The 72,089-nt window shown below is 41.6% G+C and overlaps 2 protein-coding genes and 1 long non-coding RNA gene across 4 annotated transcripts; 1 reads left to right on the forward strand and 2 right to left on the reverse strand.

The window, feature by feature from the left end:
- Positions 1–465: 465 nt before the first annotated feature.
- TUBGCP6 (tubulin gamma complex component 6) lies at positions 466–38,932 on the forward strand. 2 transcript variants are annotated; one of them, XM_075857195.1, is made up of 26 exons: positions 466–558; positions 1,615–2,438; positions 3,315–3,478; positions 3,912–4,122; positions 5,149–5,322; positions 5,506–5,627; positions 7,672–7,747; positions 11,360–11,469; positions 12,095–12,186; positions 12,274–12,413; positions 12,527–12,676; positions 13,156–13,237; positions 13,320–13,408; positions 14,118–14,233; positions 19,121–19,259; positions 19,353–19,472; positions 19,859–21,143; positions 28,010–28,071; positions 30,113–30,302; positions 30,553–30,721; positions 32,921–33,062; positions 33,391–33,585; positions 34,408–34,540; positions 36,826–37,039; positions 37,813–38,012; positions 38,611–38,932. In XM_075857195.1, exons 2-26 carry the CDS (start codon positions 1,692–1,694, stop codon positions 38,700–38,702), a joined length of 5,214 nt encoding a protein of 1,737 aa, XP_075713310.1. In that variant the 5' UTR covers positions 466–558; positions 1,615–1,691; the 3' UTR covers positions 38,703–38,932. The 2 variants fall into 2 exon arrangements, with proteins under 2 accessions (XP_075713310.1, XP_075713311.1); XM_075857196.1 differs by having other exon boundaries at positions 469–627.
- A 127-nt stretch (positions 38,933–39,059) lies between these two features.
- LOC142747948 (uncharacterized) lies at positions 39,060–41,483 on the reverse strand. The gene is made up of 2 exons (XR_012882099.1): positions 40,877–41,483; positions 39,060–39,346 (listed from the first exon to the last, which is right to left on the reverse strand). It is a non-coding gene; the product is annotated as an uncharacterized LOC142747948 (long non-coding RNA).
- Positions 41,484–45,584: 4,101 nt separating this feature from the next.
- Positions 45,585–70,076, reverse strand: SELENOO (selenoprotein O). Its single transcript, XM_075857197.1, has 9 exons — positions 69,379–70,076; positions 65,977–66,180; positions 65,705–65,885; positions 59,434–59,564; positions 57,819–58,099; positions 56,686–56,830; positions 55,282–55,467; positions 50,001–50,157; positions 45,585–48,246 (listed from the first exon to the last, which is right to left on the reverse strand). Exons 1-9 carry the CDS (start codon positions 69,927–69,929, stop codon positions 48,049–48,051), a joined length of 2,034 nt encoding a protein of 677 aa, XP_075713312.1. The 5' UTR covers positions 69,930–70,076; the 3' UTR covers positions 45,585–48,048.
- Positions 70,077–72,089: the final 2,013 nt, after the last annotated feature.

The raw sequence follows: 72,089 nt of genomic DNA on the forward strand, positions 1-72,089 counted from the left end.
TTTGCGTGTAGTAGCGATGTTGCAATGCGGTCACTGTAAAAAAAAACCGCAAACTTCTTTGACAGCAATGTATGAATCCAGCCTAACATGTCGTTAGAAACCAGACAGATGCATACTGGAACAATATAATGCACTTATATATAGGGGGTTTGTGTTAAACATAGGGACTGTCCTCCAAAGGAAACGGACACGTGGCAGGAATGCCAAAACCTATTACACCCCGATAGTGTTATTCAACTTAATAATTAACGCTTCTGATTATGCGCGGGACTCGGTGAAGATAACGATTTATCGCTTTTGTTAGGCGCAAACTCCTTTAGTAACCGGAACGTTGTTTAGGAGCGTTGTTTCTGCCCGGTAAAACAGCGAGCTTAGTACTCAGCTACATCCGAGATAAACAAAAGCCTATTGGTTTAGAGCTGGCGTTGGCTCCGTTACCAAGCAACCAGCCGCTGCTCCCGGAAGTATCCTGCAGTTCAGTGACAGGTACCGGAAGAAGAATGAAATGGAGCGCGGAGGCTCAAGCAGAAGAAGCGGGGATGCAGGATCGGTGTGCCGGTGAGATGCGGCTGACGTGATTTTCAATTTTTTACGCGAGTGGAGGCTGTACAGGAATATATAATGGGAGTACGTACATTATCAAGCCGCCGTTTTTATCCCAGATCTGCATCTAGTTTTCGTTGTTTAGTAACAGTCGTGATATCTATCATGTGTCGGGATATAATACTGGCATTGTTACTGCGTTATAATTCTACTCATCACCATGGTCTGATTTACAAAGCATCACACATAAAGCGCAATGTACAGCAGGCACCTGAATACTGTTCATAACACTATTGAGAGCAACTTCATGTCAGAAATGATATATAACATTACAATATGCTAGCAATTCCTTCAGTGAATGAACAGACCCCACAGTCCTGCAGATTATTATTTGCAGGTAGACGGAATATTTCCAATAATAACTTTATATTAGGGCATTATTAACTGTCCTATTCCGCAACATATTTTTTAAGGTGGCTCCACGCTGGAGCTTGTGGTTTTTGAATTCTACGTTATCGTGTTTACCTTGGAAAAGACACTACCCGGTATCCATTGTAAGCCTTTATTTCAAGCTCCGCTTTGTCCCGTCAATGACTTGTCTAAATAATAACATTTGTATAATCCGCACATTCCGATAGAAACCTGATGATTATAAAGTGGTGAGTGATGCTACGTAGGTAGATACTGCTCGTATTTTGCTGTAGAAGAGGTTTGATCCAAGATCCTGTGCCAACCACTGATGTGTAGGGTTCATAATGCTTTACCACGGGGCGTCTTATTTTCAGTGGTGGACAAGAAGTTCCACTTAAATCTTCAAAGAGGTTCTGCAGTAGCTGAGGTGTGCATTATAAGTAATAATGTACCCGTTACAATAATTGATAAAGTTTAACACGTGAGATCTGTGACCTGTATAAATTTGCTCGTCCTGCGGCTTTGTGATTTTCTATGTTCGTGGATCTCCTTGGTGACTTCTAATATTCCTCTGTCTTACAGTAGGGGGTAGATTCCATATATTTTTGTTTTATTGCTGATCTTTAAATAGCGTATACATTGTTCTTCATTGTGTTTCAGATGTAACTATTCATAGTGTCCATCAACATGAGGTTTAGGAAAGTCTTCTCCAGAGAGATCATCGTTTAGCCATCACGATGTCTAGCATCACGCAGCTCTTTGGAGACTTGTGCGAATCGCACTTGACGGGATTCCCATGGAAAGCTGGTCTGGGTATAAGAAACCAAAGCAAGAAGAGAACCAAAAGACGGCTCAAGAGGTTGGCCTATGACGCGCTTTTTATCCACTTATACCAAGAAGAGACTCGTAAGCTGCAGTCAAAAACGACCAAATTGCCAGCGAAAAATAAAATGTTAATGCTTTCCTTTAATTTGCGTATTGGTGGCATGAATTCAGAGGCAGAACGTCTAGAGGAACTGCTGGAACACGTTGAAAAGATTAACGGCGAACATTTCACAAACTTGTGTGCGGTACTAGAGCTTTTAGTAGATCTTGCAGGCACGGGTCCACCACAGGTTCTTCCACCCAAACGAGACCGCTTTCAAAACAATAAATATGTGGACAGAAAACCACAGTCCCAAGGATATGATTATTATGATGTTAGTGTATTTGAAGTGGACATTGGGACCTTCTTGGCTTATCAAGAGTGTGACATAAGCAACACTATCAACAGTACCCTTCAAATCATGGAGGCTGCGCCAGGCACGGGTCTTCCAGCCATGGGCCAGTTTTCGCAGAACTTTTCCAGTAGTGACAAGTTTGAGAAGGAAACTCGTGTATCACTTTTTGGAGCCCTTGTTCACACTCGAACAAATGATATGGATATTAAATTGGATCTTCCTCCAGTACCGGACAGTGCTGACCTGTCTGGATTGGCCATAAAAGTATGTATTTTTATGTGTGTATCAACTTATACTTAAAGGCTATGTAAACCTTTGAAAGGCAATTTTTTTTATATATTATATATACTGTGTGTGTGTGTGTGTGTGTGTATATATATATATATATATATATATAAGAGATGTATTAGTGTGTTTTGTGTAACTTTGTAAATATTTGTTATTAAAATTAGATTTTACTTTTTAGATACAGCTGCTCTGTATTCTCTATACAGAGAAGGTGTATCTAGCGCTATTCACGGAATCAGTCAGTCCCACAGACCTGACGGATTCAGTGTCGGCCGGTACTGTGTGTCTCTGACACGCAGGATCCTCCTGTAAACTATCACATCTAAGTTATGAACTTGGATGTGATCGATAGCAGCTTTATCCTGCGCGTCTCCCACTGACACTGAACCCATCATGTCCGCGGGACTGACTGATTCCGTGAATAGCGCTAGATACAGCTGCTCTGTATGGAGAATACAGAGCAGCTGTATCTAATAAAGTAAAATACATTTTTAATAACAAGTATTTACACAGTTACACAAAACACACTAATACATATCTTTATAAAAAAAATAATTTGCCTTTCAAAGGTTTACAAAGTCTTTTAAAGGGGTATTTCCATTTTAGTCATTTATGGCATATCCACCGGACATGTAAGCACCATGTTGTTTTGGAGTTACAACCAGGTTGGTTTAGGCGTTATGGCCTTGCTGCAACATATTTTTGTTACCATGGTATGATTGATGCTCCTGAACAGCTGATATCCATAGTTATGGTTCCCAAAATGCAGTAGCTTGCCACTCCGGCAGTACAATATTGAATAGATTAGTATGTATTCACCCTCAGGGGAGTCGCTATTCTTTTTGCTTCCAGGTTCCGCAGAGTATTGATCAGTCTGAAGATGAAGGATTCCAGTCTGCATCAAATATGACTCCCGAATCTCAGTCCGAGCCAAGTGTGACCTCTGATATTGATCTGTGGGAGGCCATACTCGCATATGGTCCAAGTAAACGTCGCTGTTGGGAAAGAATAGGCTTGTAAGTTATACGTTTTGTTTTCTGTTTTTTTTTGTTTGTTTTTTTTAAATATCTGAAACTATTACTTAAAATTTCGAAGTGTCCTCTTGTACACCAGATTTTAAGTTTTGCAACCAAGGGCTGTGAAACTGCGCTAGTCCGTAAGTGGACTGGAGATTACTGGCACATGGGAAATAAGTTTGTATGAACTACAAGAACGTACTTGGGTATTTGAAAGCATTTCTGATTTTATAATTCTGTGCATTTTACGCAATTGCTAAATATATTCTTTAAATCTGGTATGTTGACTTTAATATAGTTGAATTGGAATAGCTCATTTGAGCTTCTCAAACAAAGTAAAACTTCCTTTTATTGGTTGAACCTTCAAATACTGAAATAAGCGATTTGCAATATTACATTAAAGTGATACACGGACGCGCCATTTCTGCTGTAGTCCTCCAGGTAAAAGAGAAGATCCCTACCTCACCGAGGCAGGCCGAGAAGCTTTTGACAAGATGTATAAAATTTATGAGGGGAATCTGCAAATCCTTAGTAATACAATTCTACAGTCTCCAGCACATGCCATGCTTAAGGAATCGGAGCTGGTGAAGGACGTACTTAATGTACTCATTGGAGTTGTATCTGCGACATTCTCTTTTAACCAGGTAAATCCGTGTTTGTCAGTTATTTACTATCATTGGGCCTTGTTTAGATGTCTTGTGGATATTCAGCATGTGTTGTGGAAATTTCACAAAAATCTACAGTACAATGCTAGTGAATGGGGCTTTTAAAACCCAATCCATACACAGCGGAGAATTCCACGTGTATTTTCAAATCTACAGCCTGCTTTTTACGTCACTAATTTTCGCCGCATAACTCTCCATTTGCAAATGTGTGGCATAAAATGAAAAGGCACTGGATTTAGGTGTAGATTCTGTGCCCAATTCCTCTGGCAATATGGTATTTAATGCCCCATTCACATGCACCGGAAAAAAACCTCACAGAATAATGACTGCTCCGCAGACTTTATAAATCATGTTTATTATTTAAGTAAATCCTGCATTAAAATTTCAAGACTTATCATTAAAAATCGCAGGTAAACACCGGTAATTCAGCAGGCAAAATCCACACTTAATACTGTGTTTTTTTGTATGCATTTTTAGGTGCGGTTTTTACATTTTGATGCAGATATTGGCGCGTTTTATTTTTTTATAAACTTGTCAGATACAATTCTGAGAAGGAAATAAAAGATACGTTTACATGCTGCAGATTTTCAAAGGCGCACCGCGGGTCAATTTATGTGTGGAAAAATTCTGCAACGTGTAGATGAGATTACTTGAAATGTCATTTGTTTTGCTGGTACTGTATCACGCTGCGGATTTGCCACAGAATAATCCATGTGGCAAATCCGCACGTAATACACATCGTATGTATGTGGCCCAATGGTACTAATCAGTGTTCGTGTCTGCATGCAAATCCATGGCAGAAGTCCACAGCGGAAACTCGCATTTCTGTTGCGGATATGCATGCAGATTGTCCTAAAAATTCATGGTGGATTTACCTTCAAAGCCTTACCAAAATCAATGCGGTTTTTCAGATTTTGACTTTGTAACACAGGGAGATTGTACGTTCTGTCTGCAAGAATCAGTCCGTTAGCTGGAGAGTTCACACCCTGTCCTCTTTATTCGCAGTCTAGTCAGACCTTCGTGGTTAAGCAGGGCGTCTATGTCTCTGGGACGTCTCCTGAAAACATTGGCAACCTGTTGGCACAAGTGGGAGACTATGGCACTTACTACACCAGGCTGAGCAATTTCTCTCTTCAGACTTGTCTGGATTCCTACCAAAATAAAGGCCTTGTGTTTCAGGTAATATGGTTACTTTCAGGTTATTTTGGTCAACAGATGTTTGTTCTTGGGGCAAAATATTTATGGGTTTTATGTAAATAAGCTTAGATGCTGAATAATATAAATGTGCTATATACCGCATGTTATGCTGCAATATCTGAACAAGCATGTGGAATTAAATTGTGTATATCTATCTATTTGCAGGCATTTAAAAGTGGCCTCAGAAAATACCTGCAGTATTACCGGGCGTGTGTTTTATCAACTCCGTGTACGCTATCACTTCTCACGATCAGCTTCCTTTTCCGGAAACTCGGTCGTCAATTAAGGTAACTATCAGTAAATTGAAGGCCGGATTGAATGAAGTATTCCACCCAAAAAGTTCCTACAGCACCGGGGTTTCGGAGAACATCAGTTTATTTTTGGCGGTTCCTTTACATTTTCTAATAATATTTCCTAATTACTTTTTGGTAGGAAAGATCGGAATGCACAATTCATCCCTTCCTGCCTTAGGACTCATTCAGACGAGCGTAAAAGTCGTCCGTGTGCTGTGCACGGAAATCACGCACTGCACACGGACCCATTGATTCCAATGGGGATGTTCACACATGCGGCGAGAGTCTGCTGTGTGAAACTCACTGCATGTCCTATATTGCTGCGTTTTTTATGCACTCATTGAAGTCAATGGGTGCGTGAAAACCACGGACAGCACACGAATGCACATCCGTGTGCAGTGCGTGATTTGCACATCAATTCCATTAAAAATAAATATATAAAAATGTGCTTTGTGAGTGCGTGAAAAACACATGCCACTCGCAAAGCACCGAAGCAATAACGCAATGCACACGGACCAGATTTACGCCCGTAAATCTGTCACGCTCGTGTGAATGTAGGCTTAGCCATTCTTTATTTTAGTTTTTTCCACCCTGCCTTCAGAGAGCCATAGTTTCTTTTATTTTTCCGTCTACATAGCAGTTTGAGGGTCTTTACTGTACGAAGAAACTTTTTAAAAATTATTTTGTGGGGTGGACTAGAATGACCACCAATTCCTCCATTGTTTTTTGGCTTTTGTATTTACGGCGTTCACTGTATGGTAAAAATAGGGTCTGTCCATCTCCTCATTTACCTCGGTATCATGGCTGCCGATGTCCACTTCCTAGATTGTCCTCTATTTGGTGGGCAGACTCATCTTGATAGTCAGTTCAGGCCAGCGGCGATATGATGTTGCGCTGCGGGCCAGAACGTTCACGCTCCCGATGCTGCTATATACAATATCCCAAGCAACATTGGCATTGTACAAGGCTCCCGGATTCCACCATGAGCCCCCTGTTCCACCACTTTTGCGTTATCCCTTTATTTCCCCCTCCTCCCAGGTTTATCCCTTCCCACTTCCTGTTTATTGGCAGCGTTACTGCCCGTTCCATCCCCCAGTTCTTGCGGTCGGCACGTCCGTTCAATTGGCATCGAGGCTGCTACTGTGCATGCCCTGGAGCCGTCTATACACCTCTATGGACATTCGAGGCATAGGCGAAAACTGCATAAGTGCTGCCTCCACTGCAGGGCAGCCACGGGGTGGCATTAACCCTAGGAAACTAGCAATATACAAAGAGAGGAAGAATATGTTAGAATATCAGGAGAAGGATAACATTTTTAAAAAATAAAGGGATTTAGATATTTATATTAGATTATCATTTGATATCAATGAGATGGGAATACCCATTTAACTTTATTCTGTCAATATGATTTCGCCAAATTTATATCTTGATTTTTGTGGGCCCAACTAGGAGGACCAACATGGCAGACCTTGGGGCCTTCATTAGGGTGACTGAAGGGAACCCCCCCCCCCCCCCCCCCCGCCGTCTAATGGCTTAGTTGCGGTCACTATTGATCTACGATCCCGGCAGTTAACGCAAGGAGTCAGCTTTAATAACAAATGTTGAGAAGAGAAAAGACAAAAAGAATAAAAAGCGGAAGTTATTGGGTATGGAGGGGAGGGAAAGCAAAGTTGTCCCGATTGCATCATTTTGGGCAGTTTGTGCAGGCCACGAAGCTAAAGGTAACTCCTATATTTAGAAGTTGTTATTATAAGTTGGTGTAATCAATCCAATAAATCCATGTGCTAATATATGATCTACTGGTGCCCTGCTGGTTGGCAGTACCATCATCCATTTTCGTACTTTGTAGATAAATTCCCATAGAGGGAGCATCCTGCTTTTTCTGTAGCTATGGAATGCAGGCTGGAGTCATACTTATCAGATGTCTTAGAAAGGTTGTTCTTCTTCTTTGGTGATTTCTGACATTTTATATGCACTTTTCATCTTTGTTATCTGACCGCTATAACCAACCAATTTTGCATGTTTTATATCATCACAGGTATTTAGCTGAACTTTGCTGCATAGGGGCAGTGGGCCCAGGATCCACTAGGGGGAGCAACACTTCCTTTCCAACAGTGAGTCACTTAGCTAAATAGTGTGAGCTTGATAATTCATGCTTTATGTGGACATTGGTTCATTACCTCAATTATAAAAATAATATTTTTCCCAAAAATAGAATAAAAACAAAAAACGGCTCCTTCGGTATAGTTTGTTCAACACGGGTAACCTGTACGGGTTATTGCAGTGAGCTAAGAAGCAATTACTATGTGCTGTTAAACTGGTGTGTAGGGACATTTTTTGTATTGTTGTGGCTGCCAGTTTTGCAAAAGTGACAACTGCTGCAATATTGGTTGTCATTTTTGAACAGTCTTCTGAGAAACTAACAATCAACTGTCATTCTTTTAGCAGTAGCTAAAGGTAATTTAAAAGTGGTAACCGATATGGCTGAGTTACTCGTATAAATAATGTTTAGGTTGAAAAATGTCCCTTTAAGTAGGAACTCAAACGGCAAACATTATCACGTATACTTTTAAGTCGATTATCTGCTTACCACTATCCCTTGAGGGACAACATACAGGAACACAAGTGTCTTGTAATGAAATGACTTGTCATCATGGTAAGGCTGGGGTGTTGATTTTTTTTTTTTGTACAAAGAATATAACAATCTTTTTAAGCTCTATACAGTGGAGAAAATAAGTATTTGATCCCTTGCTGATTTTGTAAGTTTGCCCACTGTCAAAGACATGAACAGTCTAGAATTTTTAGGCTAGGTTAATTTTACCAGTGAGAGATAGATTATATAAAAAAAAACCAGAAGATCACATTGTCAAAATTATATATATTTATTTGCATTGTGCACAGAGAAATAAGTATTTGATCCCCTACCAACCATTAACCCCTTAATGACCGGCCTATTTTGGACCTTAATGACCAAGCTATTTTTTACGTTTTTCAATCGTCGCATTCCAAGAGCTATAACCTTCTTATTTTTGCGTCGACATAGCTGTATAAGGTCTTGTTTTTTGCGGGACAAGTCGTACTTTTTAATAGCACCATTTTTAGGTACATATTATTTATTGATTAACTTTTATTAACTTTTTTTTGGGGGGGAATAGAAAAAAATCTGAAATTTCGCCACTCTTTTTTGCGTCCTAAATCTACGCCGTTTACCGTGTGGTATAAATAACACAATAACTTTATTCAGCGGGTTGTTACGATTGCAACGATACCAAATTTGTATAGTTTTTGTATGTTTTACTACTTTTACACAGTAAAAACTCTTTTTTTTCAAAATTATTTATTTTTGTGTCTCCATATTTGAAGAGCCGTAACGTTTTTATTTTTTCGCCGATGCGGTCGTATGAGGGCTTTTTTTTTGCGGGACGACTTGTAGTTTTTATTGGTACCATTTTGGAGTAGATGCGACTTTTTGATCACTTTTTATTACATTTTTTTAAAGTCAGTATTCACAGAAAACAGCAATTTTTCCATAGTTTTTCATTATTTTTTTTACGGCGTTCACCGTGCGGGTTAAATAATGTTATAGATTTATAGTCGGGGTCGTTACGGACGCGGCGATACCAAATATGTGTAACTTTTTAACTTTATTTTGTTTTTTTAATAGTAAAGCATTTTGTAAGGGGAAAAGCTGGGTTTTTCATTTTTTTCAAATTTTTTTTTAAATTAACTTTATTAAACTTTTTTTTCACTTTTTTACTAGTCCCACTAGGGGACTATAATATGCGATTCTCCGATCGCATTTATAATACACTGCAATACTTTTGTATTGCATTGTATTACTGCCTGTCCGTTTAACACGGACAGGCATCTGCTAGGTCATGCCTTCGGCATGATCTAGCAGGCATTCACTCCAGGCAGACCTGGGGGCCTTTATTAGACCCCCGGCTGCCATTACAGACACAGACACTCGGCGATCGTATCGCCGGGTGTCGGTGGGGGAGAGAGGGAGCTCCATCCCTCTCTCCAAAACCACTCAGATGCGGTGCTCGCTATTGAGCACCGCATCTGAGGGGTTAAACGTGTGAGATCGATACTAATATCGATCTCACACGGCAGAGCAGGGACGCTCCCAGCCCTCAGCTGCCTCTAGCAATTGAGAGCAGGGAGATCTAACAGTTCCCTGCTCTGTAAACTTATTCCGATGCCGCGACGTAAAAAGTCTATGGCATCGGAATAAGGCCCGTTAGTGACCGACGTAGAAACACGATGGGCCGGTCACTAACGGGTTAAGAGTTCAGCCTCCTCCAGACCAGTTACACGCTCCAAATCAACTTGGTGCCTGCATTAAAGACCGCTGTCTTACATGGTCACCTGTATAAAAGACTCCTGTCCACAGACTCAATTAATCAGTCTGACTCTAACCTCTACAACATGGGCAAGACCAAAGAGCTTTCTAAGGATGTCAGGGACAAGATCATAGACCTGCACAAGGCTGGAATGGGCTACAAAACCATAAGTTAGACGCTGGCTGAGAAGGAGACAACTGTTGGTGCAATAGTAAGAAAATGGAGACATACAAAATGACTGTCAATCGACATCGATCTGGGGCTCCATGCAAAATCTCACCTCGTGGGGTATCCTTTATCCTGAGGAAGGTGAGAGCTCAGCCGAAAACTACACGGGGGGAACTTTTAAATGATCTCAAGGCAGCTGGGACCACAGTCACCAAGAAAACCATTGGTAACACATTACGCCGTAATGGATTAAAATCCTGCAGTGCCCGCAAGGTCCCCTTGCTTAAGAAGGCACATGTACAGGCCCGTCTGAAGTTTTCAAATGAACATCTGGATGATTCTGAGAGTGATTGGGAGAAGGTGCTGTGGTCAGATGAGACTAAAATTGAGTTCTTTGGAATTAACTCAACTCGCCGTGTTTGGAGGAAGAGAAATGCTGCCTATGACCCAAAGAACACCGTCCCCACTGTCAAGCATGGAGGTGGAAACATTATGTTTTGGGGGTGTTTATCTGCTAAGGGCACAGGACTACTTCACCGCATCAATGGGAAAATGGATGGAGCCATGTACCGTCAAATCCTGAGTGACAACCTCCTTCCCTCCACCAGGACATTAAAAATGGCTCGTGGCTGGGTCTTCCAGCACGACAATCACCCGAAACATACAGCCAAGGCAACAAAGGAGTGGCTCAAAAAGAAGCACATTAAGGTCATGGAGTGGCCTAGCCAGTCTCCAGACCTTAATCCCATCGAAAACTTATGGAGGGAGCTGAAGATCCGAGTTGCCAAGCGACAGCCTCGAAATCTTAATGATTTACAGATGATCTGCAAAGAGGAGTGGGCCAAAATTCCATCTAACATGTGTGCAAACCTCATCAACTACAAAAAACGTCTGACTGCTGTGCTTGCCAACAAGGGTTTTGCCACCAAGTATTAAGTCTTCTTTGCCAAAGGGATCAAATACTTATTTCTCTGTGCACAATGCAAATAAATATATATAATTTTGACACTGATTTTCTGTTTTTTTTTTATATAATCTATCTCTCACTGGTAAAACTAACCTAGCCTAAAAATTCTAGACTGTTCATGTCTTTGACAGTGGGCAAACTTACAAAATCAGCAAGGGATCAAATACTTATTTCCTTCACTGTATATGGAACTTTGACATTTTATTCTAGCGTACATGGTTAATTCTTTTTTTTTTTTCCCTCAGGGTGTTAAATTGCTGTCGTACCTTTACAAAGAAGCTCTTGAAAACAGCAGCAATGAAAATTACTCAGTCTTGTTGTCGCTCCTAAAATCCAGTTGTGAACCATACACAAGGTAAGGCGCTTCCCATACTTGGAGTCAATGATTTAAAGCTCGTCTTGCCTATCAACGTTGTATGAAACGGAAGTACACCAATATTGTCACATTAAATGTGCGGTTAAGTGGCTTTAATCCTTCCATCTACAATAATTGTAGGTATGTGGGGCATTTTATAAACCTTTTTCCATTTTCGGAACTGCCATTCACTTCTATGGGTGTTACGGAAACAGCGTAGCTCAGCGAGCTATGCTGCTTTCTACTTACATGGTCGGAAATTACAAGTGGCAGCGGGAACAGAGAAAGGTAGAACAGGGTTTAGGGGGCCCAATTCTAGAGATAGGTGTGGGTCCCAGAGGTGGGAGCCGCATCTATCTGACATTTGACATATCCTGTGGATATGTCATGAATGTCTCTGATGGGAAAAACCCTTTAATAATTGATCATTTTTTAATGAAATAGTATACACTATAAGTAAAATATACAAATGGATTTGCTGTTTGCGTCAACCTCCGTATGCTGCATATGTCCTTTATGTTCAGGTAGCACTGATGGTAGGGATCCATTGTTGACTTTGGGCAACCAATGATACTATATTGTATATACCAGGTGGGATACAATCTACATTTGTGGACTTTTTCAGATTTATCTATGACTGGGTCTACACTGGTGTCTTAAGAGATTCTTGTAAAGAATTCATGATCCAGGTGAATGAAGACTTCCTTGGGTTTAGAGGTATAGTATTATATATCCCTTGGAATTTGCTTTGCAAAGTTTCCTGTTAAGCACTTCGCCCTTATTGACTTGTTCTGTTTCCGTTAGATAAACGCTACTGGACTCATGGGTATGTTTTGATCTCTAAAGATGTGGAAGATTGCGTGCCGTTCTTCTTGAAGCATCTAGCTAATGAAATCTACATGTGTGGGAAAACTATCAATTTATTGAAACTATGCTGCCCGAAGGTGGGTACCGATGCCAGGATTTGTAATTTTTTTATTGAAGTATAATGTATGCTTGTACTTTCTACATATTTAGAAGACAGAAAGTGAAGCATTTGCTTATTCTTGTGTTCTAGCACTACATTTGCTGGTCTGATATCCCTGTACCTCGAATATCTGTTACGTTCTCCTTGGAAGAATTAAAGGAAATAAGGAAAGACTGTGCTGTGTACATAGCCAGAATGGATAGAATAGCACGGCAAAGCAGCATCAGCAGAGAGGAGAAGGTAATCCAATGCAAGTTATTCCTGAGAATGATTGGTTGTGTATACAGTTTCTCATTTCTTCGCTTATTTCAGAAGTATTTATTATTACAAAATAATGTTTAAATTAAATGTGTTTTTATCAAAATTGACCACGAAAAATGAAAGCCATTACGGGATTTGTGTTCCAACCAAATTAAAATCTGTTACTTCAGTTTGAACACTTGGAGGACATGATTGAAAATTTCTGTTTATCCTCAGATTATCGCTGTAATTGTAATAGGAAAAGTTACCAGCCCAGAATTATTTTCTTTTCTAGGATTAGATCTCGGCAAAATAATTTTTTTCATGACAAATAAAAAAAAATAGGAATCTTTCACTTTAAAAACATATTTGCTGTCATTTTAGTCCGGCTGTCATTGTACGTTCTGGTTTCTTGTGTACTCTGGTCTGATGTGTTGATGAACAACATCATCATAGTCATGTTTTTTGCTGTTTTTTAGGGGTTACAAGCGGAAATTGCTAAACAGGACTTAATTACCCAGGCTCGTGAAACATCAGAAAAACTTCTAGAAAGTTCTAAAGGTTTGATTTAAATTTTTTTGGGGGGGGGGATTTTGTTCTTTTCGGTTTTTTTTTTTCCTCATTTCTTTTTTCTTTTTTGTAGATCAACTGCTGTCAGAGAGAATGTCTTCAGACGCTAGAAAGAGGGAACTGTTTCTGAAGCTAAAAGAGCAATATGAGAAAGATTATGAGGTAAAACTATAATATGGTAGTGCATTCGTGAAGTGATATAATGTGATATAACGTACCGGAGAATAGAAGTGCTGGGGGATCAATTCCTCTCTAAGGCTACATTCACACGAGCGTATCAGATTCACGCACGTGAATCTGGTCTGTGTGTATTGCATTATGCATCAGTGTGCTTTGCGAGGGGCATGCGTTATTCATGCACTTGCAAAGCACGTCTTTTTTTTATTTTTTATCATTTTGAATTGATGCGCAAATCACGCACTGCACACGGATGTGCATTCGTGTGCAGTGCGTGGTTTTCACACACCCATTAACTTCAATGAGCCCGTAGGTGCTTGAAAACGCACCAATATAGGACATGCAGCGAGTTTCACGAAACGGACTCTCACTGCGTGAAAACTCCTGCATGTGTGAATGGCCCCATTGAAATCAATGGGTCTGTGTGCTGCGTGTGATTTTCAATGCTCAGCACACGGACGGATGTTATTCACGTTCGTCTGAATGAGCCCTAACAAGTAAACATGCGTGTAATCCGTAAAGTTTTTCTTAGAGGTTTTCTACCACTTGCATAAATGTGTGATTGGTGGTTTTGGGTTCTGGACCATGTGACACCCCCCAAGGATCTCTAAAATGATGATTGGAAATGCTGTCTGAAGTATAGATTGGTAATGATGCTGTAAGATTTACTGTAACTTTTCAATTTTGGATATAGAGGCGACTTGCAGCCAAGCAGGAGGAGGCTGATGATGACTTCAGCTATGCTCGAGAGCTACGTGATCGTGAGAAAAGGTTAAAGGCGTTGGAAGAAGAACTGGAAGTGAAAGCGAGGTAAGCCTTGTCAATGAGCCGTTGATGTGCCTTAATCTCTTTCATATCAATTCTGTCATCTAGCAATTCATTCTTTCCCACCAGAAATGCTGCTTGCTGCCTGTTTTTAATTTAGTTTTAGAGAATGTTGAGCATATGTTTTGATATTATATGTCATCAATATCAGATCATTGAGCATCCGACCACAATGTCTAGAACAAAGCGGCTGCGATTTGAATAGTAAATCTGGCCCTATGAGTTCTCAAAGTGGGTTTCTGGTTTTATGTAGAATCCGCGCAGAAAAGCAGGCAGGAGGTGATGTGGGTGGATCACCACCGCCGTCCACTGTTTGCACCTCTGAAGCAGAAAGTAAACCAATAAATTCAGACCCTAGAGCAGATATCTTAATTAATTCAGACCCCAGACTATAAACCTTAAATGGAACCTGTCAACAGGATTTAGGCCCCCAAACCGCCACCACTGCCTTTATAATGTGTATAAATGGCTATCTACACATATCCCTATATTTATAGTTAGTGCCTGCATTCTTCAAAAGATGTAAGAGGTTCTTGGAGTGGTGGAGGTGGGACTGCTCGTGTGACCGGACACGGGGTCCATTCCCTAATAACACCCATTCTGACTTGATTGATGTGCCTAATGTCCTCTTCTGGCAGATGCGCAGTGCGGCGATGACGCTGGAGTAAGTACACCCAGCTTCACTGCGCATGCGCCGGAGCATTTCCTGGACTTGATACAATTGTATCCAGTTTTCTCAGCTGTGTACCAGATATGTACAGGTTTGCAGCCTGTTAAAGTAAACAAGAGAGCTCATTCACTGACCGCAAATAAACATCTTGAATATGGTGAGGTTTTAACCCCTTAAGGACACAGCCTGTTTTGGCCTTCAGGACACAGCCTATTTTTTCAAATCTGACATGTGTCACTTTATGTGGTAATAACTCCGGAATGCTTTTACCTATCCAAGCGATTCTGAGATTGTTTTCTCGTGACATATTGTACTCTATGTTAGTGAAAAAATTTGGTCGATAAATTCAATATTTATTTGTGAAAAACTTCAAATTTTAGCAAAAATGTGCAAAAATTAGCATTTTTCTAAATTTAAATGTATTTGCTTGTGAAACACATAGTAATACCACACAAAATAGTTACTAGTTACCATTTCCTATATGTCTACTTTATGTTTGCATCATTTTTTTTCACGTACTTTTATTTTTCTAGGACGTTACGAGGCTTAGAAATTTAGCAGCAATTTCTCATATTTTCAATAAAATTTCAAAAGGCTATTTTTTCAGGGACCAGTTCAGTTCTGAAGTGGCTTTGAGGGCCTTATATATTAGAAAGTCACCATAAATCACCCCATTTTGAAAACTGTACCCCTCAAGGTATTCAAAACCACATTCAGAAAATATTTTAACCCTTTAGGCGTTTCACAGGAATTAAGGCAAAGTAGAGGTGAAATTTGCAAATTTCATTTTTTTTGCCGAAATTCATTTGTAATAAAAAAAAATCTGTAACACAGAAGGTTTTACCAGGGAAACGCAACTCAATATTTATTGCCCAGATTCTGCAGATTTTAGAAATATCCAACATGTGGCCCTAGTGTCCTAATGGACTGAAGCACAGGCCTCAGAAGCAAAGGAGCAGCTAGTGGATTTCGGGGCCTCCTTTTTTTAGGAATATATTTTAGGCACCATGTCAGGTTTGAGGAGGTCTTGTGGTGCCAAAACAGTCGAAAACCCCCCCCCCCAAAGTGACCCCATTTTGGAAACTACACCCCTCAAGGCATTTTTCTAGGGGTATAGTTAGCATTTTGACCCCACAGTTTTTTTGCAGAATTTTGTGGAATTAGTCTGTGAAGATGAAAATCACCTATTTTTCTGTGGAAACATAGAATTTTTTCATTTTTACAAGGAATAAAGGAGAAAAAGCCGCCCAACATTTGTAAAGCAATTTCTCCCGATTACGGCAATACCCCATATGTGGTCGTAAACTGATGTTTGGACCCACAGCAGGGCTCAGAAGGGAGGGAGCGCCTTTTGGATTTTGGAAGCAGATTTTGCTGGATTGGTTTTCAGTGCCATGTCGGGTTTGCAACGCCCCGGAGGGACCAAAACAGTGGAAACCCCCCAAAAGTCAACCTATTTTGGAATCTACACCCCTCAAGGAATTTTTCTAGGGGTATAGTGAGCATTTTGGCCCCTCAGGATGTTTTTTAGAGCTAGGGTGACCAAAAAACAGCGATTTTGGCGCTTTAAATTCTTTATTTATTACAGCGTTCACCGTGCTCAATAAATTACGTTTTTATTCTGCCGGTCGGTACGATTACGCCGATACCATATGTGTATAGTTTTTTTTAAGTTTTGCAGCGTTTGCACAATAAAATGAAGTTTCTATAAAATAATTTATTTTCTGGGACACGCTATTCTGAGCCGTAACTTTTTTATTTTTTCGTCAAAAAAGCTGTGGGAGGTCTTGTTTTTTGCGGGACGGGTTGTAGTTTTTATTGGTACCATTTTGGGGTAAATGCAACTTTTTGATCACTTTTTATTCTATATCTTGGGAGGGGTGGTGACCAAAAAATAGCGATGCTGACAGTTTTCAGTTTATTTTGTTTGTGGCGTTCACCGTGCGGAAAAATTAACATTATAGTTTCATAGATTGGGTCGTTACGAACGCGGCGATACCAAATATGTGTACTTTTTTTTAACGTTTTCATTTTTTCCCTATAATAAATGATTTATTATAGGAAAACAAAACCTTTTATTTTTACACTTTTATAAAACATTTTTATTAACTTTTTTTTACTTTTTACACTTTATATTTTTGTTTATTAACTTTTTTTTTTACTTTTTACACTTTCTTTTTTTGACCTGCAGCTCTGATCGCTGCTAGAATACATTACACTACCTAGGTAGTGTAATGTATTCCAACTGTCAGTGTGACGTCACAGTCACTTTGACAGTTGGTCTACGAGGATCAGCAGAGGCTGATCCTCATAGGCTGACATACATGGCAGACCTGGGGGCCGTTGTCTGGCCCCCAGGTGCCATCACAAGCATCAGAAGCCCCCACGATTGCATGGGGGCTGCTGATGCGCTACAAACCCGCTACATGCGGAGATTGCAATCGAGCCCCGCATGTAACGGGTTAATTGCCGAAATCAGCGGCGATGAGCCGCTGATCGGCAACACTGGAGAGTGTCCGCTGTCGGGGACAGCTGATCTCCAAGTTCCCGATGCACACTGTCGCCGACAGTGTGCATCGGGAACGACACAGTGACTTCCTGTCACTCTGACAGGAAGCCTATCAGGACCAGCCGAAGGTTGGTCCTGATGGGCTTCTGTCCATGGCAGACCCGGAAGCCATTGTTTGGCTTCCGTTTGCCATACTAACTATCGGCAGACCCCGCGATTTCGGACGGGGGTCTGCCGATATGTTAGAAACCCCTAAAATTCGGCGATTGCACCCGATCGCCGAATTTAAGGGGTTAATGCGCCGAAATCAGCGGCAAAGGACCGCTGGCCGGCAAGAGGGGAGTGTCAGCTGTCGGCGACAGCTGACCTCCTGGTTCCCGGTGCACACTGTCGCCGACAGTGTGCACCGGGATTAACTCAGTAACTGTACGTCCTCGTGCGGGAAGTAACTTCCCGCAACGACGTACAGTTACGTCCTGGTGCGGATAGGGGTTAAAGCACAAATTATATTAAAAAGTTGTAGAACTTTTCATTAATACAGTGAATAAGCTTTATTCACATAAAACCAGAAAATCCCCAATGCCACTGAAAATTACAAAATTGCTGCAGGCTGTACAGGAGAAGTTTCCAAAACAACGCTTCCCTCTTTGATATCACTTCCTGCTCTGCAACTATTGGCTGAAGCTGCACCTCACAGACTTTCTGCTCTGCATCTCTTCCCCAATGCCTACATACACTCTACCCATAATACTGTTAACATTGAGAGCTCTAGACTCTCATTTTGGCCGAAATGAAGCTGCCAAAATGGAGACAAAAGCATTATTAGTATTATGAGCATAGTACATGCAGGGAATATTCAGAGCAGGAAGTCTGTGTGATGCAGCTTCAGCCAATGGCTGCAGAGCAGGATGTGATGTCAGAGAAGGGGGCCGTCGTTATGGCAACTTCTCCTGTACAGCCTATTAACTTGTGGCAGTAGTGGTTATTGCATGTAGTGTGCTAAGGACCTGTTTTGTACAAATAACTTTGAAAACTTGCATTTGAGGGACCATAGGGAAAAAAATGAATGGCCATGCTATGTTAAATGACCCATATAGATCTATAAATTCTGAACATTGTCCTGGAGTTTCACTTAAAATTCCTTCTCACTTTGGGCTTATGAGTCTATTGGGTGGTCTCACTCCATGATTGAAAGCCCTACTTGTTTGATTATACATATAAATCTTTTCCCAAGAGACTATATGTCCATCTGTCTAGATCTTCCTGCTTTATATTTTCCCGCAGGTAGGACGGCATGTTCAACATGACAGGGTTGCTTTAACAATAGGCAGAAGTGCCGCAGTAATGACAACGTATGCATTATTGTCTGATCTCTTGTTGTGTATCTAGGGATTTATTATAGCAGGCTCTACGGCACACACAGATATTGCTGTAGCTGTATACTTCTTTGTCTAAAATTTTTATTTTTTCCAAGAAGATGGGAAGGAAGGAAAGATGAAAGAGGATGCTAGATATACCGTAATGATTTACAAATCTGTTGTACTGGGGTTTTCTTATTGGCCTGATTTAATGACTTGATTTGCAAGATAAATGTATATGATCTCAGGGGCCACACAACAAGCATGACCTTTTTAGTCATCAATATGAGGGACCTTTAATGATTTCAATATTTGTAATGTTCTCCTGTTAATAGAGAAGAACTCATTCAACATTACAGTCGGTTATCTGAGGAGGCCACTCGGAAAGAACAGAGATCTCTTTGGAAGCTTCAGCGTCATAAATTAGAGACTGCTCGCTTGGAATTTTTTTTGGATGATGAAAAACACTTGCAGGTATTTCTGATTCATGCGGTCATTGTAGATTAGTACAGTACAGAGTATTCTGTCTTTTAAATGTCCTGTCGGTGATTGTGGCTTTTCATACAGGAATTGCTTGAACAGAATCCAGTGGGTTCTTCTAGACCACAATTACAGATTCTGCAACATCCAGAAACTCCTGATCCTGCACCTGCATCATATACTCCATTGGAGGATCAATTAGATAAGGTTCGTCTTGTGATTTGGTATATATCATTTAATGTGCGTTTAATAATTTTTTTTTACATTTCGAACACCTTTATGTTAACATCTATAAAGCAGCCCTCCCTTCTATGACATCCACATGCCCTAAATGGGACAGGGTTTGTCCTGATGAGTAAACCCCTCTTAACTTGTATGACATTCAATCTATGATGTAAAAGCAGCAATTTTCAGAGCTGTAAGAAAATGCAAAATGTATGGGAATATTGTGCAATTTCTGCACTGACTTTTACAGGGAACATGTTCCAATGCTTTGCCAGTCCTGTCCTGTATCATGACCTAAATCTTTTCAGCAGTTTAAAGTTCATTCATTTATGGCATAATGTTAAATATCCATATTTTCTGCTCTACAGACACCTGCTTCTGAAAACGTGTCTTCGGGCAATGCAGATGATGAAGTAATAGATAAGAGTCTTATTTCTATGCAAAACACTGTAACTTCAACTAAACAAAAGCAAACTGATTCCTTAAATTCACCAGACCAGGCAGTAGATGGCTCAAATATGACAGATACACCTGCTTTGGAATTTGCAGATTTTCTACCTGTAGCACCCACAGAAGAGCAGGATACACCGCTAGATGATCAGGCTCGTATTGATGATGCTCTACAAGATATCGGTTCTGATCTTCCAAAAACCACAGAGAGCAACGAATCTACAGATACATCCAGTATTATTCCTGTTAGTGAGTATGACTTTAGCACAGTTTTGAAGCCAGTGGCATTTACACAGGTCTCTCAGGAACACATGCAGATTAAAGAGTGTGCGTCACACGAAGAACCTAGGCGGCCACATTGGAATATACATGGGCACTCCTCCGATGCCAGTATTAAAGTTGGAGAATATGTTCCTGATGCTGTTGTGCCCAAACCACAACCTAGTCAGCATGGCCATTCTTCTGATTCCCACATAAGCGTTGGTGACTACATGTCGGATGTCAAGTCTGCTCGACCTCGATGGAATCTTCACGGCCATATTTCTGAAGGCCACATAAACATAGGAGAGTATGCTTCTGATATAGAGGCTTCAAAGCCGAAGCAGAATGTCCATGGGCATGCATCTGATGCCAATATCAAGATTGGAGAGAATGTGTCTGATGTTACATCTTCAACACCACAGTGTAATGTCCATGGGCATGCATCTGATGCCAATATCAAGATTGGAGAGAATGTGTCTGATGTTACATCTTCAACACCACAGTGTAACGTCCATGGACATGTATCTGATGCCAATATCAAGATTGGAGAGAATGTGTCTGATGTGTTATCCTCACGACCTAGGTCGAATATCCACGGACATGCGTCACAGTCTCATATACAGCTTGGAGGGCTTGTCTCTGATGCTGAGCAGACCAAACCACGCTGGAGTGCCTTTGGCCATGCCTCTCAGTCCAGCATTAAAATTGGAGAATGGTCTCCCACCGTGGACACTGATGTATCTCCACAGCTCAAATCAGGACATGGTCATTCATCTGATTCTACAGTTCAAAATGTGTTGTATGGTGAAAGATTGACTTCCAGTATGGCTACTGAAACCTCAGAAGCAGAAGATCTTCCCTCCGAACACACAGGTTCTTCTGACGCTGTGACTGTATTGTCACCACCAAGTGTGACAGAAAATGAAAATTGTATTAAAGAAGGTTAGTACTGCATACCTAACTTGGTTATTATATATAAAATATATACAATTTACTTAAGTACCGAAATAATATAGTTCTAAAGATAAGCAGTTTTCCGTTAATAAGGCTCTCTGCTGATATACCACAGAGCCTTATTAACGGAAAAACTATGATCTGTGTTGATCCGAACACTGAGATCCCCGCTGAAAACTAGGGACCTCAATTCTGGGCAGAGAGCTGGCCGTCCATGTGGGGGTCACTCCTCACAAAAATGAATTTAAGATACAGAAATACCCGAGCATGCAAACTTGGTATTAGAGAATATCCCAATGGTCAGACACCTACTGATCAGTTTTAAAGGGAACCTGTCACCAGCATTTCACCTATTGAACTTTACTTATCCCTCACTGGCCGCTGCTATAAAAAGTTCATTTCCGTTATCCCCTCTCCTAAACTCCTCCTCCGACTGTAAATAACGGTCTGCAAACATTTTGCGCTTTTTATCGTAATAATGCGGTATATCTTTGTGCGCACACCCCAGAAGAGGACATCAATGCACAAGCGCGGGATTTTGTGTGCGGTGGGAAGCCGAGGAGCTGTCAATCAAAAGTAAGGAGACGGGGTTAACTCGGAAAGACTCGAGGAATGAAGATATGACTCTTCAAACAAAGATTTGACTCTATAATGCTCATTAGCATACGGTGTGGGAACACTAAAAAACTGAATACTTAAAGAGAACCTTTCACCTCCACATACATGTGCATCATGTAATGGGGAGGGCTGCACAAACACTGGGGCACTTTACTTTTTTTTTTCTACCTCCCTCAGTTATTTAGAGATCGGTGCCGTTATATTTGGCGCCCGATATTTAAATAACCCCCTGAACTGTAAATGGGGCGTGTACTGGCAAGGGGGCGTGTTACTATAGCTGTGACACTGTCCAATCAGATATGGACAGTGTTACAGTAAGAGCGAGGATAGAGGAGAGAGAGTGTGTGTGCGCGCTCTCATTCTTCAGCTTTCAAGATCAGTCTTCTGCCGTACTGGCAAGGGGGCGTGTCACTGCTACGGACAGTGTAAGAGCTGTGGAGAGGAGAGTGCGCATGCGCGCTCTCATCTCTTCAGCTCTTGCGAGAGATCATTCTTGTACATTGTCTGCCGAACTGGCAAGGGGGCGTGTGTCTGCTACTGGCAGTGCAAGCGCTCCCCAGCTCTTACACTGTCCATAGCAGTGACACGCCCCTTGCCAGTTCAGCAGAAGACTAATCTTGACAGCTGAAGACTTAGAGCATGCGCGCGCACACACACTCCTCGCTCTTGCTGTAACACTGTCCATATCTGATTGGACAGTGTCACAGCCATAGTAACACGCCCCCTTGTTATTACACGCCCCATTGACCGTTCAGAGGGTTATTTAAATATCGGGCGCCAAATATAACGGCACCGATATCTAAATAACGGAGGAAGGTAGAAAAAAAATGTAAAGTGCGCCAGTGTTTGTGTAGCCCTCCCCATTACATGCTGCACATGTATGAGGAGGTGAAAGGTTCTCTTTAAGCTACAGAGCCGTCTAAGAAGACAATTTATAGGTTATATAGAAATGATTTTTCACCCACTACCACCAGGTATTGCTGGTTTAATAGGTGAAATGCTGGTGATCGGTTCCCTTTAAGATCTATCTTATTTATGTGCCATGAAATCACCTTGAATGTAAATATAATATCCTTGTATAAGATTTACTAGAGCCACCAGGGGTAGATATAATTGCCCTCAGTTGCAGACTAGCCATTAACCCTTTCACGACCAAGGACGAAAATGCACGTCCTGGTCGGCTGCTAGTTCCCGCACCAGGACGTTCATTTTCGTCAGTATTTAAAACTGTCACTCTGTGTAAACACAGAGTGACAGACCCGCGCTGACAGCTGTCCTAGACAGCTGACATATCAGTCTCGCCGGACAACGGACCATCGCTGCTGCTTTCGGCAATTAACCCCTTAAGTGCGGCGACGGATTGCCGTCGCTGCATTTAAGTGGTTTGAAGCACATCGGCAGCCCCCACGAAGTGATCGTGGGGGCTACCGATGCTTGTCGTGGCAATCGGAGGTCAGACAATGACCTCCGGGTTGCCATGTACGGAAGCCTCGGAGGAGCAGCCTCCGGCCAGTCCTCCTCGGCTTCCTGTCAGAGTGACAGTCACGTCACAATGACAGAGTACATTACACTACGTGTGTAGTGTAATGTACTCTAGCAGCGATCAAAGCTGCAAGACTAAGTGTCCCCTAGTGGGACAAGTGAAAAAAGTAATAAAAATGTTTTAAAAAAAGTGTAAAAATAAGTTATAAGTGATATAAACATGAACTGCTTTTTTTTCCCTATAATAAGACTTTTATTATAGAAAAAAAATGGACACGTTAAAAAAGTACACATATTTGGTATCACCGCGTTCGTAATGACCCCAACTATAAAACTGTAATGTTATTTTTCCCGCACGATGGACACCCCAAAAAAAATCAATAAAAAACTACGACAGAATCACAATTTTTTTGGTCACCACCGCTCCCTAAATAAAGAATAAAAAGTGATCAAAAAGTCGCATGTACCCAAAAATAATACCAATAAAAACTTCAATCCGTCCCGCAAAAAACAAGCCCTTACACAGCTTTTTTGACTAAAAAATAAAAAAATTATGGCTCTCAGAATGTGGTGACACAGAAATTATTATTTTTTTATAAATAAGTCATTTTATTGTGCAAAAGCTAAAAAAAAAGCACCAAACCTATATACATATGGTATCGCCGTAATCGTACAAACACGCAGAATAGAGTAAAAATGTCATTTATAGCGTACGGTGAGCGCCGCAAAAAGAAAACCTAAAAAACTGTCAGAATTCATGTTTTTTGCTCAGGATTGCAAAAAAATTGAATAAAAAGTGATCAAAAAAAATCGCACATACCCCAAAATGGTACCAATGAAAACTACAGATTGTCCCGCAACAAATAAGCCCTCACACAGCTCCGGTGGTGAAAAAATAAAAAAGTCCCGTCTCTCTGAATATGGCGATGCAAAATGTGCAGAGTGTTCCAAAAGCGGATAAGATCGGACGCCATTTATCAGTGCGACACCGGCCACATATCTATGAATTATTATTAATTTACCCCATTATTATACTCTCTTATTATGCCCTGATGTTCTCCGCACAGATTACATGTACCCCCAAATTATAAACTGAAATACCAGCAAAACCCCAAACAAAACTACCATTAAGCAAAACCTGCGCTCCAAAAGCAAAATGGCGTCCCTCCCTTCTGATCCCTACAGTGTGCCCAAGCAGCAGTTTGCGCCCACACATATGGCATCGCCATACCCGAGAGAACCCGTTTAACGTTTATGAGGTATTTGTCTTCTGTGGCACAAACTGGGCACCACATATTATGCACTAAAATGGCATATCAGTGGAAAATTGCAATTTTCACTTTGAACCATCCGCTGTGCACTAACCCCTTTGCGCACTATGACTTAATTGCCCGTCATGGTGCGGCGGTTGATGTATGGAGCCGGCTCACGTGCTGAGCCCGCTCCATACGCTGCGGGTGTCAGCTGTGTATTACAGCAGGCCCCCTCGGTACTAACGGACAGGTACAGCGATCGCTCTGTTACAGAAGCCTGTAAAACTAACAATATACTGCAATACATTAGTATTGCAGTATATTGTACCAGCGATCCAATGATCGCTGGATCAAGTCCCTTAAGGGGATTGATTAATAAAATGTGTAGAAGAATTATACACAAAATTAATGAATGGGGAAGAGGGGGGAGGTAGACCTCCAGCTCACCGTTTAGTTGTGTCTGAGTGCAGACAGCGCCCGGATTCCCGCGCGGCCAGCGGTACACAACAGGAAGAAAAAACAGAACCAAGATCCAGCGCTGGGTGTGCGTTAAAAAGGAACTCCTGTTCCAATTTTATTGGTATAACAAAGATAAAAATGATAGAACTATATGGAGTAGTTCTGTGGCAGAGTACAGGAATGAATGTTTAGGTGAAGGATAGCAGTAAGCCCTGTTCAAATGTGCCTACGCGTTTCTGACACGTCTGTGTCCTTATTCATGGCATGCATGAACACATTTGAACAGGGCTTACTGCTATCCTTCACCTAAACATTCATTCCTGTACTCTGCCACAGAACTACTCCATATAGTTCTATCATTTTTATCTTTGTTATACCAATAAAATTGGAACAGGAGTTCCTTTTTAACGCACACCCAGCGCTGGATCTTGGTTCTGTTTTTTCTTCCTAGAAGAATTATAGTTATTAGTAGTGAGAATTTTTTTTTTTTTAAAGTTAAAAAAAAACCACCTTTTCGCATTTTTCTTCTAAAGTAATGTAAAAAAAATGAACAAAATTGGTATCGCTACGTCCGTAAAAGTCCGAACTATTACAATATACCAATATTTAATTTGCACAGTGCACACCTTAAAAAAATATAATAATTGAAACCGCCAAAATCGCAGTTTTTTTTTTTGTCACCTTCGCTCTAACAAAAAAATGTAATACAACTTTTGAATCAGTTTTTATGTACCAAAAAATGGTACCAATAAGAACTGCAGCTCCTCCCGCAAAAAATAAGCCCTCACACCGCTCTATTGATGGAAAAATAAAAAAGTTATGGCTCTTGGAAAGCGGGGAGTGAAAATCTAAAATATGAAAGCAAAAAATGGATCAGTCCTGAAAGGGTTAATTCATTTCTAATGAAAAAACGTATGATCACATGTGGGGTATTTCCGTACTCGGGAGAAATTGCTTTATAAAAATGGTTGTTTTTTTTCCTCCTTTATCCCTTGTGAAAATTAGAAAATTCAACATTTTAGTGGAAAAAATTTTGATATTAATTTTCGTGCCCTAATTCTAATAAACTCTGCGAAAGACCCGTGGGGTGTAAATGCTCACTATACCCCTAGAAAAATTCCTTGAAGGTTTTTCCAAAATGGGGTCACTTTTGGTGGGTTTCCACTGTTTTGGTCCCTCCAGTGCATTGCAAATGCGACATGGCACCGAAAACCATTCCAGCAAAATCATAAATCCAAATGGCGCTCCTTCCCTTCTGAGCCCTGCTGTGGGTCCAAACAGCAGTTTATTACCACATATGGGGTATTGTCGTAATCGGGAGACATTGCTTTACAAATGTTGGGGTGCATTTTCTTCGTTATTCCTTGTAAATAATAAAAATTTCTATGTTGTTTCAGAAAATAAGTACATTTTAATTTTTACAGACTAATTCCAATATATTTAGCGAAAAACCTGTGTGGTCAAAATGCTAACTATACCCCTAGATAAATACCATAAGGGGTCTAGTTTTCGAAATGGGGTCGTTTATGGGCAGTTTCTATCGTTCTGGCAGCTCAAAACCTCTCCAAATGTGCAGTGGGGCCTAAAACATTTTCAAGCAAAATATGAGTCCTGAAAGCCTCCGGGTGCTCCCTTCCATTTGGGGCCCTGCCGTGTGTCCAGGCAGCGCATTAGGGCCACAATGTGGGTATTTTTGAAAACAGGAGAAACAGGGTGATAGATTTTGGGGTGTGTTTCTTCATTTTCATGTTTGCTTTACAAAGAAATTGGTCTTCAAACTGATACTTTTATGAAAAAATTGAAATAAATTTTTTTTTCACCTGTTATGCATTAAATTTAGCAAAAAACTGTGGGGTCAAAATACTTACTATACCCCTAAATAAATACCTTATGGGGGTCTAGCTTTCTAAATGGGGTCATTTGTGGGGGGTTTCCATCACTCTGAGCCCTATGAGACCCTGGCTTGGTGCAGGAAAACAAAATGTACTTTAAAATTTATAAAATTATTATTCAATTTGTAAGTCCTCTAAATTGCTGAAAATGTATTTTATTTTTAAAAAGAGATGGAAATATATATTTAATTTAAAAAATTGCACAGTATGTGTGTACATATGTGACATATTGCAGTTAAAAATAGGGAAAAATTGTAATTTTTACAAAATTTCTTCCATTTTTCTATTTTTTTTATTAATTTCCGCAAATTGTATCAGTCTACTTTTACCACTAAAATAAAGTACAACATGTGACGAAAAAACAATGTCAGAATTACTTGGATATTCAAAACTTTCACAGAGTTATTCTCTGATAAAGTCAGACATACCAGATTTGACAAATCTGGCTTGGTCATTCAGGTACAAACATGCCCAGTCATTAAGGGGTTAAAGAAGCACTCTGGGAATTTGTTGTTTTATCCTACTGGGCATGGTTAATCTCTGTTAAAATATATATTGGTGTTTGTTCTCCATAGTCTCTATACTTGTTTTAACCGCTGTGCGTCATATTGTCCAGCAGCCATCTTTTTTCCTTTTTGCACAGTGGGGCCTGTGGCGGATATGGCTCCCTGAACGTGAGACCTCGATCTCATGCACAGCTCTCTTGCCCCATTCCCATCATGCCCCAGATGCTGTGACGCAGAAGGAGGAGGAGTTTAGAGTGCCAGTTGGTTCCTGTTTCTCTGCGGGGCATAGGGTGGAAAATTGCAGCACAAACCCGAGAGTATAGGTGGAAGGGAAGTAACAGAGAATGACATAAACCAATAGTTCTCAATGGCAGAGACTGACATCTGGCTGCTCTATACAGCAAGTCAGAATACAGTCACTGAAACAAACAGAAGGTAAAAAAAAAAAACAGAACAAAGTAAGTGGTGAGTACAAGAACTGCAAAACAAGTTCATTTATGGGGATTTCTAAAGAGACAAACAAAAAAAGTTTTTCCGGAGTGCTTCTTTAAACACATTAAGCTTTCACCTAGTATCACAGGAACATCAGTATCTATTTATACAGTTGTCGGTACACTATAGTAATATTTTAGTTCCTCTTCTAGTTGCAGAAAATGTACTTGAAGACAGCAAGGAGGCTTCTCCAGAAAACCCAATAGATGTACAAGTAAGAGTCATTTTTCTATTATTTTTTCCAAAAAAAAAAAATGACAGGAACATTTATTTATTTATTTATATTAAACAAACTAAAAAAAAAAAAGGCAATAACATTTGGTCTTCTAAAGTTAGACATATATGGCATATCCAGAAGATCTTGAGAAGGAGTCACCTGATCCCCATCCCGCTTGGTGAGGCGGCTGCAGCATCCAGGCAGGGAATAAGTGGAGTAGTGTCCCACGTGCACTACCATTGATTCATATGTGCGTTATGGAGACAGCCAAGCAAGTGGACTCAGCTGTCTCTGTAACTCGCATAAGAAGCAATGGAGATAGCTGCGCACATGGGCGGCCACCTCGCTACTCATTTTCTGCCTGCACGCTGTGGCACCTCCCCAGATATCATTAGATCTTAGTCAAAATTGTAGTCTCTTCTGTGGATTAACTGGCGCTAAGTAAGGGTATGTTCACAATCAGTCGGGCTCAATGTTTTTGTTACAATTCTTTCCAGTGAAAGTCAACCTGGAAAAATGACACAAAATCACTGGGGAAAGGGAATGCAGCAGATTGTGTGGGGGAAATAACGGCCGCATGATATAAAGCCCGGGTAGTTCCTAATCACATTGAGTGAATGCCCTTTCAAAAATCCCATTTACCAGTATGTTAAAACTTTCAGCAGCAGTTTTTCTGTAATAGGCCTTGTTCACACTACGATTAAAAAAAACTACGTGTAAACGTGTCAAATAAGATAGCGTTTTTGTAAAGTGCTTTTTAAATTACTACAGGCGATTTTTAAGTGTTTTTGTAGTGTTTTTGATGCAATTTGTGCACACTTTCTGCATGAATAGACCGGACTCATCTTTTTTTTTATTTATTTTTTATGCAATGCTTTTTTGAAATGCGCGCATGTGTGTAAAATAAATGCGTCGTGTGCACTAAAGACGCGCTTTCTAATAGATGTCAATAGGAAGCTTAAACCATGTGGGGTTTTTTTTTACACGTTTTTCGCGTCAAATGTAGCGTTCTTGTGAACAGGGCCTTAAAAGACTGTCTATGGCCCAGTTCACAATTTACCGTTTTGATGCATTTTTTTTTTTCCATTCTTTTTCTTTAGGCCTCCTTCACAAACAGAATATTTCGGGCAATTTAAACTGCTATCTAAAAATGGTAGCGTTCTAAAAATGTAACATGCAATTAAGGCGTTTTTAGTGGCGTTTTTTTATTTGGTGTCATTTTCTACATGCTTATTTTTTCTGGCTTTCTTTTGAAGTCCTATAGATAAGCCTATGGGGATAAAAAGCCTGAAAAAACCCCATGCGTAGAGCATTCTCCGTTTGGAAAAAGCTCTACTGACCACAAAATTCCCTCAAAAACGCCACAAACCAAAACCCAGTTGTGCGTAGTGCATTTGATATTTTATTATAGACTTTACTGTAACATCTGGCCGCATTCAAAAACGCTGCAAAAAAACCACCCCGCGCGACACTGTGTGTGAATGAAACCTTTAGGGTATGTTCACACGATAGCAGGCATTTATGTGTGAAAAGACAGACTGTTTTCAGGAGAAAACAGCTGCGTCGTTTCACACGTAATTGCTCCTCCTCGTATTATGCGAAGCGTCTGTGAAGCTCGTAAATCTTGAGCTGCTCTTCATTGACTTCAATGAAGAACGGCTCAAATTACGTTGCAAAGAAGTGCCCTGCACTTCTTTGCCAAGGCAGTCAATTTACGTGTCGTCGTTTGACAGCTGTCAAACGACGACGCGTAAATGACAGGTCGTCTCCACAGTACGTCGGCAAACCCATTCAAATGAATGGGCAGATGTTTGCCGACGTATTGTAGCCCTATTTCCAGACGTAAAACGAGGCATAATATGCCTCGTTTACGTCTGAAAATAGGTCGTGTGAACCCAGCCTGAGTCAAAAACAGTGGAGCCTAAAAGGAGATGGATAACTGAAATGTGTCTGTGAAATGACTCTGAAAGAATTGGTTTTCACAAACTTTCAGCAAAATTTGTAAATATACATTCAGATCATGTTTTTGCTTCATCAGAGTGTCATTTTACCGCGCATGCAAGGAGGTTCAGATGACCAGACACAGAATACAGGGGGCCCGTGCCATGATCAACCTGAAGAAGAGGAGAGAATTCGTGATGACATCTGGCAGAAACATCAGATCTATCTACAGACGCTGGCAGACAACTATTGCCTTGAACAATATCAAGACACCTATGACATGATGTGTAAGCCGCCGCCGAATAATTGGGAAACAGAAATGATGAAACTGTTCGCTCTGGCCTATAACATATTTGTTCTGCTTTCTCTGAGTGCTGTGTGTGTCGTGGCGTTACTGATACATGACAGATTTTCACTCCCCCAATTATTTTCCTTTCTTGACTTTCCTTTGCTTTTTATCACTCCCTTTTGTTTTATTGCTAGAAAAGGTCAATAAAAATATTTTCATTTACTTCCTTATTGGTTTATGGCCCACAGCAAAGCCTCCGGTTCTCCACATGCTTAGTCATGTGATGCCACGAGAGTTCTCCTTTCCTGGGGACCCGGACATAGAGTCCGCTACTGACGAAACTGCTGTGCAACTCATTGAACTTCTCTCTCTACCGGTACTGATGAAATATTCCATCACTGCGCCAATTGTATCCAGGTGAGTTCTGTAAAGAAAACACTCATCGTTTACATCTATCTGTTCTTAATACATTTTGTGTACTTTTTTTTTTTTTTGTCCCAAGTTACTTTTTCTATTTTAGTACCAAAACGGAATCCCAGCCCCATGCACACGACCGTATTTTTCATCAGTAATTATGGTCCGTAATTACGGACCCATTCCTTTCTATTGGCCACGGACACCTTTCGGTATTTTTACTAATGGGTGTCCGTGCTGAAAAATGATAGAACCTGTCCTGTTCTTGTCCGTAATTACAGCACGGACTCTCCCATAGAAGTCTATGGGAACTTCCATAAATACGGACGGCTACTGATGTGCATCCATAAACCATCCGTACGGAAGCGTTGCTAGGCAACATGTCGATGACATCATTTGCAGCCTCCCTGTTTTGTTTTTTACGGATCCATATACACGAATGCAAAACGGACCGTATTTATGGACACCCTTCCGTAAATACTGATTAATTACGGATGCCTCCGGATCCTTATTTACGGACAGTATATACTGATAGATGAAAATACGGTCATGTGCGTGTGCAAGAGGAAATGTTAATTTTCCAAAGTTACGTTTTTCCTACTACTGCCAGGTTGGATCCATTCCTGTTTCTATGAAAAATATCTAAGATAACATGAACCTGAAATAGTACTGTGTAAGGCCCATGCACACGACCATAAAAATCTCTGTAATTGCGGGCCGTAATACAGACCCACCCGGTTCTATTGACCGCGGACACCTTTCTGTATCGCTACGGATAGGTGTCCGTGCCGTAGAACCGAGCCAGGAATTATGTAGCATGTCATACTTTTCGCCCATAATCGCAGGCTGTGTTTACGGGTATGGCCGTGTGCATGAGGCCTTAAGGACCACAAAGCTTGTTTAATCCTTTCGCTCCCAGAACAATTTTCACACACTTGACATATCCAAAAACACACAAAAACTAAATTATAAATGTAAGCAAAAATCATATTATACCCCCATACCTATATATTTTTTAAAGTAGACAAATGCCACCCAGCACATTACAATCATGGGTGCCTCCATGCAATTTTGCACCAAAGCCTTTTTATTTTTTTTTATTATAAAAAGTCATGTTTGTAAACTAAAAACCTGTCCTCAGCAGGGCCTGAGACACACAACACCTCCTAAAAATAAAAGTTCAGGAATTCATACATATTCATATATCTTTGCATAATCACCAGAACTGAATAGACCAAGAATCTCTATGGTCCAGATACCTGGAAACATCCGAGTCCTAGTCAACAAATGTCCTGATGGGCGCAGGGGGTTATTAGATATGCAACTTCTCACCCCTGTAGTAGAAAAAAGATAACCCACCTCTCCACCCAAATCAAATCAGACCGCACATCTCCTCTGTGATTGGAGTAATAACATGTAGAAAAGTTCCTGTGCCCCCCCAGTCAAAAATCACAAGACCATGCAGATAAAAAAAACAGACCGCTAACAATCCTGTCCCTGTACATTTCTCTCCGCCAAGCATTGCCCATTGCTACAGGAAAGTACACCAACTTCTTTGGTGCTGCCCAAACAATCATAAAACAAGTTTATTCTACTCGCAAACCGTGAGGAAAAAGAGCAAATATTAAAATTAAGTTTTACACCGGGTCAATAAGCTGCGTTCTGTAACTCGCCTTTTGCTGTATCGACTACTTCTGGGTCATATCCTCAACACAGTCCTCCCCTCTTCTATACTTGTTTATAAGGCCATTATATAGAATACAACACATGGACAAAATACATAATAACCACTGGGAAAAGAAAGTACCCTATAGAAATGGCAAGATTTAAAAAATGCAATAGTATTAATTGTTCTTATTAGTATTTACTGCGAGTGATGGCAGGAGAAAAGATCACCGCCTGCTACGGTTTCGCTCTCCTCCAGCGCAGTCTAAGGGGGGGTATAGAAACTTCATTTAATCACCCCTCTTACCAGTGAGAGAGGATACGCGCTCTCTGGTTGTCACATAGAAGTTTTTTTTGGCCTCCTACTACAGGGGTGAGAAGGTGGTGGTGGTAGTAGAAGTAGTAGTTGCAAATCTAATGACCCCTGCGCGTAATCAGGACTTTTTCCCAACTGTACTATTGCTGTAATAGAGAGACAATAATGTGTTAGTTGTGTTTATGCTTTTTTAGAATATTGAATGTGCTTTTATTTTCTAGTGTTTCATTAGTGAACAAAGCTGTAGTGGATTTCTATTTTGTGGAGCTGAATATAGAAAAACATTTTGAAGCAATCAGACATTTTTTACTAATGGAAGATGGAGAATTCGCCCAGTCTCTTAGTGATCTGCTCTTTGAAAAGGTGAACTATTTTCATGGATCAGTCCAACTTTCCTGCATGCGTAAAGGGTTGATTTTCTACCATTTAGTTCGTATGACTGATCACGATGTCCCATATATTTGCTTTGATTGTTTTGTATAAAACACTGGTTTAAAGGGTTGATAGTAAAAAGATATTTGGCACATGTGGATTTTGCTGCAGATTCGCAACGGAATCCACGGCAGATTCGCAGTGGAAAAATCTGCCGCGTGTGGACCAGGTCTAAGAATCCTATGTTTTATTGATAATGGACTGTTTTACTGTACATTTGTGTGAAGTGTCCGTTTCCCTTGCTCCATATGTTTCCCAGCTTGTATCGGGTCAGACGGTCAGCGCGCTGTTTACTCCCTTGGTTCTGAACTCCATACTGAACAAAGCTCTGCAGTACGGTCTACACGGGGACTCTCATCTGGCCTCCAATCTCTCTTTTGCGCTTAAATACATCCCTGAAGTGTTGACGCCTACAGCCCCTGATACATTAGGCTGTTTGGAATTAAAATATAAGGTAAGCTCCTCTACATTTTTTTTTTTAACTTCTTTATAAGTTAGTATTTTATTAAGTGATATTATTTTCTCTCTATGGTACTTCACCTATTGTATGTCCATCTGTTTCATGTCCTTAAATCCTTTTTCTCAATACAATACTCCCTTCTGTGAGCTTTAACGTGTTTTTATCTCGTTCTCCGTATAATTGAGGCAAATAAATGTATGTTTTGCAGTTCTGTTCACACGGTTATTGGTTTGTGTTGGGGTTTTCCCTGTATGTTTGACTGAAAGAATAGCGCAATCTGCAGCATCGGTCCTAGTTTGAAAACTGATCCGGTGCAGCTTTCATTGCTCCGTTATAAACAGAAGATATTACGCAGTTTAGCTCCGACTATTCTTCTTATGAGCAATAAAGAGAAAGGGGGGGGGGGGGTAGTGGCACCTGCTCTGAGCATGTCCCTGGCAATAGTGGTCGGTTGTGCCCTTTCAGGCCCCCTTAACCACTGACTTAACAAAATCGTTTGCATATCGTTGAACTGCCACCAGTGTAGAATGACCGAAAATGTGAAAAACTCCAACATTGCACAAAGTTTTTGCCTTTTATAACTATATATTAAATTCTATATTAATGTGGTGCCAGTCTGAATAGCCATTCTATTCTCAGAAAGGGAAACAAGTTGAAACCATGTGACATGGAAATATTTGTGCCGTTTTCTGAGAGGATCTCAAGGAGCGGTACATGAGAAATGGCTGATACCACGTGTGTTTGACACCTTGTATTTTAATAAAGTTCAATAATCTGCTGAAACTTGTATAAAATTCTGTTTCTGGTCTTCCGTAGGTCGATTGGCCGCTAAACATTGTCATAACGGATTCCTGCATAAACAAGTACAATAAGATTTTCTCTTTTCTCCTACAATTGAAACACATGGTTTGGACGCTGAGAGATGTTTGGTTTCATTTAAAACAGACCGGTAAAGCTCTTCCCTATTATTACAGTGAAACATCATTTTCTTAACCCCTTTAATTTTGGGTTTTCTTTTTCGTTTTTTCCTCCCCACCTTCCAAAAGTCAGAACTTTTTGATTTTTCCATTGACATAGTTGTATAAGGGCACGTTGTTTGCGGGGCAAGTTGTAGTTTTTAATGACTCCATCTAATGTACATTATAATGTACTGGGAAGCTGAAAAAAAAATATTTGTGGCGTGAAATGGGAAAAAGCAGCGATTCGTCAATTGTTTTTTGGATTTCGTTTTTACGGCGTTCACCTTGTGATTAAAAATGACATGTTAACTGTATTCTATGGGTGTATACAACTACGGAGGGACCAAATTAATATAGTTTTTTTTTATGTCTTACCACTTTTACAAATAAATAATTATTTGTTCAAAAAGTAAAATTATTTTGTTTCACCATATTCTGAGAGTCATAATTTTTATTTATTTTTTGTCGTTTGAGGGCTTGTGTTTTGCGTGGGAGCTGTAGTTTATATTGGTACTATTTTGCGGTGCATGTGACTTTTTAATCACTTTTTATTCCATTTTTTTTGGGAGCTAAGGTAACAAAAAAAAATGCAATTCCGGCAGAATATTTTTACATTTTTTACAGCATTCACAATACAGGTTAAATAATGTTATATTAGAATATTTCTGACTTTTACAGCGACGGAGATACCAAATATGTTCTTTTTTTTTGTTTTTTTTTATAAATTCTTGCATACGGGGAAAAATGGGAAAAGGGGAGTTTGAACGTTTCCTATTTGTTTTGTACATTAAAAAAACACTAACAGTTTCTTTTTATTTCCCTAATGGACTTCAACTTGCGATCGTTGCTGGTTTTTAGCGGTTCCTATTAAGCCCAACCTCTGGCAGGGCTTAATAGTAGCAAAAAGTTGGCAGACCTGGGGGCCTTCATTAGGCCCCCAGGCTGTTGAGACAACCATCTGAACCCAGCGATAGCATCTCCGATACCAGCTGTTTCTGTGCGGTATTGGCTGTATGTTGCAGCCAACACCCGCTGGGTATGTAGCGGGATCAGACCATGAGCCTTCTCCGTACTCTGTCTTGGCGGCGGTATTTACAAGACATCACCAAGGAGTTAAGGGAAACTCTTCTTTTGAATTTACTACATTCCACAGTTAGCTACTTGATAGTTTCTTCATCTTTTCTCCAGATTCTAAACCTAAATTTTGCTGGTTTCTTGTTACCAGAAAGCAGTGCATCGTGGGAGTCCAGATAACCGTTATATAGTTAATATGGCCTGACACAGGCTGCCGGCTGTGCCATGACAAAGAATAGGCATATTACACTTTATGGCTAAACAGCATGAGGTCTTATTTAGATAACCATAAGGTGGCTATATGACAGCCGCAAATCCCAGAACGACCGTAGGTCTAATGACTTGAACTAACCGCATCATAGTTTTCTGTAAAACGGTTAAACACGACCACATATAACAGCCGTCTAAATGAGACCTCATTTCGAAATCGTAGTAATAATTATCAATGGCTGAAACTACAAGAAGTAACTGAAAATCGGTACAAAAACAGTTTAACAAAGTATTTGCAAGTTGTTTAGCATTTATGTAGATTAAAACTATGAAATTGTAAAAGGAGTTTAATGCTTTGACTTTTGTTGTAGTACATCATATACTGCATAATAATTGTAAGAACATATACATTGTCTTGTAAACCTTATTCTAAAGCTCTTCACATTTACATGGTGGCTTATTTGGCGTGCTAGTTTATCTATATAGATTTATTACAAGACTAATAAAATAGAAAACCAAATTGTAAAAAGATTTTAGTGCAATAACCTCTGTAACCATTATAATACACCTAATATAGTGTTTGTTGTAAAAACGACAAAAATAATTTCTGAATCATTTCTGGCTCATTTTAGTCATTGACCGACCATGCAGTAGTTGAAGAAGCACGGTGCTGCTGCTTTGTTCTCCTGATCGGTGGGGGTCACATCGATCCTACTCCCATGACCAGACATTGATGGCATATCCTAGTAATATGTCATCAATGGGCCACATTTATCAAAACCCCCAACAGAAAAACTGGCCTTGTTGCCCATAGCAACCCATCACAATATAGCGCCATTTGGGCTTAAAATTTAATTTCATCATCTCCCAATCTTAACTACAGTGAAAATTCTGAAGTGAACTTTGGTTCAGAATCATGAAGACATGGATTAAGTGTGAGAGAACAGTAAGAAGACTGTCTAATATCTTTTTATGTCCGTTTCCTGTACAGCTCTAGTGAATCAAGCTTCTAGTTCTGTCCAGTATCGACAACTTCAGCTCTACCGCCATGAAATGCAGCACTTTGTGAAGGTTATTCAGGGTTATATTTCTAACCAGATTCTACACGTCACTTGGAGTGAATTCAAAAGTAAACTTCATACCGTCAGCAACCTGGAGGAGATTCGCAAGACGCACACAGAATATCTCAATAAGGCGCTCTTTAGGTAGTAACCAACATGTTCAACTGAACTCATTATATTTAGGAATATATATACTATCTAATATTGTCTAAATAAGCTATCTAATATATATAATCTATACAATAATATGGGACGGGTATATTTAAACCACTATATATAGAGTATTCGTCTTCTGTGTGTCTCATATGATGGTTTGCAAAGTGTTACAATGCTCTCTGCTTTGCATATTTGATAATATTAAACATTGCTGTTAATCTGTCCGATTAATATGCTTTACATTATTATGTGAGCTCTCACAAGCACCTATTGTATACACTATTTTATCTTTTTTTGTGACCCATTTTCAGAATTTTCCACTTTTAATTGTAATTCCCCATACCTCATAAAGATAGAGCTGTTACAAACAAACGGGATTACAAAAAACTGTGGAAAGGGAAAACAGAGGTGCTGACCATGGCAATGAATCGGATATGGCATTACACGTTCTTACATTAATTTGCAAATTAGCATTTGTATACTGATGGATTGCTACTGGTTGATGCTGCATTATATACAACCGGAAAGGAAAAAAAATCTTTAGCGCGCTCTTAAATCAGATTTTTTATTTTTTTTTCCCCCGCTGCATGTAATTGAGTTTTCTATACCTCATTCAATTGTACTGTACTTTTGTTAGAGCTTTTTCGATACAGAACCCACATTGAAAATTGGCAACAAATACACCACATGTGAACATGGCCGTGGTGTTTTCAGCAGTTTACAAATGATGGCATTTTCTGATTCATTTGTTTGTCCTCCAGGGGACTGCTGACTGAGAAAGCTGCCCCATTAATGAACGTGATCCACAGCATCTTCAGTCTTATTCTGAAATTCCGGACACAGTTAATCTCTCAGTCATGGACGTGTGACAAGGAAAAGCAGGTGGCTAGTCATCCCAACTATGGATTGATGCAGCAGTCCTATGACACCTTCAAGTATTACTCTGATTTCCTATTTGAAGGTAAGTTTATTAGTAGTTCTTTTCTATGATCTTCTAGCTTGAACACTATAGAGGCATTAATGTGTGGCCTTTTTTTGGGCTAAAACCAGCAATCTAGGCTGGCCTAAACTTGTTTGGTGCTCTGTTCAGTACTTTCTATTGACTTCTTGTTTATGGTTTACCATATAGTGCCCAAATGACACAATCATACAGTGTACAAATTGCCATCAGGTGCCCAAATAACACTGCTAGGCTGTTGCCTCAATAACACTGTCCAATCAATAAACTAGGGATAACTTTGAGCAAGAAATGTGGGATCTGGGGTGCAAGCTCCAGGTGCCCAGTTCAGCAGGGCTAGTGGTGCCCCCTTGAGTAGTGATGTAGGGATCACTTGTGTACATCCCTAAATTGAAAAATATCAAGGAAAATGTTTTAATTTTTTTCCTGTTTTCTAGATCCGTTCTGAATTTGTTAAAAAACAAAAAACAAAACACCAATGTCTGTTATCATAGCATTTGTTACTGTGGTACTGATTGAATATGTGTAAAACGAGATTGTTTCATACTGGTGGCTTTATTTCATAATACCCTAGAAACAATGTTTGCCTTTTGTGTTACAGTGGTAACCAAGCTTGTAAATCGAGGATATCAACCACATCTGGAAGATTTCTTATTGCGGATTAACTTTAATAGTTACTACAAAGAGAACTGAACCGCATACGGACACTTCCCTATAATATGTGCAATATGAGTGTAAAATAAAGATTAACATTTTTATAAAAACAAATTATTTTCTCGGAGTCTGTGCTGCATCTCACATTGCGTTGGGTCTGAACAATAAATTATTTGATAGAATAGTTTATAACTGTATAATATATTGTGTGTGTTTCCACTTAATGTGCACTCCTTGTTGTGAATATGAGAATAAACTAGTAGATTCTAGGGAGCAGTGGATTTTCTGGGTACTGGCAGAGGCATCCTCACTGTGTAATACACTTAGACATCACTTCCTATGTAGTGGTGTAGGTTTCAAAACAGCCCCTATATGCCCCAAATTATTACGTTAGAGTAGAATTATCTGGTCTCTTTGGCCACTCAATTTAATGTCAGCACTCATTGAGTTATTAGAGTTAAATTCTTCAGTCACGCCCCTGTCCTTACACATCGTTGGCGATTTGGTCCTGGGTGGTAGACTGGCTTATCCACCAGCATCCTGGACGCCGCAGTCAAAATCTTCCATCACTCTGGGACTGATGAGGATAATCCACACGTAGAGTGATAGGGAGTGGGGAAGGAGCGCATGCCTTCTCCCATCGGTCTAACCTCTTCACACCCACTTGCAGCCTCTGCTGGTAACTAACAGAGGGATACAGAATCAAAATGCTATACAGAAGTTGTGATTTTACAGTTCAGGGCAAATGCAAAACCGTGCTGTGAAATAGTGAATTAATTGCGCAGCCCTAGGTACAGCCTTGCCAGGACCTTCCTCCTCAATTACAATTTCCTGCACTCCATGGTGTGGGTGTACCAAGAAAAAATAAGGGCAGATTCACACGAGCGTTGCGTTTTTGCGCGCGCAAACAACGCAGCGTTTTGCGCGCGCAAAAACCATTTGACAGCTGCGTGTGTCATCCGTGTCTGATGCGCGGCTGCGTGATTTTCGCGCAGCCGCCATCATAGAGATGAGGCTAGTCGACGGCCGTCACTGTTCAAGGTGCTGAAAGAGCTAACTCTTTCAGCACCCTCGACAGTGAATGCCGAACACAATATCGCAAAACCTGTAGAAAAAAAAGAAAAAGTTCGTACTTACCGAGAACTTCCCGGCCGTTTCCTTGGTGACGCGTCCTTGGTGACGCGCCTCTCTTGACATCGGGCCCCACCTCCCTGGATGACGCGCCTCTCTTGACATCGGGCCCCACCTCCCTGGATGACGCGCCAGTCCATGTGACCGCTGCAGCCTGTGCTTGGCCTGTGATTGGCTGGAGCTGTCACTTGGACTTAATTGTCATCCTGGGAGTTCAGACTGGAGGAAGAAGCCGGGAGTTAGCGGTAAGTCAGAACTTCGGTTTTTTTTCTACAGGTTCATGTATATTGGGATCGGAAGTCACGGTCCATGGTGCTGAAACAGTTTAACTCTTTCAGCACCATGGACAGTGACTATCTCCGGACGTCGCGTACCGATAATTTTTTTGCCGGGTTCGGCCAAAACGAGTTTGGCCGAACCCGGTGAAGTTCGGTACGTTTGTCCGGCTTCGCTCATCGCAAAGACACTCCGTTTGGATGTTCGGAAACAGAAAAGCACGTGGTGCTTTTCTGTTTTCATTCATCCTTTTCACTGCTGTTGCGCGAATCACGCTCGTCCCACGGAAGTGCTTCCGTGTGGTGCGCGTGATTATCACGCACCCATTGACTTCAATGGGTGCGTGATGCGCGAAATACGCAGAGTTATTGAACCTGTCGCGCTTTTTGCGCAGCAGACAAACGCTGCGCAAAAAGCACGGACTGTCTGTACTGCCCCATAGACTTGTATTGGTCCATGCGTGCCGCGTGAAAACCACGCGCCCCGCACGGACCGAATACACGCTCGTGTGAATCCCCCCTAAGTCAGTGGAAAAATGTTAAGTTCAAATTATATATATTTTTTATTATCAGAATATATTTAAACGGTACTTTTGGGGCAGTTTTCCTGCCAAATGTTCCTTCCACAATAATTTTGTAGGATACATTTAATTATACCCAATCCAATAGATGTTGATTTTTGTTTTTTTAAACTGAATTTTGGCTGACTCCTGTTTCTGTTAATTCCAGTTGTTTTGGAAAGATTTCACAAATACATAGGAATGTACACGCACACGCACACACCATAATATATATAATAAGGGATACCTCTGTTTGATGTAGATAATCGTGTGAAGCCATTTGCTTTAACAAGGGTTGTCCCAGAATCGACAATTATCCCCTATCCCCACAGGGCTGTGTCTAAGGAAAGAGAACTGGAACTGAGGCGGCACAGGAAGACTGGTGGGAACTGGGCTAAGCTGTATCTGTGCTAGGGCCTGTAGCTTCAGCAGGGTTCTGGAGAGAAAGAGGTGGTTGGGGAGGTAGAGGTAGCCCACACTATTATGAGAGGTGGTTAGAGGAGGAACGTAAAGGAAACGTTCAGGATAGTCAAAGTGAAAAGGAAGCCTTCAGTTTCCAGCTAAACTACAACAACTTAAAAATAGCCGAGTTCTCATACAATAGGTCTATCGGAGCCTTCTGGCAGAGCAGCCAGCCACCACCAAATACAAAAGGGGCGTTCGGTCCGAACCACGAAGACGCAGCCACCATCTAACGGCCTACTAGGCCTGAGCGGACTTCTTGTATCAAGGGAGAACAACAAGCCAGCTATCCTGCTAGCCTGCTCCACCTATATATAGTTCTAACTACATGATGTACCTCCCATAGCTAGAAGAATATATATGAGTGAAGAATGCACCATCACCAACGGCAAACTAATTGCTGAGCTAACAGTAGAATTTACTAAGCAGCTGCTTATATATGGGATGTCACAATGTTTAGGGAAAAATCATATAATTCTATGACATCATAATTGCCAGCTGTAGGATATATATGTAGTATCCTAATGTCCAGGAAGTAGTCACATAAATCTAAGACAACATAATCATTGGCAGTTACTTATATTCTGTAACCTATAAGATGTAATAATGTCCAGGCAAAGGTCACACAATTCTATGGCTTCATAATCGTCAGCTGCTGCTTGTATTTGTTATTGCATAATGTCCAGGGAAAGGTTATATGACTAAGGGCCTGTTCACATCACCGTTCATTTCCGTTCCGGGGTTCCGTCGGAGGTTTCCATCGGGTGAACCCCGCAACGGAAAGTGAAAGTACAGCTTCCGTTTTAGTCACCATTGATCTCAATGGTGACGGAAACATCGCTAATGCTTTTCGTTCGTCACTATTCCGGCAGGTTTCACTTTCCGTTGCGGGGTTCACCCGACGGAAACCTCTGACAGAACCCCGGAACGGAATGCGAACGGTGATGTGAACAGGCCCTATGACATATAAATTATCAGCTGCTATTTATATATGTGATGTTATAATAATCAAGAAAAAAAAAATTACAATTCTCTGACAACATAATCAGCTGTTTATTATATATTTGATGTCGTAATTCAATTATATAATTGCCTGCAGCTACTTATATACGTGATATAATGCCCAGGGAAAGTTGACATAATTCTAGAACATCATAATCATTGGCAGCTGGTCATAGACTGTTACATATGTGTTGTAATACATTTCATAGAAAATTTGCAAGGAGGATGAACTAAATTCTCTCTTCCACCTTTTGCAGCCTATGAACCGTACACAAAGTATCCTGGCCCGGGATCCAGGTGCGATGTAGATACGTTGTGGTGTTGTATTATTGTCTTGCAGGTCCCTGGAGGCGCAGGCAGTGGAATCATTAGGAGGTAGAGAACAGAATTTTTTTGAGTACTCATAGTAAAACCCTTTTCTTGTCCAGTTCATTGGGGGATGCAGACTAAGTATATGCTGTTGCCACTAGGAGGCATGACACTTTGAACGAAAATGACTCCTCCTACAGGATATATACCCTGGCCACAGACAATGAGCTATTCAGTCTGTCTGCAAGCAATAGAAGCAGATACAAGGTAAGAGAAGTATGTCAAACACTAGTGGGTAATCCCTCAAACTGACAACGCTAAACTAAAAAGCTTGAAACAATTGGGTGGGAGCTGTGTCCCCCAATGAACTGGACAAGAAAATTATTTTACAGTGAGTACTCAACAAAAATCCTGTTTTTGTGTTTGTTACATTGGGGGACACAGTACGCACCCTCAGATGAGGACAAAAAGGGAGCCTGCCATCCTTACACCATCCAAGATAATCTTTCCATGTACCATGGTAAATGCAGGCTGAAGACTTTCTAGCCTTAAAAGGGAATGTGTTGCTAGAAATTTTTTATTAAATAATTTTTCACAAGTCAGGAAATATAAATTAGATTCTAATTTATAACATTTCCATGTGCTGGGCACTAGAGGGAGCAGTTCCAAAAAGTGCAGCATGGTCAATGTGGTAAAGCAACCGCATTGCTTTATGCTGCAAATTTGTGGTAGACACACTCTCTCTAGTGTCCGCACACAATCCCCCCTCCCTTATTCTGGCTAGTGCCAGGAGGAGGGGTTTGAATCTTCATACCTCCTACACTGTGTGCTGCCGTTTTCTGAGTGACTGCACAGTGTAGGAGGATTAGATACAGTGCTCAGCAGACAGTATAACATGAACATAATACACACATCACATACACTAACACAAATTACCTGCTCCTGCCTCCGCTGGTCTACGCTCCTCTTCCTTGCGCCTTCGCTTCCTTGAACATATGGCCAGAAGTAGTCATCTTACTGTCCGGCCGCGGCTTCTGGTCCACATGAAAATGGCGCCGGATTTCGCTCTGCGAACGAGCTTCGTTTTGGTCTGTGTGGGAGCGGCACATGCGCCATTCCTACACAGACTGCGTACGCTTCAGAGAACGGAACGGCTCCCATTCGCATTCTCTATGGGGTTGTAGCTCTGTATGTGTCGGTAATCAATACATACAGAGATGAAAAAAAAAATGGCAGCCCTCATAGAGAAGTAAAAGTAAGAACAAAGTAAAAAGTAAAACATGAGAACACAAATAATTAAAATTTATGTTAATATCCTATTAAAAGCAATATGATAAACGCACGTTGGGGTGGATTCTGGCTGCATTTATCCTGTTCTATTACCATGGGTATGTGAGTGTTCATTTATTCCTTCAGTATTTTGGGTTACATATTTTTTTGATCTTTGATACTTTATCATGTCATTTGGTACTGGTGCAGCTATGTCTGCTGCCTTATTATGACTAAACCATCTAAATACATTTATACAGTCTGAAATACTCTATATATATATATTGATGTTTACTACTGTATTATCTTGTGTACAGACCATTGTTTTACAGGTATTTATACACATCATTTAAAGGACGCATATGCACTTTATTGACCTGCTTATCACATAGCCGCATGGTTTGATTTCATTTACCAGCCCATGATCCCTGTTTTTACTGTGGTTTTTTGGATTCTTTTTATTTTGTACCACTATTGTTCAATAAAGTTTTTGTACATTTACTATTTCTTTATCTCTCAGTGTCAATCTTTCTCTTTTGGTTTTCTATTTGCATTTTTTGATGCGGTTAGGGTTTTACGCCCTGAAATCAACCCAGTGGTCCACACATATTTATATGTGCGACTTACCTTGGACCTTTGGGGTTATAGATTTCTGTTGCTCCTTCTTTTTGAATCGGTTCTATATGGTGAGTATAAGGCTGGATTCACACCAGCACATTAAGTCCTTAAAGGACGGAACGTATTTCGGCCACAAGTCCCGGACCGAACACACTGCAGGGAGCCAGGCTCCTAGCATCAGTTATGTACGATACTAGGAGTCCCTGCCTCTCCGTGGAACTACTGTCCTGTACTGAAAAATAGGATTACAGTACGGGACAGTTGTCCCGCAGCGAGGCAGGGACTCCTAGCATCGTACATAACTATGATGCTAGGAGCCCGGCTCCCTGCAGTGTGTTCGGTCCGGGACTTGCGGCCGAAATACGTTCCATCCATTACGGACGTAATGTGCTCGTGTGAATCCAGCCTAACACTCTCTGACATCATTAAAGACAATTTGTCTGTTCGAAACGCATGACGTTTGTATTTTAACACTCTCTATACCACGGATGTTGGAATAAAGATCTGTACATTTGATCCTTTGCCTGGGTGCTGGCTGTATCTTTCGTTTGTATGCTAGGCCCTGGAAGAGCCTGGTGATGCCGATATACTGTATCTCCACACTAGTAAGAGTAGAGACTGATTTGGTGCCCAAACGAAGCAGCAGCGCAGTGAGACTGCCAGATAGTGAAACGTGATTCATCACTTTAGAAAACACGTTTCCACTGCATCAGAATCCATAAACAGTAACAAAACTGTGGAATATAAAACATAACATTTAATGACAAAGACCACCAAATACTACCAGAACATGAAAGACGCGCCCTAAAACCAAACTGAGTTGCAAACAAACAAAAATACATATATTTTGTCCCAGGGACACCGGAACTACTCAGGGGACCTGAAGAAACCGTGCCACAGTGGACTCGAAGACCAGCTCCCCATCAGGTTTCCTAGCGGGGAGGGGTCTTGAGTTACAAAGAGGCTCGATGATTTTAGGCAGCATGGTTAGCTGCTAGTCGGTTATAAAGCTTTTTAGATCTTTAGTATAACCCATACTACTACTGTTTGTCTGGAGATTGCATGACTGTGTGCTTGATTTTATGCACCTGTTTGCGGAGGGTGTGGCTAAACGTCAGAACTCATTAAATAGGAAGAGTGTTCACATAATTTTGGCTATATAGTGCAATATTTAGAAACACATTCAAAGCAAATGTAGAAAAACTACTCCTATTTGAAACAAGCTCTTTTTTGTTTTAGTATGAGAAAGTTATTACTTCTGTCCCCGTCCCCCCCAATTGGTACGACAATGAATGGAAAATAAAAACATTTTTATTTATTACATAGCTACATCCATATCAATGAAGTACATTTAGTACATGTTGAAAGCTTATATGTATATATACACATATTTACGTTACATGAAATAGATGCATTTGAAAACACACTTTTCCTGGGGTTCAATTAAAGAGGCTCTGTCACCAGATTTTCAAACCCCTATCTCCTATTGCAGCAGATCGGCGCTGCAATGTAGATAACAGTAACGTTTTTTTTTTTCAAAAACGAGCATTTTTGGCCAAGTTATGAGCATTTTTATATTTATGCAAATGAGCCTCTCTTATGTACAACTGGGCGTGTTTAAAGTTATGTCCAAGTGGGCGTGTATTGTGTTCGTTACATCTGGGTGTGTTTACTTGTTTTACTAGCAGGGCGTGTTTACTTGTTTTACTAGCTGGGCGTTGTGAATAGAAGTGTATGATGCTGACGAATCAGCATCATCCACTTCTCTTCGTTACCACCCAGCTTCTGGCAGTTCACAAACACACAGCGTGTCCAGTTGGACATAAGGCTCATTTGCATACATATAAAATATTTAAATGGTCATGCATAAATATCTCGTTTTTGAAAAAAAAACAAAAACGTTACTGTTATCTACATTGCAGCGCCGATCTGCTGCAATAGGAGATAGGGGGTTTGAAAATCTGGTGACAGAGCCTCTTTAAGTGATGAAAAGCTCTTTACAATTATTACTAAAGCCTTGAAAACCAGCCAAAGTAATTACAGACCTGCTTAACAAGAAATATGAGCCGGAACAAAACTTTCCTACATATATTAATCTGTAACTATGCACCAGATTGATTTACGGATTTAAAACTTAGATAGAGCACTTGGCAAAAGTGGACCAAATAAATCTTACCACTCTTTGTGTAATATTTCTGTCCTAATTCCAGCCAAAGTAGGCAACATCTTATCCTTCAGAGTTTGAAACACCTACAGCAAAGCCGGCCACTTGTAGTCCAATCTGATCTGACAATTGGCATATATAGGAGGACACTTGCAAGCAATTTTCAATATCTGAAGCAATTCAATTGATCCTTCCTGTCTGGGGTCAGCTATAGCATACCCCTAGTGAGGCACTTAAAAACCTCTTGTGATATGCACCTCAGTGAAAAAAATTACGTTTCTATGAGTGCTCTAGTCTATATATTAGCATTACATTCATTTGCAGGCTGCACAACCCATTCATTTCAATATGGGACAGAGAAGGAGGAGACTTGAATTACTACAGCCCTTTACTTCCTCCCTGCTTAGAAGTAGAGGTAGTTGTGAGTCTGTGTGCGCATCTGCCTCTGTTAAAATAACTTTAATATCTTATCCGCACAGAATTAAAAATCAATGTCTGTAGAGGGAACTTGCTAGCTAAAGTCCTGTGATTACTGCCCTGTTAAAGCATCTCAAGTGTGACCGAGGTAAGGGGACAAAGAAGAAAGGTGAAGTGTAATGTGAGCTAGCAGGCTTGTAGAAACCGTAAACTAAAAAAAAAAGAAAATATATTGCACGAAGAAAGCAAGTCATATGAGTTACATACCCTTGCCTGAATGCTACATTTCTTTAACTTCACTGCAAAAAAGCTTTGGCCAATGTGATACATTGATCATCACTAGCTATTTCCAATTTGTTTGTTGCTTTTCTCTGAAACAAAGGCACATTGTAATCAGAAGGTCATAGAAGAAAAGCTTATTTTTTATAGTTGATGTAGTAGTAAAGATCTCCAAAGCAACTAAAGAAAGATTTGTGCGTATATGCATTAAAGATCTGCCTAAAATCATTTTAGAAAAATATAACATTTATAATTCCCACAAATTGTTGTAAACTAGGCAAAAATTTCAGTTCATTACGGAACATAACTAGACAAATATTATGCCATCTTTCTGTAGTCACGTTTATTTTTAGCAGTATTGATCCGAAAATAGAGAAGGAAAGCAGACAATAAATAATAGTTCCCAGCAACATTGTATTGTATACAGAAAGCATATAACAGTAGTGCATATTGGGCTTCCCTATTATATTAACACAGGAACCTTCAAACTGGAGGATATGCCAAAAGCGATGTCAAAAGTATTGCCCTATCCCAAATGTATTTAACAGAAAAGGTTTGGTTTTATTAGGACCTTACAGACTGCATCGGACTACATGAAAGTCAATAGTACACTATTCCTATCAATGTTATAAAAGCTGTATTATTAGGTTTATGTCAGGCAAAAATAGGTCAGAAATCTGAATTGATATTTTTGCCTTCATCTGGAAATTACATTTGGATACCAAAATACAGAAACAGTTGGTTACGCATAATGTCTATACAGTGCATACAAGGTTTATTAAAATGTTTAACATCCAAATGCAATTTTAAAAACCTAAGAATAGTCGGTCCTTGTTGGCCTTACTCAGTGTCAAAGAACAATTGTTCTTCAGCTTCAAGTAAGAGGAACAACAAGGATTTTATGAAGATCAGGTGACACCAAGTTCTGAAGCCCAAAGTGGCGGCTTGCTATTGTAGTGGCTTTTGGATACTTTGGCGGGTCTACAGACAGCAGCTGCTGCAGCTCCCAATGGTTCTTCTTCTGGTGAAGCCTCTGAATCATAGAACGACTCCTCCTCCTGATATGGGTTTTCCAACATCTTCAACACCCTCCTGACCTAGTGAACAGTTTTCAAGAAAACACATTTAGCAGCTATATAAATATTTGCAAGGGTAAAAGTACAAGCCCACCTTAGAACATTTGCACTGTAAATAGAAAAGTTATTATGTATCTTGTGCGAGACACAAGCATTCGATTTTTGAAGCCAAAAACGTTGCCAATTACTATGGGATCTACTGACAACCTAATCTTCCTTCATAGAGCCTGGAAGACCGTTTTCTTTCCAGTTGAAGTTTTTAGTAGTGAAAAAAAGTTCAAAAAGACCCAACTTTTGCCATTGTTCCTCTAAAGTAATGTACAAAAAAAAGAAACAAAACTGGTATTGCTGCGTCCGTAAAAGTCAACTATTACAATATAGCGTTATTTAATTCGCCCGGTGAACGCCGTAAAAAGTAAAAAAAATTAACCACCAAAATCAGTTTTTTGGTCAAGTTAGCAGTGCAAAAGAAAATGTGTCAAAAAGATGTATCTACCAACAAATGGTACCAATAAAAACGACAGCTCTTCCCGCAAAAAATAAGCCCTCACACCGCTCTATTGATGAAAAAAAATAAAAAGTTATGGCTTTTCAAAAGTGGGGAGTAAAAAACTTAAATTAAAAAAAATGGCTCAGTCCCGAAGGGGTTAAATAAGATATATTCCACATTGTTGTTAACACCTTCCCGACCGCCCACTGTCTTGACGTCAGGCGGTGCGGGTGCTTAATCTACAGAGACGTCTTTTGGCGTCGCTGCAGATCAGACTGATGAGCGCTCGTGTGAGCGCTCATCCTCTAAGCAGGAGCTGTTACTAACAGCTCCTGATCTTAGAGCAGCCTCCTGAAAACAGCTGGGGTCAGCAAACATTCGGATCCCAGCTGTTTAACCCTTTGATTACCGCGGTCCGTGACCGCGGCAAGATCAAAGGGAATTCCCCTCTTTGATCGCATCACCGGGATTCCAGTGATGCGATCAAACACCGGGGAATCCCTCTGCAGTCAGCCCTGGGGACCTACAAAGGACCCCAGGGCTGTCTGTTCCATGTGCCTGCTGTTCGGGCACACTATGTGCTGCCCGATCAGCAGCCTGTGTCATAGTGACACAGTGTAATGTATTAGCGTACAGAAGTATGCTAATACATTACAAGTAAAAAATAAAGTTATCCCCTGATGGGATTAAAAAAAAAAAAAAGTAACAAAACAAATAAATAAATAAAAGAAGTCACAAAGAGTCTTTATTTTGCATTAAATACATTTTATTGCCCCTACACTAAATAAAAACAAAAAAACTATGCATATTAGGTATCTCCACGACCGTAATAACCTGAAGAATTAATCTAATGGGTTATTTAGCGTGAAACGTGAACGGGATAAAAAAATAAACAAAAAAAACGATTCCGAGAATCGCTTTTTCCTATATTCACAGCGTAAAAAATTTTTTTTTTACCCCCAAACTGTGGGGGAAAAAAAAATACTATTTCTCTCGCATAAAACAAGGCCTCATACAGCCACGTCAATGACAAAATAAAAACGTTATGGCTGCTGAAACGCAGAGAGGCAAAAACAGAAAAATTTAGCTGGTCATTAAGGTCTTTTCAGGCCAGGTCATTAAGGGGTTAAAGGTTGGAGAATATGAGATATAAACATGTAGGTATTATCAATGCTCCGATCATATACTTATTCTATAATTGAAAAACTAACCTTACATTTTGGCCTCAAAATACACAAGATAAAAATATGCTCATGGTTAGTTGGCGATACGGTTTTCTCATTACCTCTGTGAAATCTCCCTTCTCAGCTGCATCTATGGCATTTTGAGCAATGTAATTTCTCAGAATGTGGGTTGGGTTGTTGGAGTTCATGATTTTTTCCCTCTCAGCAAGTAAAGTATCACCATCTGCAGCATTCTCTTGTTCCTTCTCCAAGCGGGCACTATTAAAAAAAAAAAAAAAAAAAGGGTCAAAACCGTTTACTGCGGTTATCGAAGACAATTTTTATTATTACACACCTGTTCTAACCAGGCCAAAAATATCACATTAGGAATATACTTGTTTCACTGATGCTGATGATTATCAGTGTTTGTCATGTGATGCCTGCCACATCCGCTGAAGTCATGTAGGTAGTAAAGTGCCGTAACTTACAGGGGGATGGGAAATCTATGGGCCACAACGAGCATGAACAGATTAAGCTCCCGGGCGCGAAGACATTATCCGGCATAGAGCTGCACGCAAGCTCCATGGATGTAGCTATTGTGCCTGCGTGTAGCTTGGGGTGAGAGGTGTGCCTTGCAGAACCCTTCTGGCATGTTGCATGCCAGGAATTGCCGTTTTCAGGGTCAGGCTAAGGCTCTTTTCACACAGTGGAATTGTCACACTGATTCGGACACGTTTTCACGGTACAAAATCCAATTTTCTTGTTTATATCATTGGCGGGACAGCACCATAGGACATTGTAATGCAGTTCCAGAGGGTGGGAAGAAAAATTCAACTAAACATACAGCCATGCAACCTGCCTAACGCACATTTGCCTACAGCACTTTGCCACCCAGACTGGGACAAGGAATATACTTGGTGAAGGTGTGCATCGAAACCAAGGTAGCAGTCTTGTATACCTGAGCAACTGAAGCTTGGTGCCTGACCGCCCAGGTAGCACCAATGGGCAGTGACCCGAAAGGAAGGAACTTTACGCTTGAACCGTGGACTGCCCTCACCATGTCAAGTCAATGTAGAGTGGTTTCCTTAAACGAGAAAGGGGACAGCAGAAGTAGGTAGAACAATCTTCTCGTTGATATAAAAGGCCAAGCAATCTTCGGTAGGAAGGAAGGGACAGGTCAAAAAACCAACTTATCCATATAGACTACCAAAAAGGAAGAGCCAAAGGACAGGGCAGCTAGTACTGAAACCCTTACGATCGAGGTGACGACTTTAAGAAAAGCCAATGAAATGCAATGAAACGTTGTGTCTCCAAAACCAAATTTGAGATCTCAAGGCTCAGTGGTTGTCTAAATAGATGGATAATATGAGCCACTCCTTGCGGGAAAGTCTTCACTTGATAACAAAGGGCAAAAGCCTGCTGAAAGAGTATGTACAGAGAAGAACCTAACAATCCAAGTCCCAGATCAGGACCTGATTGCAGGAAAGATTAGAGCCTAGATGTAGAACATACCATAGGATGGAAACTATGCTGTTCACACCAGGCAAAATAGGCTTTCCAGGTGCAATAGTACACCCTGGCAGATGGAGGCGTCCTGGCCTTCATCATCTAAATAACTGTCTCAGAGACCTCAGGCCAGTAAGAACTTTGGCTTTAACAGCCACGCCGTTAAATGCATCAGGGGTGGAATAGCAGACCTTCGGAAAGGAGGAGGTCGGGTCAAGCGGGTAGGCGCCAGGGTGTGTCCGCGAGCATGTAAACTAGATCGGCATATCGGGCCCGAAGAGGCCAATCCTGTACAACCAGGATTGTGGGATCGCCTTTATTTGAGTTTCTTGAGCACCCGCAGCAGAAAGTGAGGGAACAGACACAAGAGGAAGAATTGACCGGGCATCGACCACTATGGCCCTGGAATTATTTGCTCTGGTCACATAGGTTGAAACCTCGTGGTTGAGATGTGATGCAAAGATATATACGTTCAGTCTGCCCCACATTTAGCAAAGGCAATGAAAGACGTCTGGTTTAAGTGACAATTATCAAGGATCCAACTTTCTCTTCACTTAGGAAGTCTGCAGCCCAGTTGTCCACTCCTGGTATGTGGAGCGCTGACAAAACTGGAACATGACCCTCTGCCCATCTGAGAGGACTCCCACAAAGCCAATCGAATCCTGGTGCCATCCTGGTGGTTGAGGTAGGTGACTGTTGTCAAGTTAGTCTGGATCCTGACCAGATGACCCCAGAGAAGACGCAACCAATGGGAAAGAGCCAGGAAGTTTGCTCTTAGCTTCAGCAGATTGATCTCCTAAGTCAACCAGGCGCACTGGACTGCGTAAAGGCCGAAGATTGCTCCATATCTGGACAAACTGGTGTCCATGGAAATGACAAGCCACTGGAGGGGAAGGAAGCACCGACTGAATGTGATGGTCCGCCAGGTCTCCCACCAGCACAACTCCTGACATCCCAACACGACAGAATCGCTCCCTGAATGGACCTGGACTTAAACTGGAAATTATGGAACTGCCTCGAAAGTAGAGACCATCCTGCCCAGCACTCGCATGCAAAAGTGGGTGGAAGAGGGAGTGTTCCCACGGATGAGAGCAGCCTGCCCAAAGGGTCTCGTCCTCCGGGAGATTAACTTTTGCCAAACTGGTGTTGAAGTTCATTTCTAGGAATTCCATACTCTGAGATAGGACGAGGGAGGATTTCTCCTTGTTGATGATCCAGCCGAACCTAGTCAACATGTCCAGAGTGATATGGAGACTGACAATTTTCCTGTCTGGAGGGGGCCTTCGTCAAGAGGTCATTCAGCTAAGGGATGACAGCTACTCCTCTGGTGCGGAGAAGTGCCATTAGAAATCGGCAGGAACTTGGTAAAGACCCGTGGGGAGCTCGAAGAGAAGGATGACGAATTAGAAATGACGAGAACCAATTTAGAAAAGCAGGAAGTGCTGGCGAGACCTTGAAATAGGAATGTGGAGGTGTGCATCACAATTGTCCATGGACAAGAGAAACTCTCCTTGTTCCAACGATGCTACTACCAACCTCAGGAAGTCCATGCAAAACCTACAGATGCAAGAAAATCAGTTCCACTTCTTCAGCTCTAGGATTGGATGGAGTGACCAGTCTTTCTTGGGAACCATAAAGAGACTGGAGTAGGACCCAGGATACCACAATTCAGCTGTTTACTCACAACCTTACTTTGCCAGGAGGATGCAAAGGCTGGGCGCAGAGCAGAACCTGCAGCTACAAAAGCGGACGTGTTCTGAGAATCCAGCTTCTTGTCAAGAGGGTCACTAACTGATGCCGCATCTGATGGTGGGATGGTGGTGCTCTTAGACAGTCGTGAGATAGGCGGCCCTACAGAGGAAGAAACCAACCATTTTGAAGTCATTTCTAAGTGGAAAAAAAAACAACAAACAGACGCCTGTCAGGATGCTTCCACTCGACAAAACGACTTGCTATGGTTTGAGAAGCATATAGTCTTTGGAGTCATGAGCGCTGTAATAGTGCCTCGTTTTGCGAAGAGGCGATTGGGTCATTCCTTACATTAAAGCTGTGTCGGTCAGCGACTGCATGGCGGTTGCCAATTGGCAGTCCTGATACAGTTCAGAATCAGAGGATACATGGGAGGAGGACAACTGACCTGGGTTGGAAACAGTTTCTCCACTAATGACTAACAGGGGAACCTGGGAGGGAACCTGAAGAGGAGCGGGACCTGTCTAGTGGAATCCTCCAGAGGTCAGGACATGCCACAAAAGAGTAGGGATACAAACAAAAACAACTTAATCAGTGTCAAAGGAGAGAATAACACCTGCAACTACAAAAAAAACAGACCAACAGCAAAAAAGCCCTAAGGCTTACTAGATCTCTGGTGATGTGCAGCAACCGGTGAAAACGACTGATGTGATGAGGAGACTTTGTGATAAGGATTCAGTGGATAAAGAGAAGATATTTAGATTAGCAGCGCAGACAAGTAGCATTGGAGTCCCCAGATGCAGAGGGAATCGAGCGGGAATCTCAGAATGACCACCCCTAGAAAAGCCTGTGCTTAAGGAGCGATCACCCTGCTGAGACTGCCTCTAACTCCCCCTCATTCGCTGGTAGTCATGTTGGCCAGCATATAGGGCTGCTGTGACAAATGAGCGGGAGGGTTCGCGGCCAGCAGTGCTGAAGAGACAAGTGGCGCTGAGGAAAGTGGCGCGAGTGGAAGTCATTCCCTCACAGAGGATGAGAAAAAGGAATATGTGGCTGGCACTGCACCAATGCAAGGGACGAGTGGCGCTGACGGCACTCATTCCCCTATAAAAAAAAACAACAACTTTCCACCACATGTGTACAAACAAAAAGATAAAAATGCTGTGAGGGTCTTCGCAGCTTATCCACAAAAAATCAAATCCTCCAATAAACATTTTTTGTCCCCAGATAGAGACTCCCGAATAATGCCTTCACACTGGGGTAAGGGAGAGATTTTACTACTCATCCGTCGTCTTCAGGTGTTCGCAGGGTCACCTCTTCAGTAACCTCGCATTAATAGTGGGGTTACTGGAACTCCACCAGCGGATGCAGATAATTAGGTTAGTTGGCCGGCAGTCAGGGAAATTCAGTGCAGAGAACTGCCGGGTTTCCTGACATCCACAGGGAGGTTGACTAGGCTGTGAACAGGCTGTCAACAAACATGCAGCCAAAAAGGAAGAAAAAACACCTAAAATAGCAGCAGACCTGAAAATCGGATCATGTCTTCCTCCTATGGACACTAGGCTAAAATGTCAGGGGTATGGTCTGTTTGTGCAGAGACAACTATTCTTTATAGCTAGTGTCATCCTAGTGGCAAGGGCCAGCGTGCTGTGTCCCCCAATGATATAAACATGAAATAAAAGTTATGGCTCTTGGAATATGACAAAACCAAAAATAAATGTATTTACTTTTTTAATCGTATTTTGCTTAAAAGTAGTAAAACATGAAAGTATATAAATTTAGTATAGCCAAAATCATAACCCGCAGACATACCAAAAGACAAAATCAAAAGTTCTGCTTTTTTCACCACACCCCCCCAACAAAAAAAATACCACAAAAGTTATTCAATACATTATGTGTACATCAAAATGGTGCCATTGAAATATACAACTTGTCCTGCAAAAAACAAGCCCTCAATCAGCTACATCAACCGATGAAATAAAAACAGTTATGGGTTTTGGAATGTGGTGATTGAAAAAAAAAAAAATGTCTGTCATTAAGGTCCAAACCAGGCCGCGTAACGTTAAGGCCTCATGCACACGACTGAATGGGGCCGCAATTCACTCGCAGATTTGCAAGTGAAATGTGGCCGCAAAAATACGTTTGTGTGCATGGAGCCTAAGTCTAGTCAACAATTTAAAAAAAACGCATTGGTTTGCACTTACAAACCTGTATTTTTTAAGCCATTCTTCCCAGTGCTTTTTGTGATCACTCATCAGGTCCTCAGTACTAGACTGCTCAAGTTTTTCATATTTTTCCATATGTTCCAGCTCTTGACTTATGTTGGCTTTAGATCCAATCAACGCAAACAACTGAGGATTGCTCTGTGCCAACATCAGCATCATTGTAAGTTGCCTGGAAGAAAAATCATAATGTATATTGGAAAGATGCATATAAAAAGTTTAATTGAATAAGCATTGAAAAAAAATAAAAAGTCAGTGGTATATTACTTATTAGTACCTACTAAATTCCTTGTCAGGAAGCTGTACCTCAGCTTCTAGCTTACCCGGTTATGCTGCCTCCCGGCCACTTCCTGGTTAGGTGGTCGGGAGTTACAGAAACAGCCGTGTGCTCGCTGAACTACGCGGTTTCCATAACTCCAATAGAAGTGAATGGGAGTTACTGGAACAGCATAGCATGGCGTGCTACACGGTTTCCGGAACTTGGTAGCTACGGAAACATAGTAGCTCGCCGAGCTACGCAGTTTCAGTAACTCCCATTCACTTGTATGGCAGTTACGGAAGCAGCGTAGCTCAGCTGTTTTCGTAACTCCCGACCACCTAACCAAGATGTGGCCGGGAGGCAGTGGGAGCCGAATAAGCTAGAACAGAGATGGGACCCGCATCTGACTTTTATGGCATATCCTGTGGATATGCCATAAATGTCCAAGATAGGAAAACCCTTTTATTAAACTTATTTTTACCTTTTTGGCCCCCTAGGGTACTTGGAGCAGTGAAGGCTTGATCACTTACATTATTGCTTTAGAATACACAATATTCCAAAGCAAAATATTAGGCCAGGCCTCTGGAGGCCTTTATTAGGCCACCGGCTGCCGGCCGTCAAAGCGTGAACCATAGGAACGCGCAATAAAGTCCTGGGGTGGCTATGGACCACACGCGCTATTGACCTCATCTAAGGGGTTAAACGGCCGGGATCAGAGGTGTCTCTGATCCCACCCATTACAGCGGGAGCCGGTCTGTCAATCCATTTGGTACACTTTCCACTATTCTTCCTTAAATATAAAGAAGTTACAGGATTCCAAATGCTGCACAATTGCATGTGAAGCCAGAACTCATTGCACCGCAGCTCTCAACCTTAGACAGTCGTTGAAAGTAAGGCATTTACTTGAATATCAACAAAATGAACACTACCCCTAAAGTGCTTGCTTGGTTTCATCTTCACAGACACTCACAATTAAATGAAAATGACAATGATCGCAAGCAGGGTGCTTTCTACCTTGAGTTTTGTAACTTTTGTTAATAATTACAATTTGGGAATTTGCAAAGAGACTTGAGAAGTATTACAGAATCTGAATATAATAAACCCATCTTGCACATAATACTCATACAGTACCTTGGGTCCATTTTTGGTTTAAAGGCAACTTTCAGTTCTTCTATTCGAGCACACTGTTCAAGTACTATATTCAAGAATCCATCTATGTCACCAGCATTTCCCGAAAACTTGCTAAGGACCCGGAAAGTATTTGTAAAATCTGAGCCTAAAAAAAATAAAATAAAAATGCCATGACTTGTGTAAAACGTATAAAATTGTGAACATTCCTCATTTGTAGACTGTTTTTACATGTATAAAATCAGTCACATTTTATGTTTTAGGGGTTGTAGAATTACAAAAATTAGTGACATAATGACCAGAAAGTCCAGCGACGCAGCAGGAGATAAAGTGGAATTATGCTTCCCGAGAGCTGCAGCTACTTAATTTTTGCATAATCGGCAGGGCTCACAGTTGTCGGACCTCCGCTGACCGGATAATAGTAGTATATGCGATATGCCACCAAGGACTGAAGAGGCAACCCCTTTAACATTTTTATGTTCTCTACTCTTAAAAATCAGTTTTATACACTTTTGGCTGTCGAATAATGCGACAATACAGAACATTTGATCATCCGACACCAAATTGAAGAGAGATTACAGGAATTTTACTGTGTTATAAAAATGTATACACTATAAAAACAAACAATAGATGGTTGCCAACTCTAAAAATGATCTGCTTGTCAACAACTATCCGATACACATTCATGTTGAGCATCACATCTGTCTTTGAGTTCTCTTTCTTCCTTTTAGATATTAGAAATCATCAACTTAAAGAAGTAGGATCTTTAAAAAAACAATCTAATAACTCTGGGGAACACCAGCTCCTTTATTCACTGACCGAAAAAAGCACTGTAAACAGCGGTTATTGGTGGAGTGGAGAAGAGATGCCATATGAATATTACATTTCCTAGCAAATACCACCGCCCCCCAATTAGGCAAACCTCCAGTCTCAACCGTGATAATTTTAGAATACATGAAGCTGACATTTTTCCTTTACATCACAGACACTATAGAAAAGTACAGAATAGTGCCTAGCTTTACAGCGAATAAATACTTATCGTTCTGCAATATTTTACAGGTTTGTAACATTAATAGATTTGTATGGTTGAAACCATTGAACAGTCTGAATGGGTCTAATAAATGATATCATTTCACCTGTAAGGTTCATGGTGTCGAAGAAATCAGAGATTAGTTTGTTGTCCTCTCCGAGCTCTAGTTGAATAAGACCCAGCTTCTTTCTCATTTTTTGGAGGTAATGTCTCTGGAATTCTACATCATATTCCTCTTCAAGTATTTTCTGACTAATGTCGAAAGGCAACTCCGGAACCAAAGCTTCAGCAAGTTTCCCCAAATTCCACTTGCAGATCTCTGGCTGCTTGTTGTAAGAATAGCGTCCCATATTATCAGATCCATTGCAAATGTGCTCTGGATCATACCTAGAAGATAGACAATACGGAGAGTACAATTGTCAATACAAGTGATGTATCTTAGGGCCTGTTCACATCAGCGTTGGCTTTCCCTTCCGGGGTTCCGTCTGAGGTTTCCGTCGGCTGAACCCCGCAACAGAAAGTCAAACTGAAACCACAGCTTCTGTTTCAGTCACCATTGATATCAATGGTGACGGAAACATTGCTAATAGTTTCTGTTCGTCACCATTCCGAAAGGTTTCCGTTTTTCTGACGGAATCAATAGCGCAGTCGACTCCGCTATTAATTCCGTCGTTAAAACGGAAACCTGCCAGAATGGTGACGAACGGAAACCATTAGCGATGTTTCCGTCACAATTGATATCAATGGTGACAGAAACGGAAGCTGTGGTTTCAGTTTCACTTTCGGTTGCAGGGTTCACCCGATGGATACCTCCGACGGAACCCCGGAACGAAAGCGAACGGTGATGTGAACAGGCCCTTAGACATAAACAACCCTTAGAGCATCGCTACACCATCCACATAGAGTTGGGTGATTATACATACTGAAGGCTTGACAAACCTTGTCACCACACCAATGCCCAGCGCAGGAAACTAAACTGATAATGACAATATCCGACTCCATCATTCCCAGACCACTTGTGCCAGGCAAGGAGAGCACAAGAAGGCATTTTAGACAATGACAGTGCTATGTCCTCCCCGATACCAGAGACAGGTTTGGTAAGAGGAAGTTACATGTAGCAGGAATGGGCTTGGGGGCACTTCTCTAATCACTGTGGGGTAATAAGGGGATATTGTATTGCTGTGACCGCTGTGAGAGAGGGAGGCAGCATAACACACTGCTGCAACCAGTGAAGGAGAATGGCTGGAGGACAGTGTAAGCCATGTTCTCATCAATATTCAAATAGTTCCAACAGGGAAGAAAGGTATAAAGTTTCACTTTACTACTCAGAATCAAGTATTAAAAACAAAACAACAACGAAAAACTCGGTATGAACACATTATGTTATTGCTGACTGCCAACTTAAAGGGGTTTTCCAGGATTGACTTCTCTTCAGGCTAAGCAATCAATGTATGATCACCCCCCCCCCCCCCCCTGCAAATCAGCAGCACAAAGGGGATAATGGTGAAGATGCATGCGACTCATCATGTTGGGTACGGAAGCAGGGGTCGCGGTGATGTATTGCAGATCATTGGAGGGCCCAGGTGTGTTCTAGGTTTAATGTAAGCTCAAATTTTGCTGGTTTGGTTTTTGTTTTTTTTAAACATGGCACATATTGCATCAGTCACTACAAATAACTACTGTTGTATAAAACACCACAGCATTAGTACTCGATTACTAACCTGTCTAAGAAACCAAAAGGTCCATAGTCAATAGTAACTCCAACAATACTCATGTTATCTGTATTTAATACACCATGGCAAAAGCCCACACACTGCCATTCAGCAACCAGTCTTGCAGTCCTCTGTGTTATCTGGAAGACAAATAATGGAATTACAATTGTGAAGTGTATTGAATTTGGTGGACTGCTACATTTTCCCCATGGTAGAGCAAATATAAAGTGTCTATTAGTCTATTTAATGGTAGAAAAGAGCGTGCCTGGTTTCTGAGAACTTAGCTGACGTTTGTATGGTTTGTGTGTAGCAGAATAGAAGAAGTCCAGAAACCGGCGTTCCCCCATAATCACCACTATTCATCATATGTTCCCAGTTCTGGGAACATTCCAGAAACTTTTACACATTTGTCAATATTAACAGATTTTACTGCTTTATTACATTAGGTTTAGTGCTCTTTTAAAACCTTTGTAGGTATTCATATGTTACAAAAGAAAACGGAGTGGTGAATATATTTTTACTATAAAATTTTCCTAAATTGTACAGCTTGGACTGTGTTAAAAGGGCCGCAGATATGCAATATGCAATTTGTCAGTGTTTCCCCTTTATATTTTGGCAGGACCATCAGGTGATTACCATATGGTCCCCCTGACCAAAGCATTATTTTTCCATTAGGCACAAAAGGCCCATGGCTAAGGAATAGTTAAAGGGTGCCTGCGCTTAAAGAGGATCGGTCACTAGTTAGTAATGCCCTATCTCCTAGATAATTTAATAGGTGCCGTCACACTGATAATGCTAGTGAAAATTGTGTCCCAAAAAATTTTACAAGATTTTTTTCTAAATATGCAAATGAGGTTATACTAGACAAGAGAAATAAAAGGAAAAAACACGGCGCCACATAGTGTGAGTAAGCCCAGAATTGACAGTCAGTGAGATACAAATGAATGCTCACCACAGGACTGTAGAACAATCGCGTTGAAATCACTGGTAGGGTTGAGTGCTGCTGCCGAAATCCCAACCGGTAAGGCCCACTGGCCACCGCAATGAAGACAATTAATAGCTCAGGAAAAACGGGAATAAGTGCGGCGCTGCTACTCAATGAAAGTCTACGCACCGGCATCTTCCTCAGGCCGAGAGGAAGATGCCGCTGCGGCATTGAAACGCGTAGCCTGGATTGTTCAATAAACGTCATCATCCTATATTATTCGACTTTCATTGAGTAGCAGCGCCGCCCTTATTCCCGTTTTTCCTGAGCTATTAATTATACTAGACAAGAGGGCATCAACACCAGCGATTCTCCTGAGATGGAGCTACCTCCCAGCCTCCGATGCTGGCCTATCACCATAAAGCATCTTCACACAGTGCGAGAGACAGAGGCTGGAGGGAATGGGGGTCACTTCAAATAGCCATATATCCAGCTCATTCATTTGCTATTTTAAGTGATCCCACTTCCCTCCAGCCTCTAGCCATATCTCCAGCTGTGGACCACCTAGAATAGTGATGGCATATGAAAGTTGAGTTTCTAATCTATGATATGCCACCAGGATCGCAGTTCTATCTGTGATATAACTGACACAGTTGGGAACGGAAGCTGTATACTATATGCATATGCAGTTGCCATTCCCGGCTGCGTCTTTAACTGGTGATACCTCCGGTTGTTTCACAGCTAGAACTGCGATCCTGGTGGCATATGAAAGATGGGAATCTCATCTTTCCATATGCCACCAGAACCACTGTTCTAGGTGGTCCACAGCCAGAGATATGGCTAGAGGCTGAGGGGAAGGGGGATCACTTAATAGCCAAACAACTACCAAGTCAATGATTATCAAGGATGACAATAAGAACATTGAAACTGTTGATTAGGCCTCATGCACACAAACTTATTTTTTTCCTCCCGTAAATACTGGCGTAGATACGGGTCCTTGGTCACACGTATTCGACCCGTATTGCACCAGTATTTACGGACCCGTGCCCGTAAATACGGGTCTGGTGTCACCAGTATTCCACCCGTATTTACGGGCACATTTTCGCTGCAAAATTGCACTGCACTAATCGGCAGCCCCTTCTCTCTATCAGTGCAGGATAGAGGGAAGGGGCAGCCCTTTCCGTAGTAAAAGAATTTCATACTTACCGGCCGTTGTCTTGGTGAAGCGTCCCTCTTTTGACATCCAGACCGACCTCCCTGGATGATGCGGCAGTCCATGTGACCGCTGTAGCCTGTGATTGGCTGCAGCGGTCACATGGGCTGACACGTCATCCCGGGAGGCCGGACTGGAGGAAGAAGCAGGGAGTTCTGGGTAAGTATGAACTTCTATTTTTTTACATGATGATCTATATTGTGATCGGTAGTCAATGTCCAGGGTGCTGAAAGAGTTACTGCCGATCGTTTAACTCTTTCAGCACCCTAGACAGTGACTATCCCCTGACGCCGCCTAGCAATGCTCCCGTATTTACGGGCGCACACATGTAGTCACCCGTAATTACAGGAGCCCCATAGACTTCTATGGGCCTGCCTGTGCTGTTATTACACCCTGAAATAGGACATGTTCTATATTTTTCAACGGCACGGGCACCTTCCCGTAAGCATACGGGGAGGTACCCGTAGCCAGTAGAATTCTATGGGCCCGTAATTACGGACGTTTTTACGTTCGTGTGCATGTGGCCTTATTCTGCAATTTATCGATTTACTAGTTAGTAAGCAATTCATCACTCCTCACCAAGTAAAGGCGGCCATATACATTAGACGAATGTCGGCCTGACCCGCCGATTTCAGCAGGACCAGCTGACCATCTAATATGTATGGCGGTGTCTTGACTCTCCTCCAACGGCAGATGTTTATGGCTGTCTCTCAACATCGGGGAGAGTCAAGACACCACCACCGGGGAGAGTCAAGACACCAGATGGTCAGCTGCTCCTGCTGAAATCAGCGGGTCTGGACGAAATTCGTCTGATGTATATGGCCACCTTAAGGCCCCATACACACGACCGTAGAATTTATCCCCATTCATTATGGACCCATTCTTTTCTATTGCCCACGGACACCTTTCCGTATATTTTCGGGAAGGTGTCCGTGCTGTAGAAGGGCTCCGCAAAAGATAGGACATGTCCTATTTTTTGTTTTTTACGGACCGTGCTACCAAACTTTATACGAGTGGCTGTCCGCATCCGTCAGTGCCCATAATCACGGACTGTGATTATGGGCATGGTTATGCGCAGGGGGCCTTACTTGGCAAGGAGTGATGAATTGCTTGCTAACTAGTAAATCAATAAATTGCAGAATAATCAATACTTGCAATGTGCACATTGTTGTCCATGTCAATCATGGATCGGGTTGTTGGATTTCAAAACGCCCGATCCTTTTGTTTGTAAGGAGATAAGCCTCATCAGTGTCTTACTCCTTTCTCCCTATTTAGAACACATACACTTGGTCGAGTCCAGCGTTAATGCGAATGTAGGGGTAGAGAGAGATATCACCAGCCTAAAGGCTCTTTTACACCGGCCGATAAGCGGTCGGTGCAGGGAGCACCGAATGACGAGACATTGTTGGTCGGCACTCGCTTGCTCCTGTCACATGGAGCTATGAATGGGGACGAGCGGTCGTTACTCTGATCGCTCCCCCCCATCCATTATTATGTCGGCAGCACGTCTCCCTGTTTACACAGGTAGATGTGCTGCCGAAAAGGATAATCTTTTACTGTTTTAAAACGATACGACCAACAGATGATCGATCGTTTGCTCGTTCATCTGCTGATCGTTCCTCTGTTTACACAGGGCAAATATCATCAACGAGCGTTATATGAACGCTCGTCTGCCCGATAATCGTTCAGTGTAAAACCCCCTTAAGACAACAGTATGATTTCAACAGCAGCAGAAGTACTGGTTTCTGTGATCAGCTAGCCAACAGGGGATATGCTGGATGAACAGGGGTTGCCCAAAGCAAACAAACATTATACTAGCATATATATTCACACTAAGAGAGATTCCTGAAAATTGTCTAACTAAAAAAAACTGTCTTTGTTGCCCATAGCAACCAATCACAGCAAAGCGTTCATTATTTATAGTGCATTTGAAAAAGAACTGCTCTGTGATTGGCTGCTATTGACAACAAAGACTGTTTTTCTGTTAGACAGTTTTCATGAATCTCCCCCTAAATAATACATTTAGTCATGGCCATCTAACTTTTTAATCTGGAACTATACAAATAATGTAAAGCATATTAGGAGATTGTATGCGTTTAAAGGGAATGTGTCGCTCTTTTTTTAGTTAAACAGTTAGTGTATAAATGATTAAACATTGTTCTAATTTTTTTTATTTTTTCACAAGTCAGGAAATATTATAAATTAGATTCTAATTTATAACATTTCCCAGTGCTGGTCACTAGATGGAGCAATTCCCAAAATTGCAGCATTGGCATGTGATAAAGCAACCACATTGCTTTATGCTGCAAAATTTGAGAATACACACTCGCTCTAGTGTCCTCACACAATTCCACCTCCTTTATCCTGGCTAGTGCCAGGAGAAAGGAGGGGATTGAACGGTCAAACCTCCTACACGGTGTGTCGCCATTTTTTGAGCGAACACACAGTGTAGTAGACACACAAATTGTGGCTCATATGGCAAATAAAGTTAGGGGCTAGGTGCTATATAATTAATGCATCCTCCCTCAATAGATAGAAAAGGTAACTCCTATAATAGCATTTATAGACGAAGAAGGAAAAGGAGCAAAACAGCCAATAAAATAAAATATCTTTAATAAACATTAAAATATACAAAAAATGGTGTTGAAATAACAAAATGGAAAAGGAGGACTCTGATGTTCCCATACAGCACAACAGGAGAAACTCCCAAAGGTAGGTTAAAGACTGGGTATATAAACAAGTAAGTCTGAGATATAAAACACATGTCTAATGGTATAAGTAAATGTCTATATCCTGAACACGATTGCTACCTTCACATACACAAGACAGGGTGAAAAGTAGAGATGAGTCACCTGTAAAGACAGGTTCACATATTAAATAATGAATCACCACTCGTCTGTGGGGAGGGAAATCGTCTTACCCATAATGACTGAACCGGGAGGATCGATCAGGTGTGCGGTAAACCCCAACGCGCGTTTCGCGGTCTGCTTCCTCAAGGGGTATGATGTATCAAGAAATGAGACAATAATATATACAGAGACGAACATGTGTTCCTCACTAGTTTAATTACGAACCACCAATGAGCAGCGGCGCGGATTCCCCGCCGAAAACCGGAAGTGAGGCATGCCCCACTTCCAGCCCCCAGCACCGTAGCGCACATCCGGAATCCCCGACGCGTACAGGGATCCCGGGCATGCGCAGTGCGCCAAAGGGGGCGGGAGCGAGACAAAACGACACAACGGGATCGTGCAGGGGACTCGCGCTCCTCATTGGAAGATGGTATGTGAAGGTAGCAATCGTGTTCAGGATATAGACATTTACTTATACCATTAGACATGTGTTTTATATCTCAGACTTACTTGTTTCTATACCCAGTCTTTAACCTACCTTTCGGAGTTTCTCCTGTTGTGCTGTATGGGATCAGAGTCCTCCTTTTCCATTTTGTTATTTCAACACCATTTTTTGTATATTTTAATGTTTATTAAAGATATTTTATTTTATTGGCTGTTTAGCTCCTTTTCCTACACAGTGTAGTATGCTTACATACAGTAGTAATCACACACTAAAACACGAACATACACAGATCTAACTTACCTGCTCCTGCCACCGCCGCTCCCTCCGTCTGCTCCAAGTGCACAAGTCCGGAAGCCGCGACCGGAAGTAGTAATCTTACTGTCCGGCCGCGGCTTCCGGTCCACAAGAAAATGGCGCCGGACGTCGCTCGGCCGAAGACCTTCAAATTGGACTGTGTGGGAGCGGCGCATGCGCCGCTCCCACACAGACGGCGAACAGCATAGTGGATGGAACGGGCCCCGTTCACATTCACTATGGGGCTGTATGTGCCGTATTCCATGTCTGTATGTGTCGTTAATAGACACATACAGAGATGGAAAAAAAAATGGCAGCCCCCATAGACACGAAAAAGTTACAATATAAAAAAAAGTAAAACACAAACACACAAATAAAACATTTTTTAATAAAACACTAAAAGCAAATTCCTTTAAGGAGTCAAATAACAGCACTGGATGCTCTGTTACAGTTCAGCACTGATCCCTGTGGACACAGATTCTTAGTTTCTTTACCTATGATTGTCCACATAAAAGGGCACACACTAATAAACATGAGAAAGCAGAAAAGGGTACCTCTCTGAAGAATGCAGCATTTCTCTCGGTTTTGCTTTCTGTATACTTCTCCTGTATGTCAGGATAGAACGTGGCGATCACATAATCCAGCATCTGGACCCGAATATCATTTCTATCAACGCTTGGACCATGGCGTCCTGTAAGTTCATCAGTTGGCTTGAAAATCTCAAACGATCCAAATCTGATAAAACAAAATGTTTTTTGTTTTCTAGAAAACGTATTTAACCTATCAATATATGTTGCGGCTAAAATGGCAATAATATTAGAATCACCTTAGAAACGTGGGGGCAACACGCAAAACAATTGTGCATTGTTCTTTCTTGGGGTGCCCATCGTAGAAGATGTCCCTGATCACTGTGGAGTCGGAGGTGACACAAGATGCAGCCCTTGTACTTGGGATGCCAAGGTGGAACATTGCTTCACTGCATAGGAATTCTCTTATGCTGGAACGCAACACTTTTCTGCCATCTGCTTGTCTACAATATAAGCAGATTTTACAGTGAGAAAAGAATAATACATACATACATACAATGCACAATTATATGCCTATAGTTCCCTAGAAAAGCAGTGCTGGAAGATAATCAAACTATAGGATAATTTATCTTAAGAGTGAAAGAAGGAGCCGAGAACCCTCAGGGCGTATTCACACGTTGCAGTCATATTTCAACTTTGCCAATTTTCACAAAATTTTAGCAAAGAATGCAGCGTGTGAATACACCCTAACTTATTTCAGTGTTTTCATTCATTGCTACGGAGAACAGCTGCGCAGAGCGCTCATCATTGCGCAAGGAGTTTTCTCAACATGTTGAAAAATCTCCTTGTGACCCTCCCTTTTCTCATAGAGACGTGATGGATTTCTTCCTCTTGATTCTGTGCTTACAGTACCACTGGCCCAGAAAGATTGTGAACCGGGAGACGTCTCACCCCTATAGCCAGCTTTACAACAGACATTAAAATGTCGATCATATGGCACAATGGACACGTGCAGTCACAGAAGTACGTAAAAACACGTGGCGTGAACATACTAGAGATAGCTGTCGGTTGAACTTTTGTTCGTCCAACAGCTATCTCACCCCGACCTTCCATTAAACATGAAAGCTTGGATCGCCTTAAGGGCCTTTTACACCGGCCGACAATCGTCCGGTGCAGCCAACGCCGATCGAAGAGACATCGTTGATTGGTGCTCGTTTGCTCCTGTCACACGGAGCTATGGATAGGGAAGATCGGTCATTACTCTGATCGCTTGTCCCCATACATTATTATCATGTCGGAAACGCATCACCCTGTTTACACAGGGAGACGCGCTGCAGACAACGATAATATTTCTATTTTTTAAAAGGATACGATCAGAAAACGATCGAGCGTTTGCTCGTTCATCTGCTGATCGCTCCCGTTTACACAGGGCAATTATCAGCAACGAGCGTTATATGAACGCTCGTCCGCCCGATAATCGGCCAGTGTAAAACCCCCTTTAGTGTCCATGTTTATCCAAGATGGGAAAGGAAGACAAGCTACTGCCAGACACTACTTACAGCGGCTTATCTCTCGGTAAGGCTGGGGCTACACGGCCACTTTGGCTGCGATACAGGTCTTGCGACCACAAAACGCTGCGTCGCCCTTCCTGCATTGCAGGTAATGAATGTCAATGTGGCCACTTTGCGACCCGCACGTTGCCGTAACACAATTGCAAGAAATCCGAACCTGCCGAATATTTTATGACTGTCGTGTTGCGGTAACCTGCGGGTGGCAAACCTTCGTTTGTCGACTGATGGAATCTTTTATGCAGGCTATAAAATCCTGGTGGGGAACGAATGATCGTATTAACGATTGTTAATCTCCTATACAGTTGGCATCGGCTGGTGTAAACATGTAACCGTTCGACTTGCTATATTGTCGATGAGAAATTTGCAGGTGTCAATCAGTCTTTACTATTTTGCTGCTCGCTCTAGTCTGAGTGTTATATAGACGTCTAAAGATATTAGATTTGGGGTTGTCACATAGGAATATCCATAATTTTATTGCTCTCTGTTACCCCATGACAAGTTCTATGTTCACAAAAAGATTCCGGATTGTGCCCGCAAAATATGACCCAACAGGAATAGTGCATATAACCATTTACAATATGTATTTATTTCCACACTATGAAGTGCTCATTTTCTTTGGTTCTTACTAAATAAACTAGATGGCATCTCAGATTATTATTTACCATCCTACTGAGTGTTTGTAAGAGTATCCGGGTGGTTATTGTGTATCTTGCATATTTGTGTATCAAATATTTGTTGCCATCTGCAGTGCTCACTATGACATAGAACCCAGAATAAGGCTACATTCACACGAGCGTGACAGATTTACGTGCGTAAAAAACGAGCGTATATCTGGTCTGTGTGCATAGCATTATTGCTTCTGTGCTTTGTTTAATCGATTTGATGCACAAATCACACACAGCACACGGATGTGCATCCGTGTTCTGTGCGTGGTTTTCATGCCCCCATTGACTTCACGCTCGTCTGAATGGGCCCTAAATGTGAATGACCACTGCAGGTGGCAACAAATATTTGATACACAAATATACAAGATACACATACACAATACTGGATACTCTTAAGGGGTTTTTACATTGGGCGATTATCAGGCAGACGAGCATTCATAGAACACTCGTTGCCGATAATTGCCCTGTGTAAACAGGGCAGCGATCAGCAGAGCAAACGCTCGATCATCTGCTGATCGTATGGTTTTAAAAAAGTAAAATATTATCGTTGTCGGCAGCACATCTCCCTGTATAAACAGGGAGACGCACTGCCGATATGATAATAATGTATGAGGACGAGCGATCGTAGTAACGACCGCTCGTCCCCATCCATAGCTCCGTGTGACAGGAGCAAACGAGCGGCTATCAATGATGTCTCATTGATCGGCGCTTTCTGCACCGCCGGTGTAAAGGGGGTTTTACACAAGACGATTATTGGGAAGACGAGCGTTCATAGAACACTCATTGCCAATAATTGGAATGTGTAAACAGGGCAGGGATCAGCAGATGAACGAGCAAATGCCCGATCATCTGCTGGTGGTATAGTTTTAACAAAGTAAAAGATTATGGCTGTCGGCAGCACATCTCCCGGTGTAAACAGGCAGACGCGCTGCCGCATGATAATAATGGATGGGGACAAGCGATGGGAATAACGACCAATCGTCCCCATCCTTAGCTCCGTGTGACAGGAGCAAATGAGCGCCAATTGACGAGGTGTCGATCAGCGCTCGCTGCACCGGCCGAGTGCCGGCCGGTGTAAAAGGGCCTTAATACGGCCTTTACAAACGCTCAGTAGAATGGTAAATGATAATCTGAGATCTGTGTTTAAAGTTGATTGTTTCGAAAGACCCAAAGAAAATGAGCACTTCATAATGTGAAAATAAAGAAATATCGTAAATCGTTGTATGCACTATTCCTGTTGGATCATTTTGTGGGCTCAATCAGATGTCTTTTCGTAAATATATTGCAATAGTGGTATCCACCCAGTGCATGCCCACATGCTGATTTGCCCATGAAATGTTGGCACAGAGCGGTCCCTTGCCCCTCTATAGGAATTGATATGCAGCTCCACTTGTGAACATAAAGCTGCCCACACTGATGGCATTATATACAAGGTCACTCTCCAGCCACATGGCCGATCTTTTACCTGGAGTATGGGGTGAGCCCGGCTCCCTTCAGCTGGATCTCCCACCGTTCCCCCGCCGGGTTGATCACTTCCCCCAGGTACATGGCCGCTCCGTCTCCCAGTTGCCCGGCGAAGTTGCCGAACTGGTGCCCGCAGTAGCAGTGAGCGGCGGGCTGTGAGCCCGGGAGAAGTCGGTTACCGCTGAAGTACAGGGCCGCTTCTTCCTCCTCCACAAGCTGCAGCCCGAGCAGAGCAAGCGCCGGCTGGGAAAGAGCCACTACACAGGGGTTCTGCACCGGGGAGGGTTGTACGGGGGAGAAGCAAACCCCGGGAACTTGCCGGGATCGTACAGCGTCCTCATCCTGCCCATCACCGGGTTCCATGGGCAGAAAGCGAAGCGCCCGATTATCAAAACGCAGAGCCCGAAGGCTGGAGGCCGGGGTGACGGCAGAGGAGGTGAGCACTGTCCGCTTCATCATGCCCACTGCACCCGTGATCAGGGCGTCCATCCGGGAGCCTGTCACACCCGCCTGTGCCCAACACACACAACCATGTAACAGGCTACGCGCCATCCGCGTGCCCAAAACAGGGCAACCACAACATCAACACCCAAGTCACATGTCCTAAGCCAGCTGCCAACGCCGGGTCCTAGAGACCGCGCCGCTCCTCTAGGTCACATGGAGGTGGTGGCAGCATGACGTTGCGTTCTTTTGGGAGTCAACCTATGGCGAGAATGGAAGTGTAGAAACTGGGAGATAAAGCCAAACTAATGCACAGGAAAAAGTGAAGTTACTTGTATGGGCCAATCAGACTCTAGCCTTTATTTTTAGAGGTACTTTGAAAAATGAAAGCTGTCCCCTGATTGGTTGGATTTGGGAAGGACCTAAAAAGTATAATGGATATTCTCCCAGAATCTAAATCATTACGAATACTTTTATTGCAAGCTATTTGTGTGGCTTTAATGCTCGTAAGGAGTGGGAATCAGAATAATTTGAGAGTATTCATGTCATTAAGGGTATGTTCACGCGGGCAAATTACAGGTGTATTTCGGAGTGTAAGGCCTGATTCACACAAGCCTTACACTCCGAATTATTTGATGTAATTCAATGTATTCAGACATGCGTTGTTTTTCACGCAGTGTGTGTCCGTTGCTTGAAACCTGCAGGTCCTATTTTTGTGCGTTTTTGCGCACCACACAGCCCATTGAAGTCAATTTGGGCGTGAAAACAATGGACAGCACACGGACGTCATCCACGTGCTGTCCATGATTCACGCAACAGTTGCTACTGAATTGATGAGGAAAAAAAAAACAACTTCAGTTTTCATTTGCAGACGTAAAATACTGGTAGACATACGAATTACATACGCCCCTAAAAACGCAGAGGCGCACCATACACGGATGCCATACGGAACTGCAACGCAAGAAAAACGCAGCGTTTTTTTACGCATGCAGAATGGACACGTTCGTGTGAATCTAGCCTAAGGGTGCGAAACGCGCGTTGATGTGTCTCTCCTATGAGTTCTCCATTATGCCAGCGACAGGTAAATAATTTTGTTGTGCAACTAGTTATTCCACAACTTTGGCTATGTAGTTAGTTACTGATCAATAACATTGATGTTTATGTGGTTTCCGCATGTGGATCAATACTGTGTTTTAGACACGTCTTCCCTGGTACGTGTGAAACCACCGTACATGTAATTGTGATAGAGTATACATTGATGTGGCTGGTATTTTTGATGGTCTCATTGGAGTTTATGGTTTTAATTATGTTTTAAATATAATTGTATGTAATTGTGGGAGGGGGGTATCCATGTCTATGGACGAATAAAATAAAATATTAAATTTTTGGACTATATGTGTCCATATGAAGGTTATTCAAATTGAGACATGCATTGGTTTGGTTATTATTTAATTGTGTCATATATATATATTGATGCCCAAAGGTATTATAGGTTCTAATAGTATTTTGAAGTGTACAATGCCTCTAAATACACTTGCAATACGCCTAAGTAACAGATCCCATTGAATTCAATGGGAAATACACTGTGTGGTTAAGACGAGTCATATATTTACGTCCCTTAATTCAAATATGCTGCATAAAAAGGAGTAGCATGTCACTACTTCAGGCGTTTCTGAAACGTATTTTCCATTCCCACTACAAAAAACTCTTTGAAAATACACCTCAAAATACGCTCCCACACACCAAAAACGCTTTGAAATTTAGCTCCAAAAAATGCCTGGATTCAGTGGCTGATTTTTCATGAAATCAGCCTTGTATTTTTCTGCCTCAAACATATGCCATGTGAACATAGCCTAAGTAAGGAGGTGCGTTTACCAATATAATGTTATTCGATTTGAGCCTAGAAATTAAGGTCTGTAGTGGCCAACAATATTTTGCCTGATCTAAGAGGAAAGCCCAGTGGCACTGGCTTAGCTATAGGGGTCGCAGCGGTCGCAATTGCGACCGGGCCCCGAAGCCAGGGGGCCCGCGGCCCCCCGCACCACATCAATAAAAAGTTACTATAGTAACTCGGGCCGCGGGCCCCTGTTACTATAGTAACATACTTTACTTACCTTCCTGGTTCCGGATCGCAGCGCATGACGTCACAGCACTATGCGCCGCGCACAGCATCGAGACGACAGAACTCCCGCCACTGCCGAAGAGGAAGGTAAGGTTAGCCCTGACTGGCGGGGACCGACTCCCGGGACCCGCCAATCAGCTATTTTGAAG

Source organism: Rhinoderma darwinii, chromosome 3, assembly GCF_050947455.1.
Source record: "Rhinoderma darwinii isolate aRhiDar2 chromosome 3, aRhiDar2.hap1, whole genome shotgun sequence".
Taxonomy (NCBI): Eukaryota; Metazoa; Chordata; class Amphibia; order Anura; family Rhinodermatidae; genus Rhinoderma; species Rhinoderma darwinii.

Coding starts and splice junctions, on each gene's coding strand:
- TUBGCP6 (XM_075857195.1), top strand. CDS start 1,692: ATGTCTAGCATCACGCAGCTCTTTGGAGACTTGTGCGAATCGCACTTG. Junction 3,479..3,911: donor TGTTGGGAAAGAATAGGCTT/GTAAGTTATACG, acceptor TTTCTGCTGTAG/TCCTCCAGGTAAAAGAGAAG. Junction 4,123..5,148: donor CGACATTCTCTTTTAACCAG/GTAAATCCGTGT, acceptor CTTTATTCGCAG/TCTAGTCAGACCTTCGTGGT.